Raw genomic sequence first — 72,089 nt, 5'->3', positions numbered from 1 at the left:
GAACTAATTCAGTTTGAACTAATTCACTAGAATGGTCTATACATATGTAACCAAACTTATTTCATGAAGACAAATGTTAGTTTGGAGAAATAGTTTGAAGATAGTTTTACTAGTTAAGTTAGCTGAGATGTTGCTTTTAGAGGTTTTCTTCTTTTATCTTTTGAAACTATTATCTGCATGAGGGAACTAGTAGAGGGAAGTTGTTTGGTTCCCATGGCTGAGAATCAGTGTAGTCATTTCATGATTCATTTCTGCGTGAGAATGTTTTTAATAAGGAGAAGTTCCTAAATTTGTCTGTATATTTGTGATTTGTGTGCATCACTGACTGGAACACACCCGTCTTTGCAGGAATCCAGATAACAGCCTCATGCCGTGGTGCGGGGTGAAGAGAGGCACCCGAATCGTTCGGGAATTCTGTAATATTCCACAGTGTGAAGCAAAGCCAAGTGAGTTGTAAACTGTGGTCACAAGCTTTTAGGCTACATATGTCAAGCTCCAGACCTAACAGGCCAAAACACTGCAGACTTTTGCACAATGTCTCATTAAACACACCTAATTAAGCTCTTCAGCTAATTAGCAAGGCCTTCATGAACTGAAGAGTGTTAGATGAGGGTTAACGCTAATCTCTGCAGCACTTTGGCCCGGAAGGTCCCCAAGTTGACATGTCTGCTTTAGGCCATAATTTGTATACATGCCAAAATAATTGACAACTATCACTACATTCATTACATCATCATTTCTTTTTATGTTTTCTTTCATGAATTTGTGCTTCCATATCATTGCTTTTGGAAAAACACCTCTCCAATTTTGTATTTTTTTTATTTTTTCCTTTTTTTCAATCCGAGGTTGCTCTTTCCATTGTGTTAATGATGAATTGGCCAATAGAAATGGTCCAAAATGACTTTAAATAATATCTTGTTTCATTAACTTCCTTCCAAAGTTTAGGATGTTCTTGCTTTCTCCTGTAGAGTTACCATTTTGTAGATACAAGGTTTTGTTCAGACAACAATGATACATTGCTTTTATTCTTTTTATTTGTCAGAACCTTACTTGTGTTTATTATTATTACAGCCCAAAGACCAGAAGAACCCGAAGCATCATATCAAGATACTGGTAAGAAATTCTAAATTACTTAAAGGGCCCATATCATGGAAAAATCATGGATATTTTTCTCATTTTTATGAAATAAAAGTATTTGATGTTTCATTTTTAAAATTTCAAAACATGATACTCACCACTAAATCCATACAATCTATATACAGAAACCAATCTGCAAAATACAGGGCAGTCAATCACACTAGAGGTCATTTACATATACTCTTTTAAAGGCACAGTGACAAAAACAGCCTGTGGAATTCCAAATGTGAAGAGAGGTTGAAAATGGTCACGTAAAAATCAATTAGGACTGTTTTTGGTACATAAACCACACAAATGTTATAAGTGGACATCTAGGGGAAAAATAAAATACATAACAATTCAAGAATATGGGCCCTTTAACCCCTTACTAATCACAGGATTATTACATATAAAGGCTTAATATTCAGTAACTACAAGGAAGTGCAAACTGGCTGAGCTATTCTTATGTTTTAGAAGTATGTAATAAAACTTTGGGCCTGCCGACAGGCCCTGGCTATTCAAGGACTTAATCGGCTTATCAACTACTACAATAACATGTTTAGCATGTGCAGTAAATGTCATAGTTTCAGTTTGTAACCCGCTGCTTTGTGCATCTGTGTTCTACTTTTACAGAAACTACATGTGGCGAACAATCTCTAAACGTATTGTCTAAGATCATAGGAGGATACAGGTCTCCAATAGAGTCTCAGCCTTGGGTTGCATCCATTTTCAGAAAAAAAAAGATCTTCCAGTGTGGAGGAACGCTTATCGCTCCCTGCTGGGTCCTCACTGCGGCTCACTGCTTCTTGTACAGGTACGTGATAATTCTGAAATTAAAAGACAGCTTCCATTTCGTCAAATCAAATCATCATATCTCCATTTTGTTGTTTTTTTACATCACTTGTTCACACTGTTTAAAATGCTAGCTGTCCTTTATATTTATTAGGAATGAATCAGTAGAAATGGTCCAGTAAGACTTGGAATAAAATCTCCTTATTATGTTAATGTACATAAAGTTTTGCTGTGAGGCTATGATAATAATTTTTATTCAGTGTTACAATCATGTATAGCTTACAAAAAATGATGGCTTTGCAGCACAATCTGAAACATGCTTTGTCTTAAACAGTGAAAGAAAAGAGGACTACACTGTCTATCTGGGGAGGACTGCCATTAATGAGACAGACCCCAGCAAAGAGCAGAAATTTACAGTGGCCAAACTCGTGATTCATGAGGGCTATGAAAACGAGAATTATAACAATGATATAGGTATGTGTTTATATGTGTTTATACACTACTCACTAGAGGAACACAATCAGCATAGACGTGACAGATTTCATTTTAAAAATCTATTTGCACAGTGTACAAACAGAAGAACTGATTTCTGTGTCATTAATGATGCTGCACAATGTTTCCAGCTTTGCTGCAGATAGTGAACAGCAATGGACAGTGTGCGCAGAGGACAAGATCGGTGAGGACTGTGTGCCTCCCCCCTGCCAAGCAGATGATGCCCTATGGAGCGGCCTGCAAAATTGCTGGCTATGGCACAGTGTCATTGAGTTGTAAGTGTTACACACTTTTTAATTGTCCTAACTACTCTGTAACATCTCCGTTTTTTCTCAAGTTACCTTTTGAATTGGATTAAAAAAATTCACAATGACTGGATTAATAGAAATTGGAAAAAAAATCCAGTTTAATTAATTATTTGGAAATATTTTTTTTTAACGTTGACTTCCATTACAAATTAAACATGTTTGTCCTTTTCCTGTAAAGTTAATATATTGGAGATACAAGATTTTGTTCTGACAGTGACGATAAGTAATGTAATGAGAGGAATGTATAACAATAAATCTAAAATACAGTTGTATTTTAGAGTTTTTCATTTAACTGATAACATAGTCAGTTTGGTCAGCTATGTGGCATTTTGATGCTGTGGACAGTCTCATGTAGCGTGTAAGGAACTGTCACGTATCATGCTCAGTGCATTACACATCATTCACTTCATCTGTGAACAATATTCATATTGTATCTTAAATCAGATGATACACTTCAGCATGCGTGTCCTTTGAGTTTTGCCACCTGTTCTGTGTATTTTGAATGAAGCTCAGTGATTAAATCATTGAGATAGCACAGCTGCAATATTTGACCAGCACATTGCTGCTGTAAAAGGGACCATTTTTATGTTTTCTGTCATTTCTTTGATTGTCACCTGTGGGTTCATCTAAGATAAGAAATATAAAATCATATAATAGATCATTAATATGTTGTAAATTAGCATGAACATCTAATCACTGTATTTTAATTTCTCTTTTCTTTAGCTCAGTTGATATATTCCCAGTACCTGAAGGAGACTTACGTAAATGCCATCTCACAGATTGCTTGTGAGAGAGACTACTACGGGAAAAGTGAGATTCCGCTCACTGATAACATGTTCTGTGCAGCCAGCCCAACCTGGAAAGAAGATGCTTGTCAGGTAAATCTGGCACAGATCTGTCTGTTTTAGTTACTGTTATGACACTGGAAGTATTAACAATGCTCTAATAACAACAACAATCATAATAATAGTTATTATTATTGTTATTATTATTATTATTATTATTATTATTGTTATTATTATTATTATTATTATTAAGTTATATAAAACTTCTCCTCTCACTTAACAAATTCCTGTTTGACCTCTGCAGGGAGACTCAGGAGGCCCTCTAGTGTATGAACAGAATGGCCGAATGTTCCTCTTTGGAATCATCAGCTGGGGAGATCAGTGTGCCACTGAATTGAAACCAGGTGTCTACACAAAAGTCACCAACTATAACGAGTGGATCGCAAAGCACACAGGCCTGCACTCCTTCACCACTGGCATCATGTACCCACAGAAGGATTAGCTGTGCTCCTTGCTTTGTATACACACAAATGATGCTTTGCATCTTAGAATCTGGCACGCTGGCTTCAGCCTCGGAGAATACATGTGCAAAGCAATGAACGTTGCCATTAGAACCTCATGCACTGATGCCCTTTAATGACCTTTCTATAAGTACTTTAGGCAGGTTGAACCAGGCACATTTAAACAACCCTTTTAGTTTTCAAAAGGATTGTTTGATGAGCTGAAATCAGCTTGGACAATTTAAAACGAGCAACTGTATGCTGTATAGTAGCTGGATCATATAAAAATGATAATGCTGTATAGTACATGGTTAATATGTTTTGATTGTAAAGCCAAGTCATGTTCAAATGCTGCTGCTTGTGTAGTCTAAGCTATTTTATGAAGGGGTTTGTGCATTCCATAACAGTTATGTGAAATAACTGTTGACATTCTAATGATCTTTTTTTGTACTATATACAGTATTTTAACAATGAATCAGTATTGAACCACAAGGTGTAGCATTCTCATTTTTCAAGAGAATTTTTAAAATCATGCACTTCTAATATGTATATTATATTTATGTTATTGTAATATATTTATTCATATATTTTTAAACAGGCTGGATCCTTTTCTTTGTTTTCATTTTTTTTTATGTTGATGTCCTGTATTATTTAATGCTGAAGTATTAATGTGTGTGTGTTTATTTGATGCCATTGATTCTTTGACATTGCTGTACCTACTGGCTTTCGCACGGCATCCTAGATCATTAAAATGATCACTAAGTCACAACTGCTTGGTACTGTGTCTCCTTTCTGTTGCTTACAGTCTCACTGCTTGTGCTGTTATGTAATTGTTCTCTGTTCATTCCTGTATGTGTTCATTTTCATTCCTCAAGAGGGGAAGGTGCAGTAATTTTCTCATGGGCTGAATGCATCCAGCATGCTGTCATATCCTCTGTGCACAGACAGCTGCGTGTGTTGGTGGGTGGGCGCTTCATCACAACAGCTTGTTAGTGGTGACTGGAAGTAGGAGTGGAGAGGATTTCCCAGCCTGTTGGTCCAGAGGGGGGAAAGGGGCTGCTGAAAACAGATCCTGGATTAGTGCACGCCAGGCTTCGCCCAAGACTGACTCAGTGGCAGCGGCAGACTTGCTTCACAGGTTATGTCATGAGTCTGTGTTTGTGGGAAAATGAAGCACTAATCACACAAGCATGGCAAAGATATTAGGCCAGATAATGAAGATGAGAAATAAATGTGTGGGTGATACTATGAAGGCGGTGATGGCATCAATGACTCAGCAGACAGAACTTCCATGAAGTATAATGTTGAGGAATTGCACTTTGGCACAACAACTTTAAAATGATGTAATTAAATGCAAAATGACGCAAATATAGTACTGTTTGCTGGACAAGATAAGTCTGGGATTTCTTTCTAAACCCCTAAATGACCAGGGCACACCAGCAAACTCAAAGTTTTACTACACACTTCAATAACCAAAGAATAAAGCCCAATCCCATTTCTAATTTTTACCCCTACCCCTTGTTTTCAAGTCTCACCTTGCCCCTTGGAACTGAGTTACAGGTGTAGTGGCTGAAATCTTCCCCTACAAAATTGGACAAGCCTCAAATAAAAAAGAACACTGCTTCATTAACAGGCTACTATACTATACTATACTATACTATACTAGCAGTGCTCTGTTGTCAGCCCAGCCGGTGGGGGGCGGGGGGGGGAGGGGGGGCATCTGTGATACGAAGCTGAAGCCAGCTATTCGCCAGCTTCTTATTCGAATTTTCCCGTACTACCTAAATGGAGCGGCAGTTACATTCTGGTGCCTCAGGCATCACAACTGATTTAAGGAGCAACAGGACATTTAGCTAGCTAGCTACCGAGACTTCAGCATACTACTAGCAATTTTCAATGCTTGTTATGAAGAAAGGCATAATACATTGAAACAACATAAAACTATGATAAAACAATGGTTATTGTAATTTTTTAACAGAGAAAATACTCACTTGCCAGTTTTTCTTTTTTTTTCATAACACTCTGTTTGGAGTTTTCCTCTGAAAAACCCCCTAACACTTCACTCTATCCCCTCTATCTCAACACAAATCAGGACACCCTACCTCTAGGCATGAACACGCGAAATAGAAGCGTAAGGGCTAAGTGGTAGGGGCAGGGGGTGATATGGGATTGGGCCTAAATCTGCTAGTTTGCATTGTATTCTCTTTAGTTACTAAATAATAATGATAATTAATATGTCATAAGCCTGGGATTTTAAGGGGTTAACATAAATGTGGGATCACCATACAAACGTCTGAATTATTTGTTAAATTACAGGACGTGTACATTTTTTGTATGGTTTTTATGTGCCATCACTGTCCAAAGAAAAACAAGTATCTCCATAACAGTAGCTTTACAGGAAAAGGCAAAAACTTTTTTAATTTTAATGTGGGTTTATGTAAAAAGGTTTTATTCCAAGTCAATTTTAGGGCATTTCTATTGGCCCAATCATCATGAAATTTTCATACAATACAAAGGACAGCTGCAGTGTTCAAATGAGATAAAAAAAATAAACAATTGACAAAAAATTACATGGTGTTTTTTGGAGAGTCATGATATTTTATCAGATGTGTTTCAGTACAGCAGTAGAGCAGTGATTGTGTTAATCCCTGGGGATTCTGCATTTTACTCAATTATGGAAAATGGCTCACCATCTCATCTCATCATGTGAAAGCACAAAATCCTTAAAAATACCCTTAATTGCCTTAAGTACTTTTCACTATTGCTATTAAGTAAAAAAGAAGCAATTCTAGAGGATAGAAAGAAGACGTAAAAAATAACATGATATTGATATATATTAAAGGGGGGATTCTGTTGATTTTTTTCAATTGCCACATAATTCAATGGATGAGACAAAGTCATTCAGAATGTTTTGATGTGAAATTCATTGTAGAGAAAAATACAGACACAGATTTCCTTCCAGTGGTGGTGGCAGGAATCAGGGGTCACAATGACTAGCATGCAAATATAGCCATTTTATTTACAATTCAAAATGACCAGTGAACCTACACTGTCCTCTGAGTTTTTATATATAATGTTGATAAGACTAAAGTAGTGCTGAATAAGTTTTCTTTGGGCACTATTTTGCCTCACAACAACCTGCATGTACCACTGTGGCATGAATGGATTAAAAAATTAGCCCAAAATTATATTTCAAACCTATCATAAAAAAATGTGTTAAGAGACATATTTATGACCATTTCATGTATTATTTTCTGTAATGTAGCTTTATGGGGGTATTAAACTCATCACCACCCCTGGGAACAATTTGGAAATTTTCTCTAGAACAGCGCAGTTTACATCAAACCACTCTAAATGACTTTGTTTACATTGTAGCCATTGCGTTACGCACAAATTTTGAAAAACCTGCGTAATTCCCCTTTAAATTTTGTAAAAGATGCTGAGCATTTTTTAGTGAGTATAATGCTCCACCAGAGGGCACCACTATGTTATTCAAAGTGTTCACAACTGAACTATAGATTGTAGACAATCTTTTATACTTTTTATTTAAGAAGGATTCAGCAATCATTCATCATTGCACAATAATTAGGCAAATTATACAAAAGATTAATTAATGAAGAATAAGGGCTGCCTTAAAACAAGCTCCTAGTTAATTAGTAATTTCAATTCATACATCAGCTGTTTCACAAGCATTATTACAGATCTATAAATGTGTGCCTTGTTAAGCCCAATCAAGATGATCAGTAAAGATACTGGAACTGGACATATTATATAAACTGAGTTTTTCTGTGGTAACTTACTGAACAAATGAAAAAAGTAATCTCATTATACAAAAATGCTGTGCCTTAACATCAATATCCTACAGAGCTGAACAACACAAGGGGTTTGAGACTAAAAAGTATATCTCCTGATATGGAGTTGTAGCCTGTGGCCTTTGCTTTGCTAAGGGAGTGCCAGAGGTACCTAATCTCTTTTCTGAAAGTGTGACGCTCATGTAGTTGGACAATGGTTGAAGATGGTTTCAAATCACTCCATTGCAATTATTTTTGGATGCATGTGGTTTGAGGGGGAGACATGGCTGTGGAGAAGGCCCTCTCTAATTACTCTACTGCTGGATACTGAGACAACCCACCAGAAGCACACACAGCCAGAGTGGTCTGACCAGCACATTAACTTAACGAATGACCTACTTTGATCTGCTAAACATAAAGTCTCTTTTTTAAAGAAGGCCTCTGAAAGTCTCACATAAACAATATGATTATGTTACATGTTAGCAAACACAGTGTGTCCGGACTGAAACATCGGTCAAACAAATTCTTTGACTTTCTGGCAACTGTAGAGAGTCAAAGAACACCTAGGGTGGACATACCGTATAAGGAAAAACAAATGTGAATGGTCAGTTTCACCAAACGCCTCCTCTTGTCATCTTTATTCTCATCTTAATTGCATCTGGAGGAAAGCGGGAGAGAGAAAGGAGGGGAGAGGTAGAGCAGTGCGATCACCATACATCATCCTTTGGGGTGCATTTGCGAACACTGCAAATATGGTCATGTCAGCAGCAGGCCACTGGAAGACCTGGACACAGAGAGAGAGAGAGCGAGAGAGAGAGAGAGAGAGAGAGGGAGGGAGGGAAAAAAAAGCATCAGCATCACTCGCTCTGGTTCTTGTGGAGCTGTTTTTGCATCTTTCAGTTCACACATAAACACTTTCCAAAGAGTAGCCTACTCATCAACATCTCAGACCCAAGCTTACAATGTCATTCTGCTGCTTCTATTCAAGTTGTGTTTTGTGCTAACAAGATTTGAACAGGAATTCCACAGAATTCACTTCATTGATGCATATAGTGTGATATAGTACCAAATGATTTTCAGTGCCAGAACAGACATACATATTTCACAAGGAATAACCAAAAGTAAGTGCAAAGGATGCTTTTTGTAAAAATATATAGATTGCAAACTGAATGTGCAATCACAGAAGCCAGAAGTGAAAAAGACAAGTTCTCTCAGTAGCACTTTTACTCCGAGGCTTCCGAATGAGTCTGCACTTCACAGCTCCAGTGGAAGATGCTGAGCTTACCATAAACAATTTACATTAGAATTGGAAGTTACGCCTTTGCTCCTTCAGACCTTATTAGGAAGTCAGCCTTTGCTTTGTCTTTGCTAGCAGGCACAGTGTGCTCGATGATAGCAGAAAATGTCACCATGCAGGCCTGCTGGGAAACCTGAGTTCAGTATAGGCTGCAAGTTGGCGTTATTGTGCTCTATGTCATCATTTCACATTTACTGCAGTGTAGTATGTGGACATTCCTCCTTAAGTTTTACTAACAGGTGTATAGAATGAAACGCATAGCCATGCAATCTCCATTGACAAACATTGGCAGTAGTACAGGTCGTACTGAAGATCACAGTGATTTAAATGTAACACTTTCATAAATACCACCCTTTCCACAAGTCACTTTGTGAAGTTTTGCCCTATTAGATCTGCCCCAGTCAGCTGTAAGTGCTATTATTATGCTGTTGCATCACTCACTACAGAGTTTCAAACTGCCTCTGGAAGCAACATCAGCACAAGAAGTGTGTGTTGGCAGTTTCATGAAATGGGTTTCCATGGCCGAGCAGCTGCTCACAAGCCTAAGATCACTAGGGTTGATAAAAGTCCACTGGACTCTGGAGCAGTGGAAACATGTTCTCTGGAGTGATGAATTATACTTCACTATCTGGCAGTCTGATGGTTAAATCTGGGTTTGGCAGATGTTAGGAGAAATGCTACCTACCAGAATACATAGTGCCAACGGTAAAATTTGGTGGACATGGGATAATAGTGTGGGGCTGTTTTTCAGTGTTTGGGCTCAACCTCTTAGTTCCAGTGAAGAGTATGGTTAATGCCACAGCAACAAAGACATTTTTGACAATTATATGCTTCCAACTTTGACTGTATGACTGCATGGCTGTACCTTGTGCACAAGACGAGGTCCACAAAGACAGTCTGGTGTGGTGGAACTCCAGTGGCCTGCACAGAGCCCTAAACAACTTTGGGATGTCCACATACTTTTGGTCATATAGTGTACATGTTCAACCAGAGTTGGTCATTTTGACTACAACTACAGGGTCCTGTTGATTAACTGAACCACAGAACTATGGGCTGGTGGAAATGACAGAGCTTATGACTTGTGTACAAGTTTAAAATTGTTCCCTTGTTTTCTTTTACATATTATGTGTACACTTATTCAGCCACACCCAAGAATGCACATAAGGCCTAGGTTCAAAATTGGATGTTAACCACAAATCCTACAAAACAATGTGCTTTGCGTGGCTATGAACTTACACTGTCTTTTGATGAATGGAATAAACATAAATTGTGCCCATTAACCAGCCTCAAATTTTAAGTTATGCACAGTTTGTGTTCATGCCCCGTGTTGAAACTGGGAGGGCATGCTTGTGCATGGAGCTTTTAAAAATACACTGCTCTGGATAGAGTTACAGCACTCTCCTAGATGTTGCAATACCAACACAGACGTCTTGTAGAACACACAAGCAGCTGAGAGCAAAATATAAGAATAATCATCAAATTTGCAAAAATAAAACAGCTTTGTGAATAACACATCACAGTCTTCCAAAAGACACTGCTTTGATCTAAAACTGCTACACTGAACAGCCTATTTGAACATATGGGCTTTAAAGTAGAATGAGCACATGTAAAAACAAAGGATCAGTGTTCACGAAATGCCTAAGAAGATAAAGAACAGGCCAATGTATCTTTGGTTGTGCCTTAAAAATGTCAGTACAAAGAGTAGGTCACTGAAGAGAGACAACTTGCTTTAAAACAATGTCAATCTTCCCTGAACAGCAGGTTGAATAACAGGCCTAACTTATCCACATTTCTTTGAATTCTTCCACAATGAACTCAGACAAGAGTTCATTGTGGAAGAATTTTTTCCGTAAAGTCCACTTAATGTCCACTTCTCTAACTCATTTTTGCACGACCACTTTCCAACCTCTCATTATCCCTTAGAAAAGGGGTCACCAATATTGTTTACAATGGGCTGTCATGGCTGCAAGTTCCAACCAGGCAGTTGTTTTAATGGACTAAATGATTAAACAAGTAGAATCAGATGTGCTTTTAAATAAAAACCAGCTACCACACTGGCCCTTTGTGTTTAAGACTGGTGACCCCTGCCTTAGAATTAAACCAGCTGTTTACTGTGCCTTTAAGTACGGAAGTCCGAAGAGGCCATGAGCTGTTGCTATACTTTTCTGCATTATTATCTTAAGATAATGAGTTAATTATCTTGCGATCTCAAGATAACAACGTTGTTGATGACATCCTGTATAAATAAAAATAATGCGTGGCCTTATTAACGCATGGGAACGAGATCACGGCTTACTAAGTCGTGGCCACGCATTAGGATCTCGTTCCCATCCTTACTAAGTTGTGGCCACTCATTATTTTTATTTATACAGGATGTCACCAGCGGGGGTCCGTAGTCATTAACTTTGTTATCGAGATAACAAGATAATAACCTTGTTACCTTAAGATAACAACTTTGTTATCTCAAGATAACAGTCCAGGAAACTATAACTACCTCATGTCCTCTCTGGACTTGCGTATTAAAGACTGCTACGTGTAAACAAAAAATTTCATTCAAAAAGCAGTCCAGGCTGAAACACTACTTAGAACTTCTGCGAGAATGGGCGGGGCTAAAGTGCCGCTAACTGAACAGGCAGATACAAACGTATTGTTTTTTTTTGTGACGAAAACGGGCTGTTTTGCAGCTTAATCTCCGAATGTGGACCGAATAGACTCGTGAGTGAACGCTGCATTTTGAAACCTTAAAAATGTTTACAGTGCTTTCTTTCCTCAGACTCTTTACTTCAGTGTCTTTAATCCGTGACTCCTCACTCCATAACTCCACTCCATCTTTGGGCAGAAACATGCATGACGTAGCTGGAGAAGCGCGGACCAATCAGAATGGCTCCCGGGTGTCACCCTGAGCTCTGATTGGCTGGGCGGCGCTGGTGCTGCTCAGCGGTGCGTTGGCCCTCCGCTCGCCGGGCGGCTCGCCTCAGACAGCCGAGGCTCAGTGGGAGAGCGCCCCTGGGACTTCAGTGCGTGAGGAGGGTCAGCTGTGGGACTTCCAGCTTGGATTGGGTCACCCTTGAAGAAATAACGAGGGAAGTACGAGAGAGAGAGGGACTGCTTCGGTGCGAACACGTGCCCCCCCATCTTTTTTGCCGCTTCAGCTGAGGACATTCAGACTCCGCGATGCCGGTGTTCCACACGAAGACGATAGAGAGCATTCTGGAGCCGGTGGCTCAGCAGATATCCCACCTGGTCATCATGCACGAGGAGGGCGAAGTTGACGGTAAAGCGATCCCTGATCTGAGCGCCCCCGTGGCTGCCGTGCAAGCTGCCGTCAGCAACCTGGTCCGGGTGAGAGTCTGCATCGTGGTTGACTCAGTATCTGTGTGTGTGCTTAGAGTCTTCATTTTGTTTCATTTCTTCTTGTTTACGTTCAGAAATGTCCAGCTAGATTTCTTTGGGGGGGAACTTTTTGATCACTTCAAGTCACTGAGTGGGTCAGGTGTGGTGGCTTATGTACAAGTTATGTTCAAAAACAAATGACAGTCATTGGCTACACCTGCCTACAGCCTGTCCAGCATCATTTAACAGTGTTGTTCAAAAAAAGAACCATCATCTTCTCAAGTGATGGTCAGAGAAAGAGTCTTCCTAACTAAATGAATGAAAATGTCATTACAAGTTGACAATGTAGTCAGAGTGGATGGCAGACGTTGGTGTTGCATTCTGTCAGGGGTTCCCTCTTGTTTGGAGAGGAGGACAATAGCCGAGGGATTCCCAGGGATTCACTCTCTATTCAGAGAGAAGCGATACCAGCTTTAGAACACCATGCCGCCAATGGTGCCACAGTAACCTCGTGATTTGTTTTCCAGATAGCAAGCATATATCAGCACGCTGCTGACCGTATGCCACCGCTGTTCCACTCTTGGACCACCCAGATTACTGTCCTGCATGCAAAATCGAACTAGTTTTTAATCACCTCAAACAGATTTTAAATGCTCATAGCCGTTTCTTTTAAGACAAATATTACAAATCTTTGAGAAAAAAATAATGACTAGGCCTAAATGTTGTTGCTGACACTGTGCTAAACTAATTTACAGAGGATAACAAAAGAAAGAAATGAAGAAAAAATAAATAAATTGATTATGAGGGGAAAATGACCGTTTCAAAGTTGCATGTTGTCTAACAACACTGAGCAAAAAGCCAGTGGGCCTCTGGCTTTGCCATCAGTGGGCCAACAGTGGCCCGCTATCCTCTTGCTATCTGGGATATAATGTCATTAAAGAGATCAATGGTGTGGTCTAAAGTGGGTGAAAAAGCTGCAGGATGGTGGAATGAGACGCCCATGTAATAGCATGAGTTTAGAGTTGCACTGGTGGCTGTAATAGCTTGAGTTTGGGTTTAAGCCTTTTGGCTGGGCTAAAACAGTCAGGGCATGTGTCTGAAGTGTGCCGTCATGTTATCATCGTACAATTCAAAGTGATACTGCTTCTACAGTCTGAAGGTGGGTTATAATACGTACTGTGACACACCAGGGCCACAAAACGTATCTTATCACAGCACTGATATTCCTTTCCTTATTCCAAGCAACTTCAAAAACAAACTCATTAATCCCACAAACTTCAAGACTGCTTTTCTTTATTTGCTCTCTGTGTCCACAGCAACAAGAAACACTCTTGCTAGTATGTTCCCCTCTTTCTGTAAACACAGTGAGGATTACTGTGACTACTGTGTCAAGCACTGAACGTGGGAGATGTTATTTATTTTTCAGATTTATGTCTTACAGCAGTGTTTCCCAAATCTGTCCTGGTCCTGGAGGCCCCCCTGTCCAGCACATTTTAGTGCTTTCCCTGCTTTAACATGCCCACTCCAGCTCAGTAAGGGGTTGTTAATGAGAAGATTAGTTAGATCAGCTGTGTTGGGATCAGGGAAAACACCAAAATGTGTAGGGCAGGGAACGTCCAGGACCAGAGATAGGATTATAAGGATTGGGTTTATAAGTTCAGATGTTTGACAACTACAATTTATATATAAAATGCACTGAACTTTTTCATTTTATGTCATGAAGCGAGCAGATAAGCCCCTTCATTAGGATGCAGATCCAGGGAGTGATCCTTATTGACATGTGTGGGCTGATGCTGTATGTGTTTCAGGTCCAGTTGATTAGTTTCTTAATTGCTCTTTGTTTAGCAGAAGTTCATGATAGAATAAATGACTTTTTGGGCTGTTTACTTCCAAGTTGCCCATTACTGCCAGCAAAAAAAGTTAAATGGATATTTAGGCATGAATAAAATTTTCTGTTTGATTTGTGTGGCACTTTGAACAGTAAAAGTATTGCAACTACAATTGAATTTTTATTATACAAATAAATAATGGTTCCTACAGATCTGCACCAGAATGTAGTCCTCCAGCGTAGCTATGCGGCAGTTCATAGTAACGTCCCCAATTCAGGAAGATAGGTTCATGAAGAACAGGCAGTGAATGAAATGTAGGCAGACTTAAAAAAAAACAGCTCCTATATATTTCTTTACTTATGTTATTTAATAAAGGTAAGGCCTTTAAGCAGTTCAGGTATATGCATGGCTCATGATTTGATGCTGAGAGAAAGAGCTATGTTCTCAGAGGGAGTGAAGGATGGCAGAGTCGACTCTCCAGTGCTGGCAACTCACACTCCAGCTGGTGTGGAATCTGGAGTCTTGCGATGAACAATTTCCCCTGAGCATATTGAGATGCTTGACAGTGCTGCCTAGGCAGATGTTCAAAAATATGCGTTGACAGGTTTCAGGTATAATCAGAGAATGAGTACAGTTTGACGATACACCCACGTTTTGATTAAATTCGTGATGCTGGGTTTGTATTCTGACAATATTTTGAACAAAATTTGAATGAAGAAAAATGATGACTGTAGTCATGTTGTTGCACAGCTGAGAGTGGGTCCTTGATTGGTGCTGATTGTTTGCAAATTTTGATGTCTAATCACCATGCTGCACTGCAATATCAAGATGTCACAATGTAACTTTTTTATGATAACTTTTGTATGGTTTGGAATGTTACGATATCTTTAACTGTGTAGTTTTATGAAGTTAATACCAATGTCTAATCTAAATTTCATGTGACTAGCTGCATTGGAAATATGTTTAACAAAAAAATGTCAATGTGTTGAATACATATTTCCCCAATGTAACTGAAGAAAGTCGAAATCAAAGAACACGAGAAAAATGAAATAATTAATACAGCAGTACAATATGACAATATAGCAGACAATATAGTCATTATTAGTAAAGCTTGAAGTGATGCAGGACTTAAAAAGCTGTTACATGTTAATTAATGATGTAGGGGGTCAGATTTTATGTTCTAAAAGCTTTAAGAGGCCGAACAAATAAGGAATCATTACATAAGACTCACTAAGCACTATTTATCAACATAGCTCTTACTGTTATTCCTGAAGCAGCTTTTCATAAACAGATTCCTAGATAATGACTGTTGAGCTTTCTCCTCTATACCTCAGTGCTCTTTTAGGAAGACTTCCATGTCTCCACACTGAGCGCTAAATGTTGTTATTCCTACTGCTGCACCTGTTATGCTATAACTTATTTCTGTAATTACACATTCCTCACTTTGTTCAAGGACTGTTCATTTTGTGGTTCTTGATTAATTATATGGTTATGTAAATACAATAATATACTGTTTTCTTTGTCAAATGAAGTATGTAATGAAAATACTTCTAGCTATAGCTGTATTGATTCATAATGCGCTCCAGGATGGAACACACGAGTGAGAGTGCTTGAATTACCCAGAGTTTACTTGCTGGTAAGTTTTTTCTTACTGCGTAGTCTCCGTATGTGTAAGAGTCATTGGGAGCTGCTTAAAATAAGGTCAAGGTATCAAATACACATTTCAAAATCACTAAACTGCTACAGCCTCCAAGACCATCATAATCTGTCAGGCTGTAGATTATGTAGAGATTAACACAAAGTCTCACTGTGCAAGAGAAAGAATAAATGTGATATTGGATGCCGCTGTTCTGCTTCATTCAGGTTGTGACTGCCCAGGTTTAACTGGCCCAGAGGGTCTAGTTCTTGTTGCTCCTTGGTGCTTTGCAACAGCATAATTAGCTCCTGTCAATTATGAAGTAACAAGGAGAAAATCTACTTAATTTAGACGTGTAAGTCACACATAGAGAGCGGGCATTTTGTGAGGGGGAATAAATAGGCCTGCCTGCCTGGGAAGTAACACAGTCTCGTGGTTACTGGTTGGGGAAGGAGGTTCGTGGTGCAGGGAAAGTGACTCCCTGCCTGGGAGAGAAAGTCTCAAGCGTCAGCGTCTTCATTGGAGACACACTTCAGAATACCCCTCCCCCCTCTCGGGGCACCTGTTCCGGCTGACGCTGAAGCATTCTGTATACCGGCCAAGCATTTAAAAACAAGGCCGAGTGTCCAGGCTTTGTACCTGCTGAGTATATTCAGGATATAATTCCTTTTTGGCAGGTTTTCTTTGGTTAGGTAGGGGAGAGTGGAGTAACATGGGGTAAAATGTTTCATGGATATTTTATGTAGTCAAACAGGTTTCAACAGAATATGCTTTTGTTCATGTTCTTGTATCAGCAGTTTTATCTGCAAATTTTCACAGTAACAGGACTGATTCACCCTGAAGACGTGTTTTTCTACCACAAAAGTAACTTTATCCTAAGTTTTTTTTTTATTACTGAGTTGTGTGTATACGTCACAGAATTTCACACCTACATTATTGTAATTGCCTTTATGTTTAAGTGTGTAATATAGTACCTTTTCAAATCATGTGAACAGCTTACAGTGAGAGCTAGCCTGGCTAAAGTACAGCATCCACATGGCGAGGTTAGTTGTAACACAGTGTACAGTAACACTAAATAATAAGAGAAGTACATATCCTCCCTATATACATTCAGAACTGTTCATTTTTGGATATTTTTATGTATAGATATGATGTAAGTCAAATATATTTCAATTTTATCAGCCGATATTTGCTCTTAATGATCCATAAAAATGCTTGACACAGTATCTTTCACTAATCCTATTTATTTTGATGAATATATTTGTACATATTTAGGTTAAAAAAAACATGTCTAGTTCAAACAACATATAATTGTATTAAATTGAATGTGTTTTGCATCGATTTACCAGACTTTTTACTGACGGTTACAACCAACCCCTCCATCTGTTACAATTAACCTTGCGTATAGGGTGATATTTGCACTCTTGTCACTTTTGGCTGGGCTGCTTGTAGACGTTACACGTTTACATTTTTTATTTGAGGCAGAGATGTGTAGGTTGCTTGTATTAAATATGATTAATCTCACTCAAATACCAAATAAAAACAATTCATTTGAACATCGGAAGTAGATCCAGTTAGCATGCACTCAAACTCAGATATATATATGCTAATATTTATATTTAGAAACATCAATTCACCGTTCTTTTGGCCTTAATCTAGGTTGCTTTCGTCAATTATCCCATTTGCTGTTTATCAAGGCATGTGGACAGGACAGTATGTGCTCACAGAGGAACAGGTAACCAGAAGCTTGGATCTCTTCATGGCTTCATAAGGGCTTTTTCAGAGCAACTCCGACTGCCATCCATCCTGTCTTCTCCAAGTATGCTTTTTATGGCGTATGAAGAAGAGAGCCGTATGAACCAAGCAGGGCTCTGGCACGGAACCCGGTCTACGTGTCTCCGTCTGCCTCCTTCGCCAAGTCTGTCGACAAGTTCCAGGAGGTAAAGCTTGAAGACAGGGTGTAGGGGGTGAAGATCCACACCCCTTTTTGCCCAAAAGTGGTGCTTACATCATTGGTAGCTAAGCTGTCTGATTCACTTGGGATCATGCCAGCAGCTCAAAACTATATCTGATCTGTTGCTAGTTTGTTTTTAACTCGTACTATTCGATTGAGTCACCCATTACTTATAACAGAGTCTCCAGTGTTTACTCACTTTCTGTCCACTTCCAGTTACTTAAAGAGGAGCATGTTGCTTAGTGAGATAAAAGTACCAAATGATTCTGATTGCAATGATCACCAGAGTGCTCAGTGCAGTACAGTAGCAAAGAGTTGTAATAGGGAGATAATTTATCAATATTAGTATGTTTGTCCAGCATTTCCAAATCAAATGACCTGAGAATACAGGCATTTAACAAAGAATAGGAACAGAGGGTTTAGTAAGATACACTGAAAAAACCCCAAAACAACTGCAAACCTGTTTTTTAGCTTTCAAACACACAGTTGAGGAGCTGACTGAGAAAGACTGATTCCTTGTTTTGTCAGAAGAGGTGGGCAGCTACCTGGAGGGTTTTGTTCATGACATTAAAATCCGCACTAAATCGGTAATAGATCATCACACTTCAAGTTTCAGTTCATGCCAGTGGGACGTGTCTGGAGTTGGTAGCCTTCTACACATGCAGCTGGATCTCTGCCAAGTGCTCGCCCGATGTGTCATCATCTCCTCGCTCATCATGATTCTGCTCTAGCTCTGGGGCCTCCGCAGCTGTATGTGAAGCTGATTTTTCTCTTTTCTCTCGAACTTCTTCAGCCTGCTTCATCTTCACATCAGTAATTCTTCATTTGTTAAAACCCTAATTGGTAGTTGTTCAAACGCTACTTATCTATTTGTATCCCTACGTTGTGCTAAGCTAAGAGGTTCTAACAGTAGTTTTAAGCTGCAGGAAAGAGCGAAAAATAGAACTGATGAAAGTGATTGACAGTAGAAAAAGAGTCGATTGCTTAAAATGTTCTCATTTAAACTTTAGGAAAGGCGTCCCTGATGTCTTTTGATGTTTTGTTAAAATCCACAATTCACTGGATTTACTTATCTATTCAGTTTCATCAGCCATTGTTTGCCATTTGCAAGACACCTTGTCATGTGCTGAACCAGTTTTATGAAAATGCTCTTTTTAAACTGTGAATGCCGCCAGAATTTCATCAACTTTGCTCCTCTCAGAGCTCTCAACACCTCCCTGTGTAAATTCTCACCTTTTATGTGTAAATTATCCAACACATGCACTCTGTTTTAATTCATTCCATTTTGCTCAGCTCTACTAACCGCTCAGCAGGGCTAAGCCTGAATGAGGCCAATTTTGACAATGCATGTTATTTTCACATACTGACAGTGTGAAAGGAATGTGAAGAACAGATGCAGTGTCATGTTAGCAAGAAGAGGATTAGAAAGATCTAAATTGTGCTCAGCGCTCATCAGCTATGGCGAGTCAGAGACATCGCAAATGCAGCTACTGAACTGAAATTCACACTGTACTGTGATGTAATGATGACCAAAGTTGATTATGTCTAATTGCATAATACCAGTGTATGGCGTATACGTCATTGACTGTAATTAGGTTGTATCTTAATGATTTATTTCCTCTCTGGTTTAGTGTACATGACTTGGCCTCTATAATGGCCAGTGAGGTCAATTACAGAGCTATATGATTGATCATTTTCAAAGTAAGGATCTTAATGATATCTTAATGATATGAAGAGCACTCCACCCTTCCTGACTGAGGGAGATATTCAGGCTCAGATCACTCCTCGTCACTACAAGCTCAACTTGCATAGGAGCTGACTTGTAGATCTGAGGATGATGGTGGGATAGACCAAGCCCATTCTTCCCCCATCTATAGGAAACATCTGTAGTGTGTTATGGTAGTGGATAAAATGATCAAATGCAGAATTTGCATGTAGATTAGCATCGTCATGATACCAGAATAACGTTAAAAGGGAACTGTGGCAAAACATCATTGTGTCAACACCCCATTATCACTGATTTTCAAATTCAGTCTCCTCTATCAATGCAAAAAATGTTCAGTATTATGTTCAGTATTATGCACATTCAGTATCGTGGACCATTTCTTTTGGTTCATTCTGATAATTCATTTATATATCATTCATCTCATCGTTGTGTCCAAAATATCTTTAACAACTTTATAATAACTTTTCAGCAGAAGGTAAAAACAACTTTCATTGTAAGTCAATGTACAGAGACATTATTCCAAGCAATTTTGAAGCATTTCTATTGGTGCCTCCATCACAAAGTTTTTCACACAATGTAAAGGACAGCTGCTGTGCTCAAACGATGTAAAAATAAATTGGAAAAAATTGTTTATAGGGAAATTAAATGGCAAAATATTTCAAAGCTGATAGTTTTTGTTCTTTGTAGACTTCCCCAGAGTGTCACTGGATTCTCTTAATTATGAGGTCACTGGTTACAGAACGATCTGACTCCAGAGGTCTATACAGTCACTTCCACTACCCCTGGAGTTGAAAACATTGATAGTTAGAGTTCAATTGATTACCATGTTGTAGTATTGAAAAAAGCATTGAACCTGTGCAGCACTAATGTAGTCTAAATTCAGCTACATACCTCTTGCATATGTGTCTGTGTGAAAAGTAGTGTGTTCAGTTACAGTAGGTGTGGCTTTTGCTCTTAGGTTTCACTGGCTGTAACTGTCTGAATGGTGCTTAATGATATCTGACAGGAGTGCGATCGACTGGGGAAGGAGCAGCTGGTGACCTCGACTGCTCTCTCTGAATCCATTATCACAGCACAGCAAGTGCACAGCATTGGATCAAACGACCTTTTAGTGAGGCTACAACTTGCTAATGCTACAGCTTGTGCATTTACATCAATTATGCATTAAAAACAATCAATCCATCATTGCCCTTTGTGTCACTCTCTTTGTAGCCTATTCTTTATTACCAGAAAATTGTCTGTAGAGGGCTTGTAAGCAAAGTTGTGGAGAACCTTTTATGGTCCGCTGTTATGTACAGAGTCTTCCTTTAAAGGAAGTGTTGTGCATCTTCAGGGAGGTTGGAGTAATCAATGAGAAATGCTTTTCGCAGCTTGAGAGTAAACAGACATTCTGCAGCTGAGAGTTATAGAAGACAAACTCATGTGATGGAAACCATCGCTGAGAGAGAATTCCCCCTCTGCCTGCTTCGCTGTCAGCTCACACAGTGACTGCTTACTGCCGGTACTTGGGCTTGCATACATGCAGACATGAGAGGCATTCATGTTGCTCACAAACGCAGCCACTGCATGCACATATACTGCACGCACAACTGCATTCAGATTAAGGAAACAAAACCTGCTGGCTCTTTTACGTGCAAAAGTCGTAAATAAATGGCATAATTGTAGTTATCTGATGGAGCAGTTGCATTCTGGCCACTTGTACAGAACAGTTCATGCAGTAGATGCTCACACTGTTAAGGCTTTCTTAGGAACTGTTGAATAGAAGCTGATTTTCTGTCCAAACACCTTTTTTAACACATGGTTTATTATAGTTTAATCATGGCCTTCTCCCATTGTAGTGAAGTCATTACACAAGCAAACTACCAATCAAGGAGAGCAAAGGCCAACACATCTTTGCAGTATTTATCAAACAGCATGTTTTTCAGCGAATGCTAAGCAGCAGTGGTATGTGTGGCAGCTTAAATGCTGTTTTCTTTAATTCATTTGAACATGAATGAAGGTGACAGACTAGATAAAAAGTGTTTATTGTGTGTGCTGTTGACATTATTCTCTCTCTTTCTTCACTAAATGTAATATCTTGGAACACATCAGTGCTGAACTGTAGCGATTTTGGAGCCGAGTGCTGCTTTGCTTTGATTGGCTTTCAGAACTGAATCTTTTCAGCTTAGCTTAGCAGTGATTTCTTCAATTTGTTTTTGCAGTTAGAAGTAGCGAACTACCTCTGCGGATAGTGAATAATAGGGTATACCGCACTATATTTAACACATGCATTCTTATTGTTACCATCCCTGCATTTCAGTCAAATAGTTGTAGTTTCAGAGATTTTAGATATGCAGAGTAGCATTTAAGATCCCTTTACATCCATGAGGTTCCATGTTTTATTTGATGTTTGTACAGCTGTTTAAGTGTGTTATTGGCCTGGGTACCTTCACAGCTTTCATACTCGTCTAGACCAGGAGTCGGCAACCCAAATGTTAGGATGAGCCATTTTATCCTTTCATCAAAAATCAAACCACCTTGGGAGCCCCAGCATTTTATGTCCATTGTATTGAAGTAACGTTTTACCATCTTGGCTGAAAATATGTCTAATATGTGCTAGCTAATGTCCTATTATAGACTAAAAAATATAATCTAAATGAAAACGCACACTTACTGTGCTCTGTTCTAAGCGTAGCTATAGCTTTTCTTGCATCTCTGGCAGAGGACTTCTCCTCAAAAGTAGAATAGTTTCTTGTAAAATGACTCTTAACGTTCAATTTTTTTTAAAAGGCTGAACTCAGCTTCTTATTCACCAGCTTCTTGTTTGAATTTTCCTGTTCTACCTTAAACGAATGCTTCACTGTTTAAGGTGAAACAGGAAAATTTGAACAAGAAGCTGACAAATGAGAAGCTGACTTAAGCTTTGCGAAATTTTAATGTTTGACAGTTTCTTGTTGCAGATTAAACATATCAGGAAACCAGAATATGTCAGTTCGCCTCCAAATTATCTATGTTCATCTTAAATCTTTCTCTTTTCGTTAGCTACTAGCTAGGCTAGATTCTTGTCTGTGTTGCTGTGGTGACCAGCAGTCTGCGCGCCAATCTTCAGGGTTAATTGGTGTTTAAGACCATTTATTGTCAAAACTGTGTTAGAATGATTAGCAGAGCTTTATGTTACTGCAACAAAGGATCATTTTATTTTTACCTAAAAATCTAATTCTGCTCTGGAGCTGTGACAGGGAAGTAAAAGAGCTGCATGTTGCTAACCCCTGATCTAAACTATCAAGTGTCTACCACTTGGCCCAGGAAAAAGAAATCTAGGGGACAACAGACACTGAAGATAATGTAGCCATTATGACTGTCAAAAAATTCAGTATTCTAGAAATGAATAAAGTTGCTGTGCAATAATATAAAGCACCGTTAAGGAATTTTTTCAAAATATCATAAACTGTGATGAAGGGTTCGGTAATTATCATGCTATTAAGTTTATATGCAGCACATGCCTACCTTCATTACATTCTGACATTGATGTATCACTTCACATAAGAACAGTTAGTGAGGATTTGCTTATGCTGAATATCATGTTAAATGCAGTATTTATATCTGAAGTGAGTGCACCTTGAAAAGCAATCCACACACCCTCACTACATTTTGCTGCACTGTTCTTTCAACTAAATGCTAGACACATCATTGCATTTCTTTATAGGACCCCATAATCTTTACTGCATTTTCATGAAGAGTGTACAAGAACGGTGCCTCACTGAACTGCAATCACTGTCCAGTCACAGCCTTTTGTCTAACTCAGGGGTCTGGTTGTAATCAGTCTCAGAAGCTCTTGGGTGAAGTTGCTCATAACTGCTGATCCAAAATCAGATCATTATAGCCAAGCCCCCTGAGTTCAGTGCATCCTCTGCACTGTGTTGTGTGTGCTCTTGGACTTACAAGCGCACTTGAGAGGGTTTTGTTCCAATGAAAACAAATCTCTTCATGTATGAGTGCTCATGCGCCTCAGTGCTGATTAGCTGCTTTTCCACTATCTAAGCAGGCCAGGCACGTGTCAAAATCTTGAGTGGGACCTGTAACCAAGGCTACTGACCTGATTGTTTTACCACAGTCGTGAATTATGATTCTGTAACATCTCACTCTTGACTGGAAATATGGATGACCGCTAGTGGTGTACCAATACACTGAGCCTACAATTCGATAACAAACATGAGTTCACGATTCAGCATTCTCACAATATTCTGAACAAAATTTCAAGAAACATTAAGACTGTAATCACGTTACTACACAGCTTACTAACAACACTAGAGCAGTGAGGGAGGCAGGAGGAGAGCTTGTTGTTGATTGGTGCTGATCATTTGCAAACTTTGGTGTGTAAACAATGCAAAGGCTTTAGATAGATGCAATTAATATATGCATTGTCACAGTTTTGCATTGCAATATTACAATGTCACTATGCACTCACACCCCTTGTGACCTTAGATTCTGTCATGAAATGAAAATTTAGAGTGATATTTTAAAGACTGACTTATATTAATGGAGCACTCCCATGCACTGGTGGATGTTCTCCTGATTATTAGTAGTCTGACTGTATTACAATAGTCAGTAGTCAGTATCTACAGTTAGTCCATCATTAGTGCCAGGATCAGTGCTCCATCTGGAACCTATAAGTACCATACATATAAATACAGCTGACCTGCCAAATGGCACCCACAGAGATGATGTGTGTAAAACACGGCCTGGTCCTGTCACTGCGCCAGTCCTGGTCTTAAACAGGAGTGCACATCTGCTCCCCTCATTACCGGAGCCTTGCAAAAAAACACATCACCACACAGACATGTTCACTGAAAGGAGATCAATCAACAGGAAGAGAATGAGAGTCATCACCAGTGTGACTGCTTGATCATCACTTGCTTGTTTGTCTCCATTGTTGCAGGGTTTTTGGCCTCTGGAAATGTTTACTGTCACTGTGAATGAGCTACAGAGTTAGCGCCATGCATGCTTTATTGTACCAGTGCTGCAAAGCCTTCTCTAGCTTACATGCTTTTTCCTCTCTGATAACTACTGTACTCTCTTTAGTGACTTTAAAATTAGGTCCAGCTAAGGCGGCTTAGGTTCATAGTCACCTCCATGCTAACTGTCCCATGGGCGGTGTGCACAGACCCAGGGCACAGTGGGCTAAGAATAGCCGTCCGGAATGTGGTCGCTGGGTCCAGTGTCTCTGGGGATGGTAAGGTGGAGGCCCCCTAAGCAGGGCCTTCCTGGGTCTCTCCAGATTAGAATACTGCAGTTGGGCAGACAGCAGTGCTGCACCATGTGCACAAAATACTTGATTACAGATCTGCTGCTACATATTATGGTTGTCATGCAGTATTTTAAAACACACTGCTGAACTCTTAATGTTACATGATAAAAGATTAGCCTGCAAGATTAGCCTATTTATGTACGTAGAAGCATGAGAAATCTCTCATGCATCCCACAGAAACCCACCTGGAACATCTCAGGTTGGTCAGGAAGTTCACAGCACACAATAGAATCGCACACATTTTCAGTAACATTATTGCAAAGTGAAATTGTGCAATAACAACTGACCATTTGCAAAATTCTGAGAAAGTCCAGCCTCTCTTGTTATTATTGCTACATCTGTCAAACTTTCAGTTCAGGCTACCTGGTAGTATCCGTAACACTTGTGCTAACAGATTAAATTTTTCATACTACAAAAGGAAAATGAGTGATGTTTGATCATCTCAGAATCATATCATTATTGGCAGATATTAGCTTTAAAAAATCATGATTGGATGGAGGTTTAGATTTAACTGATGTTTAATAATGTATATGTTCTACCATAGAGGAGCAGAATCTTTAGATGAGTTTGGGCTACTGTGCTAAAGTGTCTGTATTTTATTTGTTTTACTGCATTCGTAAAACACTGCATTCATGTTACATCTCTCTGAATTGCTAAACCAGGTGGATTTAATCCTAATTTCTACATTTTCTAAATGTTTATGTATCAGCATCGGTATTGGTGTTGGCAGATATGTAAATGGAAAAACATTGGATATTGGCAGTGGTCTGCAGTTCCCGTATTGCTGCATTCCTAAAACAAAACAAAAATGGATTTTGGGAACCATGTTTAACTGCTCAACATTGAAGTGGCAGCCTTTCATGTCTAATAAGGAAGAGGTTTTAGTGACCAAAGCTGCCCCTTCAGATGAGCTAATGCTAAAGCTAACACTACAGCTAGACAAAGCAATGTTAGATTTATCAAACAAACTGTCAGCAACGAAGTTAAGAAAGTTAGTTAACATAAGAGCACGGTATTCTGTACACTTGCAACTTTTCCCATTTATGTAATAAAAACCACTTCCTTTCATTTATCAGCTATATATGTGTTTGGTTGATCTTAGATCCAGTGTACATCTGTTATTAGTTCACACTGAGCTGAGTGGCCTTCCACAGAGTTTAGTTCAAAATTTTTCCAGCTTCAGAAATGATATAAAATAACACCGTTCAGATGGTTAGGACAGCATATGTCAGGCATTATATGTTCCTCAGTAACACCTTTCCACCATTTCTTAGTCTAACAATTCTGACTAATTTACTGCCAGCAGCATTCTCACTGCAGGTTTGTGTTGAAAAGTTGAGGAGTGTCAGTGTTTTTCCTCTGCTTGGTGGAGGAAGGACGTTTGGAGAAGACTATTCTGAGTGTGAAGACCATTTTAAAAGTGTTTTCAAGAATAAGGTGTATGAGAAGCTGGTAGTGAAACACCCCTCTTCAGCATTCTGTTTTTTCCTGATCTTATGCTGATTCAACTGGAATAGGTGCTGGAGTTGTGTTTATTTGAGTTATTCCCATCCAGTTGATAGACACCTGAACTGAATGATCTCGTCTTGCTGATACTGTGGAGTCTCTTTGCCAAGCAAGTGGAGCAGCATTCCTTTTTGTGTTTGGCCTGTATTGCTGTTTGAGTTGGCCTCTGTCCACCCCCATTCACTCACTAGCACTATGTGTGTGTGTGTGTGTGTGTGTGTGTGTGTGTGTGTGTGTGTTTGTGTACCCTGATTGGCATGCTCCAGGGTGTAGGAGCCTACCTGACCTGCATTACCTCTTTAGCCTAGCCATACTTATAACATTATTTATAAGCTCTCTTTGGCCTTTGATGGGCTAAATCTCTCAAGCGTAACTGCATCACGTGCCAGTGCAATCAATGGCCCATTGTAGGTCATCAGCTCATGTTCGTATACTGCAGTGCGCACACTTAAGTCTATTTTTATTGTATTACTGTTCCTTTAGCACTCTGTCATTTGCTGAGGGTACATAGCGACCCTTTGCTCTGCCAGCTTGAGCTTGACGAGCAGTTAAAAGTTCAGACAGATAGAAGTGCCTTCCGCCTGTAATTTAACATGTGGAGAGAGAGCAGCTCAGTAATCAGGCCACGTGGTTCTCATACACAGCAAACAGCCCTCTGCTGCTCTGCTTACGCTGGACCAAATGAATCAACAGCAGCTGCCCTTAACACTGTGAAAGCATTTAATGATCAATGGACCAATAATGGCCCAGAATTACTTGGAATAAAATCTTGTTACATTATCGTATATTAAAGTTAAGCAAATTTTTCTTTGCTTTGTTGAATTTTATAGTTCCAGTTTCAAGGTTTTTACTACGACGGTGTCAATGTCTTTGTTTGTATGGTGTGTGGTAAGGAATAGCGATTTAATAGCAGGACCACATTTAATATTCTCATGCTTCAGTTAATCGAAAGAGTTTGCCTTTGCTTTGTTTATCTGTTTTTGCCCTAAAGGTATTTAATAAGTGGGTGCATTAGCTGCTGCCCACAGATGAACTCAGAGCCACTAGGCTTTGTTGATTGGCTGGCGGTCTCCCAGGCTGCAGCAGTGGAGCAACTTTAGGCCCATCCTGCAGGACACAGGGCCTTATTGTCCACGGCCACTCCAAGCAACCCCATTAACAAGCGGTGTCTGTCTGCTTGAAGACTAAAGGCTTTCCACAAGGGAGTGTTTAACTTAGCTGTGCTGGAGGGCCCTGGATTGCCTTTACTGCTGCAGCCTTGAGCTGAATTCTTCATATTAAAAGCAAATAGATTTCTGTAGGATTGAAATAATACATTGATTTTATGTTGCAATATATATTGTATTTTTTGCACTGCAATGTTGGATTTTTTTTTTACTGAGGAAAAAATATTTTTTTCTGTTTCAATTGCCAAAACAAAACTGGTTAAAGCATAACTACAAGTAATTTATTAGGACACATATGCAAAGCTGCACTATGTAAGATTTGAGGATTTGCATTTCTCTGCATGCATTGTGTGAAAGAACATTTTGTAACGTCTGTGTTTCAGAGCCTTTCCTTGAGGGGATGAATCTGATGTTTGCTAACATGTTGAAAGAGTACTTAAAGAGAAAACTTGGTGAAGGAGAGCTCTACTGAAGATGTAAATGAATTATGTGTAATTGTCATCTATCTTCACCAGTGTAATGTTGATTTTGCATTTGAGACCTAAATATTGAATCACACCTTCTTTTTGAGGCCCTGCGTGTGACGTTAATATGTAGAGACACATGACATGGTCCAAAAAACTCCCCTGAAATCCGACCTGGCATCTCTGACATTTAAATGATCATTTCAGGCTTTATAGGGTGACTTGCAGCAGCTCATGGACACCATATTTTAGTGTGCTTTTTTTCTTTTGAGTCAGTAAAATAGTTTCAGGTGTCTTGCAGGGAAGTTTTTCTTACTTTTGTAACTTTTGTGGTTGTCGCTGTTAGGATTACCAAACAGTGAAATTTCATTAATAGGAGTTTTTAATAGAACACTGAAGCATTACTGAATTCACACTGAATTCAGTATGTCTGATATCATATTTTTATAGCTCGAAATATACATGTATTAGATTCATGTCCACTGTATTGAAATGAATGAATTTTAATTTGTGTAACTCTTATAATGTCCTGCTTTGTCAGTTCAAGGGAACAGTCTGAATTACAGGTTTTTGTTTGTTTCTTGGGTTGCAGTTCAAGGGAACTGTCTGAATTTCAGGTTTTTGTTTGTTTGTTGGGTTGCATTTTGACTCAGGCTGTTTTTTGGTGTATTCAGGTGGGGAAGGAGACGGTACAGACCACAGAAGACCAGATTATGAAGAGAGACATGCCTCCAGCCTTCATTAAGTAAGCCCTGCGCTTCCTGCCTCCCTCCAGGGGCTCATCATGAGAACATACATCAAACTTAATCACATTTCCACACGCACACATACACACACACACACACACACACACACACACACAGACAGACACACAGTGCACACCAGGTTTAGAAGGAATGTCTACTAATAAAGTTGACCATGAACTTGAAGGGTGAAAATAGTGATGAATTAGATGGAATTTTCCAAGTAACTTAATATCTCTGTTCTTGGTCAAGCATATTTTTAAACACACAATGTTAGTGCCACATATATCAAAGCATTTAGTTCTTTTATATAAGCATTTTAAACATATAGCATTAGTGATACAAGTTAGTTTTTTTTTTAACATTATAAAGTCAGTGATCTACTTTGCACAATCACATCTGCATACTAAATTCTTTTGTAGATAGAAGCTTTTTCGGCGTTTGAATTCCTTTCCTAAATTGAATTCACTACAAAGTGTCTTTTATTTGTTCTATTTTGGTGGCTTACAGTCATGAAGAAAGCACCTGACAACTTGACTGAATTTAAAGTAACAATCCTTCTTCCTCTCTCGATTCACATCACAAGAACTGAGAAGTGTGAGCTTTGTGTTTGTACATTTTACCTTGTACAGCATCTCTCATCAGTCTACTCCCTGAAGGGCTGAAAGTGATGCAGGAGTTTGATAAGTTGTGTAACGGAGGCAAGCTGTAATAAGGTGTGCTCTCTCCTCTGGACTGGCTCCTGGCTGTCACGGCTGACTCATGGTCTCTGATGACGCCACACTGCTGCCGTTAGAAGATGCTGCTGTGAGAGGTTGCAGATGCATTATTGATAACCCTGGCTAGAAAGAGAAACCATGCTGAAGTGTTCCCTGGAGTTCCTCCCACTGTGAGGAATGGAGCTTGGGCAGCAGGCGAAGCTGATTTAAGTGGTGTGAAGAGCAGCAGTTAGTGTTGAATTTATTTAATATTGATGCTGTGTGTGTGTTTCTCACCATCCCGTTCCCCTCAGTCACTCATAACTCAAGCTGTTACGTCTTTCCATGTTTGCACTGACTACAAAGGTATTATAGCTGAATAGGAAATATGGGAACTATTCTCTGCTATGACTGTCCCAGTAGAATAATGTTTGAAAGAGACTCCAGATCTACATTTCAAGTTAGTTCAACCCTCCACCCCCAGGGGTTCTTCACAGCTCAAAGTTCTGTTACATTCAGTATTACATTATTACATCCTAAAAACTCATTCTCAGTACACTCGGTGGCAGTTATTGGGTCTATTAAAACATTGAAACTGCACTTTAAGTGGTAGTTATGGCCACACATGACTCTGTAATTACTGTACTGGCTTGGATTCACAACAAACAGCACGGATAATGGTTATTTTAATAGGCACTTTCCCAGAGGAAAGGTGTTTTCACTGGCAGCTGCAGACAGCAGTGCAAGTCTAAACTAATCTGCATTACCACAGGTATGCCTTTTTCACTCACTGACACATTCTGTTCAAAATTGTCGAGGTATTAAAGGTTTTTTTGTATATTCCCATGAATATTTGAGTATTTCTGCCCAGCATGCTAAGCACATTCACCACTGTCAAATCCAATTGTGAGAATTTTCAGTTTTCTTACATGTTAAAAGCACAATTAGCATCTATTTTTTTCCATTAAATTCACAGAGGAACAAACCTCTAAATGGTGTTGTGCTTTGTAAAAACGTCTTTTGCAGAGATCAAAATATTCTGAAATCCTTGACTGTGGGCTAAAGCAAATAGATGACCAAGAGGCAGATCTGCAAACTTTTTGCGCTGTCACAAACCATATTTTTCCCTTAAATTGTGACTGTCACAATTTATTATATCAATGCAGCTGCCATTAAGCATCTGTAATAAGATCAAGGGGACAGTTGCTGCTATTTTGAGCTTTTACCTCAAGGCATATGTATTTATGGGAATTTTCCTATCAGTGTGCAAAATCTTGGGAGAATATTATTATAATGAGGAACATGCTCTGATTGGTCAAGGTTGATAGTCAGTACTGACTTGATTTTGTGTGCTATTTTTTGCTGTTAACATGGCTACCATTGTTTTGACTCTGATGCCCATACAACAGTAAGCCTACTAGCCAGCTACACTCTTGAAAAAGATAGTTCTTTAGTAAAAACAGTGGTTCTATATAGAATCATGAACACTCAAAGAACCATTTGCATGCTTAAATGGTTCTTTGCATGGTGAAATCGTTCTTCAGATTGATGGAAAATGTGTTGTATATGGTTCTATATAGAACCTTTTTGGAAAGGGTCCTTCTGCTGTTACAGGCTTGACATTCTAACCACGACTTATTATCGTTATTTTTGAATACACTGTTGAAAATGAGAAGTCAGCTCAACTCAAAATGAGTAACTGATTTCATGGCTTTTCTTGAGTTGACTCAACCTGAGGACACAAGAGTTCACACAACTCAAACTTCTTGGTTGAGTCAAAAGTTCTCTTAATTTTTTAGTTCTGCATCTCAGTTAGGTAAATAAAATGAACATGTTTTTTATACTCAGTTTCCCCACTAGCCAGGACTCTTTCCATCACATGATCCTGCTAGACAATTTTCCTTGTGGGTAAACATTTATGGATGGCTATGGCATTGCTGGGGTTCAAACTCACAACCTCCTGTTGGGGTGACGGCTTAGTCCACTGCACCACTCAGGAACACGTGAAACAACTCAGATTTTGTGTCTACACACTGGAGAAAATATTTGTTCTTTTAATTTTAAAGCATGGCATTGTCTCATGTGGTGCATCTGTCTAATAATTCATCCCAACATCAGGAGATTGTGAGTTTGAATGCAATACCATAGCTGTCCATATCTTGAAGCCTAAGAGGAAAACAGAAGGAGTGCCAGCTAGTGGGAAAATTGAGTACAAAGAACACAAATTCAGTTTTGTTTATCTAACGGAGATGCAGACCTTGAAACAGCAGCTGGGAGAGTTTTTGACTGAACTACGAAGTTAGAGTTGGGTGAACTCTGGTGTCCTCAAGTTGCGTCAAATCAAGAAAAGCCATGTAATCAGTTACTACATCATGTTAAGTTGAGCAGACTTCTCATTTTTTACAGTGTAGTAATAACTCATTATATTGACAGACTAAGTTAAAATCTCAATGAGTCATTGTTTCCACGTAATAAATAATTAGACATACTGAATCAAAATATCATGAACACAAGTCATTATTTTGACATGAAAATGATGGACTCTCTGCTGCCAGAAACAGAGAGGCAAAAAACAATTACAAACAACCAACTTCTCCTATCCACTAACACTATATTGACAAAAGTATTGGGACACCAACACATTACACCCACAGGAGCTTTTATGACATCTCTTTCTAAATCCAGAAACAATAATATGGAGTTGGTCCCCTCTTTACAGCTATAACAACTTCCACTCTTTGGGAAGCTTTCTACAAGATTTTGGACTGTGTCTGTGGGATATTTGCCCATTCATCCAGAAGAGCATTTTTGAGGTCAGGCACTGATGTTGGACGAGAGGGCCTGACTCACAGTCTCTGTTCTAGTTCATCCCAAAGGTGTTTGATGGGGGTTGAGGTCAGGGCTCTGTGAGGGCCAGTCAAGTTCTTCCTCACCAAACTCACCCAACCATGCCTTCTTGGACCTTGCTTTGTGCACCAGGGCACAGTCATGGTAGAACAGAGAAGGGTCTTCCCCAAACTCTTCCCACAAAGTTGGAAGTATACAGTTGTCCAGAATGTCTTGGTCTGCTGAAGCATTAAGATTTCCCTTCACTGGAACTAAGGGGCCTTGGCCAGCCCCTGAAAAACAACCCCATAGCATTATCCCTCCTCCACCAAACTTTACACTTGGCACAATGCATTCAGGCATTGTGTATTTTGATCTTAGGTTTGTGCATGCACAGTTTTTTTGCTGATGTTGCTTCCAAGGGCAATTTGGAACTTGTTAGTGAGTTATTCAAAAGAGCATAGGCACTGTGCACTTCAGCACAGTGAGTTTGTGTGGTTCACCACTTCATGGCCAAGCTGCTGTTGCTCGTAGGCCTTTCCCTTTCACAATAATAGCACATACAGTTGACAGAGGCAGATCTAGGAGGACAGAAATTTCACAGACTGACTTGTGGCAGAGATGGCAGCCTATGACAGTGCCATGTTTAAAGTCACTACTCATCAGTACGACTCATTCTACTGCCAGTGTTTGTCTATGGAATCTGCAAGGCTATGCGCTTAATTTTATCTACCTGTTAGCAGTGGGTGTGGCTGAAACACCTGAACTCAGTAATTAAGAGATGTGTCCCAATAATTTTGTCTATATAGTGTATAAATGTATCAAATGCTGTTTTGTTTTTTTACATAGTCCTCCAGCCTAACATTAAGAAAGAGGTTCTGTTTCCTGATTACATCTTGTTATGTGGTAAAAATATTTAATATTTTGTGAAGTATCTATAAAGGCTTTATTAGTAAATAGGAGTCCTCTTAAAGTTGACCAGAGGTCATCAGTTCCAGTGTTAGTGGGCTGGAGTCCAGCAATAATGATTTCTCTGCTCAAACACACCTGTTTCAGCTCATCTGTTGATTATCAAATGCAGTAGACGTGCGAGCAGGGAAATCACCAAACTGTGCTGGACTCCAGCCCTCCAGGACCAGAACTGATGACCACTGAAATGGACTGTTAGACCAAAGCATAGGACTGGGAAAGAACAATGAGTCATACTTAGTCATACCGTGTTTCTGCTCTCCAGTCAGCTCATCAGTTATGGATAAGAGTGCTGTAAGCCAGGCTGATTGGAGCAGTCTCAGCGCAGAATAATGTTCTCTCTTTTCATCTTCTCTCTAATGAATATGAGTGTATATAGTAATTCTGTGAACTATTCATAGGCCTGCAGTGATTTTTGTATGCAGTTGAAATTAAAACAGCTTTTAAGATGAAGTGGAGATCTGCTTCAGCCAGAGTTCCTGTGGATCCTCAAAAAGTCTTATAAAATCTTAAAATGGATTTTAAGGTCATACAAAATTAAAGTCATAAAAATGTCAGTAAATTTCTTATTTTTTATTATTAGAAGTATTCAGTTCTAAGATTAAGCCCAAAGACTAGTTTGAAAAGCAAAATCTTGGATATTAAACTGTTTCTGAGTAGTCCACCAAAAAATGTCCAGCCGACAGAGGTCCTGTGTGCAGAAACTGACCACTGATGAAGGGTTAAAAGACTGCAGAACTGATGAAGCCAAACACACTGAAAAGTCCATGTTTGAAAATGGTTTGAATAAAATTTTCAGTATAGACAGCAGCACGTACCATGTTTGAGTTTGTGAGCATTATTGTGCAGTGGATGTCTTAAAAAGTGTTAATTTTTTTCTTTTTTAATTTTAAAAATTTGTGCAGCAACTTGCCTCAGTGCTCCTAAAATGAAAAGCCTGAATATTGCAGCTCAGTGCACATGTTGTTAAACAGCATGCAGAAATAGGCCCATCATTTCTCTCACGTATGACTATCTGGACCCAGCATAAAATGGCTGGGTATAGGGTTTCCCTTAAATGCAGCAGAAGGTCCATCGGGATTCGTAAATGCCCAGGCTGACACATTTGGCACCATAAACACAAGCTGGCTCTGAGCGCATCAATCAGCACACACGTGGTTGGTGACAGGGAATGTGAACTTGTCTATATATAGGCTGTGTGGTGCTCAGTGATCCTCAGCTCAGATAGGGAGGTGCCTGAGTTAATGTGGACCTCCGCCTCACGCACTGTGGTAAAGAGAGGCTTTCTCATATGCACACATATGTCATCATTCCACCCCTGCCCTTTCTGTGGGTGGGGGAAGGAACTGAGACATGCTTCTTTATCTATTAATACATTAGCACCTACGCATGAGGATGCCACACTAGCAACACTGAGGAAGCAGGCGTGGCTGGTTTATTCTCTAAAGTTTTTGATTTTGGGTAATGCAGTTAAAATGCAATAGTTATTTCAATAACTATTTAAATTACATAATCAGATAATTACAGTTAGATTCAGTTTACATTCTGGATTGACAGGTTTCCTCTACTCCTAAGATCATAAGTAATTGGGCAGTAACACAGTTTACATTGTTTTGGTTTTGTACCCCAGCATGTAGGATTTGAAACAAAATGACTGAGAGATGTACAGTACACTCTTAAGAGTGTTCGTCAAGGGTTCTTTAGTAAAGACAGTGGTTCTATGTAGAACCATGAACATATTTGCATGCTTAAATGGTTCTTTACATGGTAAAATGGCTCTTCAGATTCATGGAGAGTGTATTGCATATGGTTCTATATAGCATCAAAAAGGGTTCTGCTATTGTCATATTGTCAAGTTGTAACAATAGAAGAACCCTTTTTTGGTACTATATAGAACCCTTTTCGAAAAGGTTCCATACATTGTTTAGAAAAGGTGGTTCTTCAGGGATTGTTTAGTAAAGACATTGGTTCTCTATAGAACCATGAATACTCAAAGAACCATTTATATCATCAGATGGTTCTTTGGATTGATGGAGAATGTGTTGTATATGGTTCTGTGTAGAACCTTTTTGTAGAACCTTTTTCTTCTATTGGTGCAAGTTTGATATCGTAACAATACTAGAACTTTTTTTGGTGCTATATAGGACTCTCAAAAATTATGATAATAATAAAATATAATAATGTGCCATAATATAAAATGTGCCTTAACTTTTGCATGGGTCATATTTTATGTTTTATTTATTTTTCAAACATGTTAAATTCTGCAATTAAACAGTAAATGTGCGTTAAAATAATAGATAAAAGTGTGTTACCCATAGAGAATGTGTGAACTTATTTTCATTTCAACAAAGCATTGTTGCTGAAATAGGGATGCCCAGACATCTCCAATATTATGCACTTTCCTGTTTTTTTTTTTGTGCATATCTGCCCAATTCAGTGTCCATGAACCAGCAGACTCTCACAACTGGCCAGCAGCACAGCTGCAGCTGTTTCTCTTGAGATTCGAACAGGCTTTTTGTGCAATTTTTAGCAAACTGTAACCTAATCAATCTGTCCTTGAGGGTTTCATCTTGTTATAAGCCCTCTGAGGTTATGCTGTATTGTTCTCTTTAACACCACTGTTACTACACTGTGGACAGTGTTCTTGATCTATTCAAGAGTTACTCTTATGCCTGAAACCATTCCACTGTGGCTTTCTGTGTTTTGCCTGTCTGTTTTAACCTTTTTGTCACTGTTTTATTTCAAACTCACTAAAGTACAAACAACAAAAATGATGTAATTGTCTGCAGGCCTCCATTATTGATTTTGATACCAGTCACTATCTCTGAATTACAATGGAGAATCTCTCTCTCCCCCTCTCTTTCTATTCCTCTCCCTCTCTCTCTGTCTGTCTTTCTCTCTCTCTCTCTCTCTCTCCCTCTCTCTCTCTCTGTCTCTCCCTGTTTCTCAGAGTGGAGAATGCCTGTGCGAAGTTGGTGGAGGCAGCTCGGATGCTGAAGACAGACCCGTACTCAGTCCCTGCCCGAGATTACCTCATTGATGGCTCCCGTGGCATCCTCTCAGGCACGTCAGACCTGCTGCTGACCTTTGATGAGGCAGAGGTACGCAGCCAATGAGCTCTGCTTGCGCTGGAGGTGTAAACAGCAATCCGTCTATTATCAAGAGTTATGGACGACTTTTCCAGTTTTTGAGTAATTGTGTGAGGTCATTCAGAAGTAATGCTTTCAGTTGACTCCTTGCTTGAAAGCCTTTGCCAACATCTACTGCCATTACTGTGGTAATACTGCAAATTTGTGAGGGGGTTAACACAACAAACTGCTAGACTGGGTCATATGAAACCAATCTTAATCACTTCTTTTTGAACTTTCATTCAAAATATTAGCAAAAACTATTATTTAAGGTACTGAATCTTCTCATGAAAAAAATATTTTTTCTAAAATCTGTGTGTGCCACAATTATTGGCATCTCTAGAAATTCTTAAGAGCGAAATCTAACTGAAGTATATTCTCATTCATATTTTATGTTTTAAAGTTCACTTGAGCGATTAGGAACACTTAAATGGTCAGCCATGACTTCTACTAGGCAATATATATGACATGAAACACAGGCCAAATTCCCTCAGTCATCCATCTATATGAGAAACACCAGAGAAAATAGCAGTGATGTTCAACAAAAACTGTTGTTGAGCTGCACAAATAAAAAAAATGGCTAAAAAATGTTAAGAATCTGCTGGGAAGAGAATGTATGTTTATACTGACCCCATGAACAGTTAGAAGGTTGGAAGGATGGATAAAGAATCTCCAAGGATCGCAGATGGGGAATTGCAGACATTAGTTAGGTCTTGGGGTCACAATGCCTCCCAAACTACAATCAAACACCACCTATATAACCACAAATTGTTTGGGAGGGGTGCCAGAAGAAAGCATCTCTGTAAAGGACCAACAGACTCAAGCTCCTACAGTTTGTCCAGCATTATTGGAACTTTCAGACCGTGTTCCACGGTCAGATGAGACCAAAATAGAGGTTTTGGGCAACAAACACCAGAGATGAATTTGGTGCAGACACAAAGATAGCCATGCAGAAAAGTACCTCATCCCCACTGTGAAGTATGGTGGTGGTTCTTTGTGGTTTGTTGTGGGGCTGTTTTTCTTCCAGAGGCCCTGGACAATTTGTGCAGATATATGGTATCACAGACCCCATCAAGTACCAGCAGGAATAAAATCAAAAGTTGACTGCCTCAGCCAGGAAACTTGAACTAGACCTTAGTTTGGATCTTCCATCAAGACAGTGATCCAAAGCATGCCTCAAAAACTGGTTCACTGACCACATGGCCACCAAAGTCCCGTGACCTAAAGCCCATAGAAAACCTGAGCTGAAGAGGAGAGTCCACAGTGCAAACCTTGGAATCTGAAGGATCTGGACAGACTCTGTGTGGAGGAATGGTCTCAGATCTTCTGCCATGTTGTCCAGTCTCATTAAGCATTATAGAAGAAGAATCAGAGCTGTTATCATTGCAGTGGGAGGCTGCACAAAGTACTAAAAGAGGAGGTGCCAATAATTGTGGCAAACAGATTAGAGAAAAATATTTATTTCCTGATAAGATTGAAGAGTACTTCAAAAAAGTTAGCTTTTTGGTAATATTTTGAATGAAAGATAAAAAAGATCAGCAATAAAGAATGTTTTTACAGCCCCATGTTTACCAGGGTGCCAATATTTGTGGAGGTCAATGAACAGTCGTACACATATAAAATCATATTTTTCATTAAAACACTTAACTAGAGAAAATATGTGTTTCTGTAATGATAATTCTTAATTCTTACACACACTGATTTTCAGAGTTCTACTTTAAAACAATAGGATCTAACTGCTCACTATGTAGCCATGAGGGACATGGATGCATTCTCACTTCCTGCTGTAAAATACAGGGGTGTGGCTAAAATAAGGCTCCGCCTATGAGCTAGTTCTTTTATTTTTTTTTATAAATTATTTATTATTTATAAATTCATTATAAATCTAAATATTTTAACTTTACTATAAATAAAAAAAAACAATGTTAAATTTAGGGCTTAGGGTTTGGGACCACCACTTCTACGTAATCGTAATAATAATAATAATAATAATAATAATAATTGACCAAGTTGAATGGGACTGTTTGTGGGTTGGGACTTCTGAAGAATCTCTTCAAAATATTCCTCAGCATCTCTCATTAAATCAATTAAATAACACTTTTATCATCAGTTTACCCTATTTACACTATTTAATCGCAACAGTAGAGCTTTACATCTTACTGCAATGCTATAACACTGACTTTCCTTAGCTTATCCTATCCTGTCCTAATAGGATTTAAAGTTTTATGACTTATCAGACATATGACATTATCATTTCATATAAAATGAAAAAGGACGTGTCCTCTCAGTGTTTGTGTTTTGCTGGGCTCTGTATTATCCTAATCCTCACTGTGTGCTGCATGTGTGCTGTGCCAGTGTAATAGAATTCACTCTGAGCGCATGATCTCAGGCAGACGCTGCACATTGTGTCTTTTATCAGCCTTAGTTACTTTAGAAGTAGGAGAGCAGCTTCAGCTGGTCACAAGACTCTTTATCACAAGACAAGATACAGAGCTGAACTCCCCAACCCTGTGGCCATGCTGTGAACACATTACCTCAAACATTTACTCTCCAAAAGCAGTAAAGAGTCAAATAGAGTCATATTCACTTCTGGTTATTTTGACACCCTTTTCTGTCTTGAATGAGAGGTAATGATACTTTGGACATACTGGTAATATAATTACTTATAGTTTTTAGAAAAAGACCAGGAGGCTTTTCATTTTGTATCTGTGTAGAACCACAACCTTATTCAGAATAAGTAGGTTTTTATGGCTGGCTGGTAACGTATGAAACATCCATCAAATGTGACAAATGAAGTGTTATAATTAAGGTCTGCAATCCCAGTCCTATTCTGAATGTGAAATAAACAAGGCTTTATCCTGTGGTTTTTGAGACAAGGGTGAAATGAGGGTGCTTTGCTGTGAAATACTGTAGGATGTTGCAGCATACTCTTCCACTGAAATACGTTATGTCTGATTTTCTTTTCAGGTGCGTAAAATCATCCGTGTTTGTAAGGGCATCTTGGAGTACCTGACAGTAGCAGAAGTTGTGGAGACCATGGAGGACTTAATCACATATACTAAAAACCTGGGACCAGGTGCTTTTATTTCTGCTTTTCTCATTTGTTTAGCATCTACCAGCTACTCTGTTCATTATGTTGCTTTTAGAAAGTGAATGGGAGTTACACTGTATTATGACAGCTAAAACTACTGTAGTGTATTCCCAGGTACGTCTGAAGTAGAGATGGCATAAAAGCACTTTTTCTTTGCTGATGCTGACACTGAAACTTTTAATTTTTTCTAATATTTTTTCTTTAAAATTACTAAGCTTTTAAGTCAGAGACCACCTTTTATTTATTTACTGCAGTTTAACCCTTTCAGAAAAGTAGACTCTAAAAACAAAACTTACAGTCCAAAAAATTCTAATGTTGTTATAATAAGTACCTAGCTACTCGTTCTTATGTTCACATTGGGCTCCATGTGGCTGCTGTTGTTGTCATGTTATGTTGCTCTAAAAGTAATTTTGTGATATTTTAGCCTTGATTTGTGACAGAATTGGATTAAATTCTTTCTGTTATTCCTCCAGTATTGAATCCATATTTCTGCTAATATTGGCTCAGTACTGATGTATCAGATTGGCGCCATCTCTACTTCAGAGGCTTAAATGAATGCATTTTCGAGATCTGTCAGACCCAGAGCTTCTGATCCCTGCGTCGTCTGCATACTGATTTACGGACGTCCCCTCGTTATCGTTAGGAATGACAAAGATGGCCAAGATGATTGATGAGCGGCAGCAGGAGCTGACGCACCAAGAGCACCGCCTGATGCTGATCAACTCCATGAACACAGTGAAGGATCTGCTGCCTGTGCTGATATCAGGTGAGCGAGAGCGAGCCGGCAGCAGAGACGAGCTGTATGCTATGGTCAGGCACCAGCAGTTGATATGGCAACGTTGATAATTGCAGTCATTTAGCTGTTGCTGCTTAGTGAGCCTTTCCCTCACCCTCTCTCTATCTGCAGCTTTACCCAGCAGCTAAGAGTCTGATAAAAAAGTGGAGAGCCTTTGTAATGACAGTTGAATGTTTAATGCAATGTGACCTTGAGTGGTCCCCTGACATGGACACTTTAAACAGAACAGTGAAATACGTCTCGGTTAGAGACCAAAACTATGACATTTACAGTGTTATTGCAGTATTGTTCAAATATACTAATATACTAAAGATGTTTAAAAGCACTAAAATACATTGAAATCATTTGCCAAAGGGGAGAGCAGAGTAGGGCCCAACCCAACATGATTTGAGCAAGATTGGAAACCTACACATCTCTGCTACAAATGAAAATATAATCTTTATTTCGAGTGTGAATCATTTGTAAATAATTTATCCAGTAGTGTGCATGCAAACGTTACAGTTTACCCCATATGCAGGGTTACTTGTAGCAGATGGAGTAGTAACAGGTGGAGGGGCTAGTTGTAACAGTTTCAACTCAATGCGAACACAGTTCATTCAATTCAGTTCTATATTGTTCGTACCAGACGAGCTTTCCAACCTAAATATATAAAATAATATGCATCAATATAAATATGATTAGTGAAACAGACTGTATCAAACATTTATTTTTACCCAGAATGTAGAAGAGCAAACCTTAGCATGGCTATGTGACATCTATAGTACATTTTTGCTCATAGTCTTTATAAGAACTTCCAAAAAATCTGCTGTTTTATTTGTATGTGTGTGTGTGTGGGAGGGGGGTGTTATGGATTGCTCTCATTGTGTCCTTTGGGTAGTCTATTTTTAACCCCGCGATGTGGAGGCTGTACTTTAGCCTGGCTAGCTCTCACTTTAAATGGGGTATTAATTTCAAAACGGTACTATATTACCAAAACAGTGAATAAAATGATATGGAAGTGAATTCTGTGACTTATACACACAACTCAGATCAAAAAACATTTTAGATGGAAAAACATTGTTCAGGATGAATCGAGAAACATCTGTCATTTGCTGTCAAAATTTACAGATGTGATTGCTGTGGGAACACGAGAAGATGACTAAAAGCATGTTCTGCTTGGACCTAGAACAGGGCAATATGGCAAAATTGTAATATCATAATACTTTAAGAAGTTTTCACGATATTCAATATGTCACGGTATATTTTTTCTGACATGCGATAAGTTGTATCAGACAAAGTGCTTCCATATTTTTAAAAAATACAATCAAAAACTATGCATCCAATGATTAATGTTCGAAATATATCACACTATGATTTATATTCAACATATGCTCTCTTTGTAATCAAACATGCAGTTATTAAGTACTGTCGATATCCTCAATATGCTCAGAAAAACATATTATGACATACTATGATATAATTTATCATATTAACGATGTTAAGTATTGCCCTGTCCTTCTTGAATCTGTTTAACTACAAAAACGACAAAAAAAGTTTGCATTGCACTTTAACGTACGTTAGATTTTGTCCTGCTCTTCTGTACTATATTGGAAGACTTTTTGTTTTTTTATTTTATATCACAAATAATGCAAAAAAATCAACTCCCTCTGCTATGGGTTTTAAAAACAAGCAGGTTACCAAACACACACTGCATATTGTGCTTGCGTTGTCCTGGCACATGTGTGGAGAATGTAGCAGTCATAGACTTCTTCTTAAACCATAGTAATTGTTCACTATTGGAATGAAGTTTGAAATGTTATGATCATTGGGTTAAAACTGCAGTATATCATTAAAACTCATCCCTTTCCTACACAAACTACAGATTTTGTGCACATTCTTTAATGCTGAATGCTATTTTTGCCATTCCTCAGCTATTAAAATCTTTGTGACCACCAAGTGTGCCAAGAGCCAAGGTGTGGAGGAGGCTCTGAAGAACAGGAACTACACCTTCGAGAAGATGAGCGCTGAGATCAATGAAATCATCCGAGTGCTGCAGCTCACCTCCTGGGATGAGGACGCCTGGGCTAACAAAGTATTTCACTCATTTCAGATCACTTCAGATGTGTTCTCATTATACATATAGGCAAGAATACTGCAGAACAAAAAGTGTGCAGTAAGACAAACATACACACACCGCCCTGGCTCAACAAAGCCACCATCTCTCTCTGCCGTTCTGTTCTTTTTTCCTTCTATTCATCATTCTCACACACGGGTTCCTTCAAGCAGAGTGTATATTAAGAAGTAGGAGAGTGCTTGTTTATTGCTAGGGTGCATCAACATGGCCATAATTACAAATGTAATTATCACGCATATTTCCCATTTCACTGTCTGGCTCAAAATGCTGCAGCTATATGATAAATAAACGCTGTCTGAACACTTAGGAGTCACTTCCAGATCATACATGCGAGTGGTTATTGCTTATGGGGGAAATGCCTGAAAATTACTTATGGCCAAAATGTGTCATGTGGTAGAGAAGTGCAAATTAAGTTAGAGGACATAAAAGCTATTTCATTACTTGCTGTGTTTGTACCTTCCCTTCTCCTCAGCATGGTTATTCCTCATGCTTTCTACACTGAAAACTTTTTTCCAAAGCATGTGTTAATTTGTTCTGTCACGTCTGATTTTCTGTTGACCCTGATGTAATCTTTTGTAAACACGGGATTTTCTTTCTTTTTGTTCTCTTTCTTTTCTGTACTCTTCCGTTCTTTTCCTCCTTGTAGAAGGTAAGGCTTCCTCTTTCCCACTGTAATGCTCTAGCATGTGGCAGACAAGTCTTTCATGCTGTTGCATACTGTGTGTGTGTGTGTGTGTGCGTGTGGTGTGTCTGTGTAATGTAGGACATGTGATTGTCCTAATTGCATTCATTGTGTGGGTTGTAGCATATGTCAGACACAGTCAACATACTGTATGTTGGTGTCTGTGGAGGATGGTTGCTCTGTAGAGCAGAAAAGCAGCCCAAAGGGGGCGAGATAACAGGCAGGACTTATCTGTCTATCTCCGTGCTTTTCATATGTCTTGCCTTTTTGAATGCCACAATTACATTGTTCCATGTTTTTCTTCCTTCGACACTGTCCACTGCTCACTCACTGAGTCTTACTGTTACCCTGTCTCTCTTTTTAATCCATTCATTCTTTTGTCTTGTCTTCTCATAACTTATTGTTACACATTACTGACTTGTTTCTGTCTAAGCGAATGGCAGTGTAGCTCTTGTTCTCCGTCTCTATGACTCTGTGATATCAATTCGTTCTGTCTGTGTAGCTTTACCCCAAATGAATGCTGTTTTTCCTGATAAACCTGCTGCTCTGCTAGCTCTTACCTAACACAGCAAGTCTTTGTTGATGCCTGTTCTGTGTGAAAATGTGGATGGTAAATAGCCAGTATGTTCAGCTTTAGTTTACATTACATGTTCCTCACCTATATACAAATATTATGTAATATTATGTAATGTGTTAGTCTTTTTGATATTGTTTTCTTGGGTCATATGAAATTCCCTAAGTCTCAGCTGCATCCTCCCCTGTGGCCTATGATTGAACACTGATTAGCTCAGTGAAAGCTGGCTTGATGAGTTGTCACCAGCATGCACAAACAGCCATCAACACAACACATACGTCAAGCCCAAATGGCAAAACATTACATTTTTAATCGTCTGAACAATTAATAATGCAACAAATAGATACAGTAACTTAGTATGGGAGAGCTTTCACTTTGATTTCTTTAAATGTTGAAATCTTGTGAGTAACATGCAGACAACTATTACAGAAAGAAGAGTTAGTATGGTTCTATGGAGCATTGATGGATTCAAACATTTTAAAAATATTGCTGAGCTAGTTTGTGTTTAATATTAGAGTGAATATTCTCTATAGGGTTTAAATCTGGACCTTGACCAGCCCAAAACTAAAAATCATGGAGAAAAGGTCAGCAATGTTTCATTATTTATCATGCTCTCTAATGTGTTAAATGACAAATTTGTTTTGCCCAGATAGACGCCTTCACATTTGTTCAAGAACAATTAAGTTAACAATCCTAAGCCTTTTGTCACCCTGTAAAAGCGCTAAGTGTGTTATCAGTATGCACCAATTATGGATTTTAAAGCCCAAATCCAGTTTTGATATACAGAAAATTGTCCAGTGGACTTGTTTCTGGATTTTTACCCAGTTTTCTCCACAATTGTAGTCATGGCCAGTTCCACCCGCTCTCTAGGTCTCCCCTATCCTATCACACAATGCTACCAATCTGGGAGGGTGAGGGCTGGTCTCTCAAGCCTGACAACTGCTTGTTGGCAGAGACTCTGGTGCTTTTCACTGCATTACGTGGCCAAGAACCACCTACCTTTTACGGAAGGTGGGCTGACATGCAAACAGACCAATCACAGTTTAGGCATGGCGTGAAGGAAGAGGCTATTGTAAAAATCTCACAGATATATATCTTCCAATGCTGGCAACTGTTCAGTACTGCTGTCTAGAATTTAGCTGGAACAACAAAACTTTGTTTCCTGTTTGAATGATAAAAAAGCTTGAAATCAGAATTCCGATGTGGCCAGCTATGTGCACAGAAGGTATCAGACACTCCATTTCTGTGTGGGCGGAGTGTCTGAGACTGAGACTAGCACATGCTTCGTACGAGACTGCATCTTGCTGCCAGTAACGCAGTGTCGTTGGACAGCTCACTGTGCTTGGGGAAAAACAGAAAAACCAGTTCCGTTATGTCAGCTAACAGATGCCCGCATTGGCTTCCCCATCATTTGGCTGGCAGACATGGGGGAGAGGGAGGGCCATCGTACCCACCCTGAACGAGCGAGGCCAATTCTGCTTTCTTTTGCTTCTGGCCACGGATGGCTGTGGCAACGTAAGGGATAAAACCAGCAATCTTCCTACAATGGAGGATGATTTTTTTAGCCCTTTTTAAAATTCTTTGTGGTCTACATGAACACATGAAACACACTAATACAATTCCAGTACTTTTTTATTAGCCAAAGTTCCGACTTGAATAACATTATTTTGTCGATGGGCCAAAATGGCATTTTGCATATTTTAAATAAAAAAAATGTATTGCCTATTTAAATAACATAAATCATAACAAAGCACTACATCAAACATAAGAGGGGAATGGCAATGAGTTATGTGTAGAAATACTGCGACATTTTGGTATAGGTGAAGCAGCATCATTCAAATACAGACTGAGTGTACCTAACTCACATTATTTACTTCATAAAATTGCAACACAGATCAGCCAAAAATAACGTAACAAATTGGCCAATTTGTTTTTGACCGATTCTGATCTTGCATCCCTAATCAGTATTGTGAGAAATTATGCCAATGTGTGTTTCTATATATATATCGCTGCTGTCGGAACAAAACCTTCATTTCTCCATTTTTGTCATTTTCAGTTTTTGACATAATTTTAAAATGCTTGTTGTCCCTTACATTGTGTAAAAATTTCATGATGAATGGACCAACAAAAATGGCCCAAAATGACTTGGAAAAATATCTGGTTCCACTGACTTACATTATAAGTAAAGTAGATTTTTTGCTTCTCCTGTAAAGTTACTATTTTGGAAATACAAGTTTTGTTCCGACAACAGCGATATATATATATATGTGTGTGTGTGTGTGTGTGTGTGCGTGTGTGCGTGTGTGCTGTATAATGCATTATATATAATGTATATGTAACACATTCTGATTGAAATACTGTATGTTCTGAGCAGCTAAAGAAAATATGGCATTGCTTACCAATCTCTGAGTAACCACAGAGGTCATGAGGATGGAAGTTGAGAAAGGACATGTTAGGCAGTTAATAGCGTCTTTACTAACTGCTTTAGTCTCCATCTGTTTTCAGCCTGCGCACTAGACTGGATGCTATCTATTGCTCACACATTGCTCATAGTAACTGGAAAAGGTAGACACTCATGTGTCAGCAGGTTGTAGCGGAAGCTCATTGCATATTCAGTGAGTGAGTGTTCAAAGCGTCCTCTGATCACATCATAAAAAATTGATTGGGTGCCCTCTTCTGATCGCCACGCTAGGTTTATATACAAAAACTGTGTGTGTGTGTGTATGTGTGTAGTTGAAAGCAGACTGCACATCAGATTGCCTTATAAAGCAAAGGACTGGCTCATTAGTTCCAGAGCTACATTATCAGCACCCTGTTTAGAGTGTTTAGTGTAACTGTGCCTGCCGGTGCCTGTGTGTTACTGAAGCAGTGCTGATTCATAAGTGTTTTGGTATTAATGCTTAATAAGGCATCACACTGGATTGTGCAGTTCCCAAACGCAACCCAACGTCAAGCTGACTCCAGCTAATAATGCAGACTAACGGAAGTGACTCATCATCTTACAAATAATCTGATCTCATCTCTCTTGAGGGTTTGAATGCAGCTGTTACTGGATACAGGGAAAAGAAGCTACTGGAGAAGGAGGGGCTGGATGTAATTCATTCTTGCTGAATGAAGGCTCCTGTGCTCTCATCGCACCTTTTGCTTTATCAGATTGGTTGAGAATTTCTACACACATCGCATTCGACTTTGCAGAAAGGCCTTCTTGCTCTTTTGCTGTTTTGAACATTGGCTTGCAGTTTTGTGTCAGATGCACATAGACTGTTTTGGGGGGCATCACACCAGGGCAGAGGGGGCAGGTGCAGATTGGGGAGTTGCTAGTTAGGGAGCAGGGGCTGATGCCCTTGTTACAGGCCATGTTTAATTTTTAACTTGCACCTAAGAATGAATTAAAGTGAGAAAATAGTGCTGTTGTACTGATAAAATTTAATAGCACAATAAATTCCAAATATATTACAAATTTTGCATGAATATACAAACTTCCTGAGTACTGATACTCTAGGCTAAGTGATTACAAACCTGGCACAGCTTGTTTTGTTTCATTTTCTTGTTTTAAAATTACACAGAAGAAACTTTACATGGCATAAAAACAAGGATGCTGCTGTTTTGTCATATAAAACATTATGATGTTTATAATGCTCAGTAGAGCCGCAAAGGAAGAATGCATGGACAGATCTTACGTGGCAGTACAAGTCCTTTTATGGGAATAGTTTGATTCTTCCACCACTCATGAAGCAGTAATAATAATGCATATTAACATTTTCAAAAACATACGTCCACAAGAACATACAGAAAAGAGAGTTTATAAAATCTCCACTCTGGAGAGTCTTTTCCAAAAGCTCCATTTTCAGTGACCTAATAAACCGTTTTTGTGTGGGTGGGATGCCAAAACGTAGAGAAAGAAAGCCTGCTTTCAAAAATATCCATATCTGTGAGGACAAGCATATCTGTGTGCATTAGTACACTAGCAGTGAATAAGTATAATTTAGCTGCACAGTTTAGATAAAAATGGAGCTCATCTCTGTTTATTTTGCTAAACCAAAACAGAACTCGCTGATTAGCAGACAACATCACGCTGTTTTCAACTTTTGACTACAGTGTTACTTCGGTTTACTCATCATGGGACGGAGGTCCAGAGAAGCCATGAGGTAGTTATGATTTTCTGGACTGTTATCTTGAGATCACAAGACAATTAAGTCATGATCTCAAGATAACAGTCCAGAAAACCTAAGTTCTTTTATCGAGATCACAACTTACTTGTCTTGTGATCTCAGGATAAGTTGTCATCCTGAGAAAACAACTTTTGTTATCTTGAGATCACAACACAATAAAGTCATGATGTCAAGATAATAGTCCAGAAAAGTTTAACTTACTTGTCTTGTGATGTCAAGATAGGCTTTGAAAACAACTTTTGTTATCTTGAGATCACAGGAAAAATAAGTTGTGATCTTGAGAAAACAACTTTTGTTATCTTGACATCACAAGACAAGTAAGTCATGATCTCAAGATAACAGAAGTTATAACTACCTCATTGCCTCTCTGGACTTCCGTACTCTGGGGAGGTTTTGTGATTTTCTGCCGTGAATCAATTCTCTCAAGATCCTTGTAGATGAAAGTTACACTACCATCAAAGCTGTGCTTAGTTTTATGCATCTTATGGGAAATCAGCTTTTTAGATGATAATTCCTTTTTTTTTGTTTGTTTTTTAGTCATGCATAACCCTGTACTGTAATCTCCATCTCTGTCTTTTCCCCTCTTTCATTCAAGTGAGTTAAAAGGGGAGTGAAAAGCTCATCAAGCCAACAAATCGATAACAAGAATCGTTGCCAATTATTTTTTATTACCAACATCATAAATAACATTGATTAGTTGGTACAGCACTAATGTGTGGGCAGTATGACAATATGATATTATCACAATAAATTGCTTCATGATGAGCATTTCTGAGCATATTATAGATACCCACCCAAATAAGATTTCACCCTGTCGTCAGGAGATTGTGAGTTTGAATAAAGAGCACATTTGGAGCTGCTCAAACCTGTGCAGTCAGTTTTAAATACCATTTTATAAAAGGTGGCACTGCTGGTTTGTGTCTGTTCCAGCTTATAATGTGTCACATGTTTACATGAAAATCATGATGCGTATTGTGTTTTGTAAAATGTCTTAAAGTATTATTATATTAAGGGTTCCCCCCAGTGCTACAATAGAACAGTAATATTGTGTATGAGAACAGTATCACTCAGCGCTGTCAAAAATAATTATTTAGTAAAAATGAATTAGGGTAATGCTTTACACACGGCATTCATGGCATATTCATTAACAGTACAGTAACACCCCGTTACAATCGCATAACCTTTTTTGATACATTCAATTAAATGCATTCATCAAGGAGTAGTGGGAGTATAATGTAATGAATTGAAAACATGCTCAGTGATGTTTATTGTAAACTTAATGTTATAATTATGAATACATGAAAACACATTCCTACTTTCTTTTCAGGGAGCAAATACAATTCTGAGCACGTGGCATTCAAAAGATTTCTATTGCATTCATTACATTACACAAAACTTTGGCAGCTCACTGTTCAGTTTATTCCTGACTCAAGCTCACAATGTGAATGTAATATAAATGTAATATTTCCAGCTGGATGCTGAGCCATTAGCCTCCTACCTTCTCTAAGACTTCGCTGAACCACTGTTAGCTCTATGCACTGTTAGCGCAGAACAGGGACAGACAAAAGCTTCCACCAGAGCAACAATGCAATTTTTCTGTAATGCTACAGGAATACAGGAATACTTCATGCATGAGTAGGTATTGTAGATATTTCCATAAATGTCATATAAATCGATAAATCAATGATAAAAACACATTGAACAATCCTGGATGTGTTTTGGATCTCTTTTGAGTAGTCTTACTATGTACATAGTACCATAGGCTGTTTATTCTCTGAACAGATCTTAATTCATGATCATGTCATGAAGTGTACACAAAGCATCACTGAGTATGTTTTCTATCTGTTACATTATATGTTCATCACTCATTAATGCATGTATTTAATGAATGTTTCAAAATGATTATGCAGGTGTAATGGACTATTAATGAACTGTTTGTGAATGTGCCATGAATACTTCATACACAAGTGGTTTGTGTAAAGCCTAACCTGAATTAGCACTGTATGTTAAATATGTTCATGATAGACAGTAAGTGGATAACTAGATCACAATGATTTCTAACTGATGCCTCATACCACCTTTATTGTCTCTTTCATATGTCTGATAAAAACAAATTTGGTTGCTTCAGATGAAATCATGCTGTATCCGTATATGTGCTGAAGGTTCAGACTGTTCAGTGCAGCAGGGAACAGAGAGCCAGAGGCTGCGAGCCAGACGGGCTTGAAATTTCCTCTAAATGTGTGAGTGGGTGCAATGGAGTGTGAAGTGGTGATTATGTGCCCCCCTCCACCTGTGTGTGTGTGTGTGTCTGTGTGAGAGAGAGAGAGAGAGAGAGAGAGGTTGTGTGTGCATGTGTGTAAAGTAGCTTGCTAGCTCTCTGTCCTTCAGTCTGTGAGGGTCACCTCACACTGCAAAGCCCCTCCCTGTCAGCATTCTCTTTCCCACGAGAGAAACATCACACACATGAACTGCTTTATAATAACAACTAAAACTGAGATCTGACTGCATTTCATCAGTGCTGATCAATTATCCTGAAGATACTTAGCTTTATGTTCTGTTTCTCCACTTGCACCTCTCCTCCTCTTCCTTCTCTTTATTTCTCACTCTCTCTATTTCTTTCTCACACTCTCTCTCTTTCTCACCTGTTTGTCTTTCCTTCTCTCTCTCACCTCTGTTTCTTTCTCTCTTTGTCTTTCTTTTTCTCTCTCTCACCTCTATTTCTCTCTTTGTCTGTCTTTCTCTCTGTCTCACCTCTATTTCTTTCTCTTTGTCTTTCTCTCTCTCTCTCTTTCTTCCTCACTCTCTCTCTCACCCCTCTCCCCTTGCCTCACTATTGTCTGTTTCTTTCACACACACCCCCTCTCCCCCACCTCTCCCTCTCTCTCTTTCTCCATTCTGTCTCTCTCTCCATCTCTTTCTCTTTCTCTATTCTGTCTCTCTTTCTCTCTCTCTTTCTTTCTCTATTCTGTCTCTCCCTCTCTCTCTCTCTCTCTCTCTCTCTCTCTCTCTCTCTCTCTCTCTCTCCCTCTCTATTCTTTCTCTTTCTGTCTCTGAAGGACACAGAGGCTATGAAGAGGGCGCTGGCGCTGATTGAGTCAAAGATGAATCTGGCTAAAGGCTGGCTCAAAGATCCTAACGGCCTACCAGGTAACCAAGCATGGCAACACACAAAAGCCTTTCTGCTGGAGGATGAAGTGACCCTGGGAGCTTAGGAGTGTGGAATAAGTGTTTCTCAAACAAGTATAGAACTAGAAAACATGTTACTGGTAATAAGTTTACCAGAGTAATATGTTTAAGAGATGTTAACTCAACATCTTCTATTGTTATATGTATATCATGAAATATTGTATATTCTGGACAAGCAAAGCAAATATACCGTTGTATCTATTATCAGTCTATTAAAAACATTATAATGAAGAGGATAAAGTAAACTGTCAAGCAGTTTAATGACATCTTTATTTTCCTACCTGCACAATAGACTGGATGATTTTTATGTATCATGCATTCTTTATCACGATGCAATATTCACTGTAAATAAAGACATTTGAACATTTCTGCTAACTTCACTGTGAACAACAGTAGTAACTGTGTTTCTGAATAAAGTATGGACAATAGAATTAATACATCCAGTAAATCCACACCTTGGTGGACAGTGTGTGGTGGGGTTTGAGTGTTGTGGATGTGTTTGTGCAGGGGCTGCAGGTGAGCACGCTCTGCGCCAGATTCTGGACGAGGCGGGGAAAGTGGGCGAGCTGTGTGCGGGAAAGGAGCGTAGGGAGATCCTGGGAACGGCCAAGACTTTGGGCCAGATGACGGATCAGGTGTCGGACATGCGTGCCAGGTATGGCCCTGCTGTGGACACACAGGAGAATTAGATCTCTACACAAATCTCCTCGTAGAGATAGAGCTCACCAGTCTTCATACAGAGACATTGTATCACTGACTGCACAGGATCAGACAGCATTTTATGAAGCATTTACAGTGTAACACATCACAACAGAAGTGACAACGTCTTCAGACATTCATGTCTCCACATAAGGAAAATTTTCAATACAAAGATTCTGTGTTCTGCTTTTGGCCTGACATAAAATGTGATAACACAGAATGTGCCAGTTTCAGATACAAATCAGACCCATTCTGCCTGAGTTTTAGGTATAAAACTGATGCATAGGCCTAAACATGCAGTTTATGGGCGGTGCATCAAAAAACACAGAATGCATCTCCCTTGAGGGAGGGTCACACAACACGTGGGAGTATTGTGGGTGGAGATATTCCACATGTGGTGGCTGGTTTTGCATGTGGTGTAATTTTCTCCAGCTTTTTAAACCAGGCATATATTTGTGTTAAGACCTATTCAAGCTAGATTAGTTTTACCAGAGGAGGTCCTGTAATGTAATTTGTTTGAGATTTAAATGTCCAGTCTGTACAGGATGAAGAATCTGTGTAATTTTTCAAAATTTCCCCAGATAGCCTGGATTGAAACATCATGGCCCAGATGTTTACATGAGTGTAAAGACTAAAATTAAATAAACCCAAACAAACAGGCATCAAATACTAACATCCAGTTGATTTTACAATATTAGGCTAGTGGGCTCATTCAATTTACCAAATTTTACCCAACAAGACAGAAATCACACCTGCGTTTGTATGTTTATCTGGCCCAGAGTGTGTTATTAATTAGATAATTTTTGACAGTACAGTACTGTGCAAAATCCAGAGACCACCCTTCATTTATTTAATTTCTAGTCAAAATGACCATTCAGTACAAGTTATTCAGGAGTTTTCATGAGATATTTTGAGGGGATTATATATAAGATAATCTACCTGCATAAGGAAAGCAAAAGCAAGATATGTGAAAAGAGAGAAAATGGGGCTCCTAACAATAGCACATAACCTGGTAGACCAACAAAACAATCACCACCAGATAAACAGTATTTAAAGCTTTCATCTTTGACAGAGAGGAAAAACTCCACTTTTGCTTCACATCTGAAGATCTGTCCATCTTTCCAACGTGAGAAGACAACTCAACACTCTCGGTCTGAAAGGATGTATAGCTGTCAAGAAGCCATTACTGAGAAAAGGAAATAGACAAAAATGAAGAACATTTGCACTAGAACACCAAAACTGAATATCTGAGATATGATTTTGGCTTGCAGATTTCTCTGAAAAACTGAAAGCAAGTCTCCAAAAAAGAATAGAAGCTGTAATAAAGGCAAAGAAAGGACACATGAAATACTTAAAAATGTAAATTATATATAGTTGTTGATGCTTCTGTATAATTTTCTGTTAAATATGTTTTCTGGGTTTTTTTGTCCTGATGCTGAAAAATGAAAAACTTATATGTAATGGCCATTTTGACCACTAACCGTCTCTTATTGTTGCACAGTACTGTATATAAAATAAATTACAGAATCCTGCATATCATTATGTATCTTAATGTGGTTGGTTGTACTTACATTGCTCACACGTAATTTGCTTGCTTATAGGATTTGGATTCCTAAGTAGTCGAAATAACAGGTATTGCATCTTTGGATTTACTTTAGCCAAGCTTTAGGCATTGCAGGTGAACAAGCCTACTCTCAAAAAATTATGCTGTGTTGAAATGCTGAGAGAAAGTGGTGCAGGCATGTGTGTGTGGAGGCTGAGCTGCAGAAAGTGAAAATGATAGCCCTGAGATCAGAGGCGAGGCCCTGGCTTCATTAGAGGGACTGGAGTAAAGCAGATTAAAGGCTGAGCGCTGGGTAATCAGCCATCACTTCAGACCACTGCCTGTATACAGTTCACCCAGCAGAGACTGCAGCCAAAAGACCAGAAAAATGCCTTTGCTTACACAATCATGCACACACACTACACCGTCTGTGCTTGTGGGATCAGGCCAGATGCGTAGCTCAAGATTTGACAGAATTTTACAAAGATGCATTTATGCATTACAGATGTTTATCTGTAGGTAACAGTTTATTATATTATATATATAATATATATTATATACCCCACCGCGACCCAGAAGGATAAGCGGCTTAGATGATGTGTGTGTGTGTGTGTGTGTGTGTGTGTGTATATTATATATATAAGGTTTTGTTCCAACAGCGGCGATATATATTACACATTTGTCTTTGTCTATTTTTTATTTTTCCACATCATTTCAACCCTTTGCAATAAAATCTCTTCCGATTAATTTATATTAAGAGTTAAGAATGTTTTTGTCTTAGTTCCCATTTTGGATGTTAATGGTTTTTTTGGACAGTGACGATTTGTAAATAAGCTATTGAATCCATTGTATCTGACCATGTAAGAAGGCATTGTCTCTGTGCTGCTTTCCAGAGGTCAGGGACCTACACCCATGGGCATGCAGAAGGCCCAGCAGGTGGCTCAGGGTTTGGACATCCTAGTGGGCAAAGTGGAGAACGCTGCTCGCAAACTGGAGATCCTGACCAACGCCAAGCAGGCCATCGCCAAGAGAATAGATGCTGCACAGGTGAGACGGTTTCTGTTTACCAGCGATACATAGAAAACACAGATTTGGAATTTGTTTTCCACTCTGTGGTGATGCCAGTTATTCCACAAGACATCCTTTATGAGGTTTAAATCAAATCCCAGAGGACACAGAGAGACTCATGATTGCAGACTGATCATCCTGCAAATGGTGATCAGAGCTGACAGGCCGTTATAAATGTTATTTAATTTGCTTGCTCTGTGACTTATGGGTATCCGGACGGTGGGAGACTGAATGCTCCAGAAGTACAGATTTATGTCTGAGGCGACGTGTTGTGATGTAGTCGCATCAAACTACAGCAGAAAAACAGCATGGGACCAAAACTGCAGCAGAGCATAGGATTATGTAACGTTCTTCATAATGAATAACAATATGACTAAAAATGGCACCATGAAGACGCATCAATCTGAACACAAAGAGAGGGAAGACAGGAAACTGACAGATGCTGAGGATAGACTGTTTCCTGCGGTGAACTCCTGTAGTGGAGATGATTGAAATATGATTTCTGCCCTTATTTCCCTCTAATTAGTGCTACCCACCCTCTGTTTAGCCTAAAAATAAAGTTTCTGTTCATTAGGGGTGAATGCATCGATGCAATGGTGGCGATTCAACTGCACTGACTTTGGAATGTTAGAATAGATTATAATAACATTAAATTGAGAGTGCACTACTGTGTGCATAGTTCCACATGTATCCTGAGTTGTACTGTATTATCAAGTCAAATTGAAGACATGAGATTAAAAGATGTATTGAATTTCCTGATGTATCAGATCAAATCGTTGTATAGTCACAGATTTATACACCTACTACTCAGTCTAATCTCTCTTGAAGATGTTGTGCTGTGCTTTGCACAGTTTTAATGAAAGAAAAATGAGTGATGGGCCTGTTTGGATATTTCTAACAGCACTGTGTGTAGATCATGAAATGACTCCATGTGAGGATGTACTGTACCGTAGCAGCACCTGTTGCAGCACTGTGATGATGATCGGTTTAGTCTGGGTGGTGTGTAAGCCTGCTGTGTTTGTACAGAGCTGGCTGGCTGATCCTCATGGCGGTCCTGAAGGAGAGGAGAACATCCGAGCTCTGCTGGCTGAGGCCAAGCGCATTGCTGACCTGTGTGAGGATCCTAAAGAGAGAGATGACATTCTGCGCTCAATCGCTGAAATTGCTGGCCTCACTGCGAAGCTCGTTGAACTTCGCAGACAGTACGTATTCCAAAATCATTTTATTAGGACTTCTTTCTTAAAGATAAAATGCAGCGTTTCCTTTCTGCTGCCTGCTTTCTATTTTCTCCAGATAGTAACTTCACAGGAAATGTTTATGTTCAGCCTACTTTAAGTGTAGGTTGATGTAAAGAGGTTTTATTGAAAGTGATTTTGGAGCATTGCTATTAGTCTATTCATCATGAAATGTAAAGCACAGCCACCTTGTGTTGAATGATGTAGAAACAAGTAAAAATTGCCAATTATTTTTTTTGGGGGGTGGGGGGTGGGGGGTTCAGGCAGCGACAATATGCATGAAACCAGCAGTTGCCATGTTTTGCCTGAATTGTATCTCTGAAATTGTTACATAATGTGGGGCTCCAGCCTAAAGTGCCATTTTCTGGTTATTTTCTCTTGGTTAATGTTAAATGTATGTTCTGCTCTCCTGCCTTCTGACCCTCAGGGGTAAAGGAGATACTCCTGAAGCCAGGGCACTGGCCAAACAGATCGGCACCGCTTTGCAGAACCTGCAAGCGAAGACTAACCGTGCTGTGGCCAACATGCGGCCAGCCAAGGCTGCCGTGACCCTGGAGGGAAAGATGGAGCAGGCCATGCGCTGGATAAATAACCCAAGTGTGGATGACCATGGAGTGGGTGAGCTCTCATGCTGAAGCTGACAGAATGAACAGTAGTGCATATTTTAGTGTATGTATTTCAGTGATTCTCATATAGGTTCTTTTGGAAAGGTAATAAGGCAAGGGAAGAGATTCTTTTATGGGAGAATCTAATCAGGGCCATTTTAAGGTCATGTAACAGTATTTTGGGATCTATGTGGGTGTATGTGTGCATGTGTAATGGTTGGCCAGCTGGACAATAATGAAAGACCAATCATTTGAAGCCATTTACATGCCTCAGAGGACAACACTGGCATATCAAGTGACTTCTTCATCTGTGCGAAACCAAGCCCAAGCACTTTGTCTCTGGCCCTCTGCTGGGAAGGAAAATAAACTGATGATAATGGACGATTGATTCTTCCGTCTCTGTTGTACGCATTTCCACCTTAACCACTCTTCAACAGTAAATAGCTACCCTATGTCCTATTTATAGCAAAATTACATTACTGCCTGACCCTCTTGTATGTAAACCATGGAGTAAACCTCAACCCCTGACAGCATGTAATTATAGAAGTGCCAAGGAAGATTATGTAACTTGAATCAGGCTCCATATGCAATTCCCTTCTGTTTATACACAACCACTTTCAGTTTAAAAGTTTTAGGTGGATAACAGAATGAAACTGTAAAACTGCCACTTGTTTCAAAGTAACTTATTGATTTCCTGCAAAGCCGGTCATGAGAGATGTAAATTTATTTGCCAGCAGTAAAGAAATTCCATGCTGCATGGATGCCAGACTATTTTTAAGCCTTTACATTCCATGTTTAGGATTGATATGTTAACTCCTGTGGAGCCTGTAAGTCTATAATACCCAACTAATGTAGTGACACTACAGTTTTGTGACTCTCTGTATGTATCCCTGGCTCTCTCTCGCTCTCTCTCTTGCTGTTTCTGGGTGCCCAGGCCAGGCCGCTATCCGCGGGCTGATCGCTGAAGGCCGCAGACTGGCTAACTCTCTGCCAGGGCCATACAGGCAGGAGCTGCTTGCTAAGTGTGAGCGTGCGGAGCAGCTGATGCTGCAGCTGGCTGACCTGGCAGCACGGGGAGAAGGAGAAAGTCCTCAGGCCCGAGCTGTAGCTGCCCAGCTCCTGGATACTCTCAAAGTAAGATGCCCATAGTTGAGAAAAGGAGTGCTGCTTAGTTAGACACTGAAGTCTACTGTACACTCTACAATAACGCAGCAAAGCTGCTAGCTAGTGGAAGGGTAAGGGTAACTAAGTACGATATTTAATGGTGAAAGGCAGCTGGCATTGCGTTTTAGTCCAAGGTTACGTTTAATTCATGTCAAAGAAACCAGACTATTGTCTGCTGAACTGTTTTACTTTGTGATCCAGCAGCGCCATCTCCTGGCTGTTACTGACACTAATATTTCATTATTATATGACTTAAATTTTTTTAATCTTTGTTTTTTTTTTAATGAAAGCTCTTTGAAACATTACTTATATACACAGGTTTGTAGTCATTTAGTTATAGTATCATTTGTAGTCATTGTAGTCATTTAGTTGTAGTATTATTTAGTTATATGTGCTCAAGAAAAAAATTAATGGATTTACTCTAATAGATTTAATTTACTTTACCATACTTTACTAATATTGTCAAATGACACAAAGTTTATATCTAAATTCCTTGTTAGGAAAATAATCTACTTTTTCTATGTGACATTTTAGACATTAAGATTTAGTTACTAATCCCTTTTTTGAGATTATTTTCAGTATGTTATGTTGGTGACAGCATCTGGACTGCTTTGTGATTGGTCACACTGCCAACTTTTAAGATTTTTGATGTCATATTAGACTAAAAGGGTAGTAGCACGTTGTGGGTATACCAAGAACTAACTACGAGGAACTAGTAAAACTGTGGTTCTATAAGGAATTCAGTACTTCAGTAGTTTTTTGACCTGCTTCTTTTATACTTCTACTCAAGTCTTACCCACCGTTGTATAAATACAGTTGTATGCAAATGAACACCCCTGGTTAATTTACATGTTTGTTTAATATCCTAAGCAAAAATAAGTCTAAGAACTAAGACATCCTCTACAGGGAACATTTTTGCTGAAAACTGTAGTGCACAATTTCTATATATTTGCTGATTTTAACCTATTGTTAAAATATTGAAAAAACATAAATTGTAAAATGTGCCATAACTTTTGCACAGGCCATATTTTAGGTTTTATATTTTTTTTCTATTGTGTCAAATTCCGCAAATAGACAGTAAATGTGCATTAGGATGTGTTAAATAAGTTTCACTTAGAAAACGTGTAATTTGACCAGGGGTGCACAAACATTTGCCTACAATTGTATAATATTTACAGTTTTATAGTGTAGTGTCTAATTTTATTCTGTTTTCAGGATTTGAAGGCAAGGATGCAGGAGGCAATGACCCAGGAGGTATCTGATGTATTCAGTGATACTACAACTCCCATCAAGCTTCTGGCTGTGGCAGCTACAGCTCCACTCGATGCTCCAAACCGGGTGGAGGTATGAAGAACACACTGAGCACACATGCCTATGACTGGGGGGGACACTGTGAAGATTCATGGGCATATACCTCAAATCAGTGTAATAATAAATAAAACATATTCAGTGACATATTAAACATTATGATCCAATTTATTTTAGATCTCTTACTGTTACTTAACAACTGACAATTCACTACTCAACAGCCAGAAGATGCACAAGGTATAGAACCAGTAGAGAATGTTTCTGTTTGTTGCTCTGCAGGTTTTTGAAGAAAGAGCCTCTAATTTTGAGAACCATGCCAACAGACTAGGGGCTACAGCGGAGAAAGCTGCTGCTGTGGGGACGGCCAACAAGAGCACAGTGGAAGGAATCCAGGCTGCAGTGAAGTCATCCAGGGAGCTAACACCTCAGGTACATGTGAGAGTCCTCTCTGGGCCAAAGTGCGGGGGCAGCAATCCATCATGCCCTTCCACGTATTTGTATACGTGCAACAGAGCCGGACAAGATGTTTGACCAGTGGCCAAGACTGAGACTGCATAGCTGTGATCGAGTCTCTTGCCTTAACTGGATTTGTGTGCAGAGAATATTATATCATTAAATGATAAAACATGTTTGTAATAAATTGTAAAGTTTGGTGAACACTGGTTCGTTGGCTGGTGTGATATGTAAGTTCAGTGTTTCATTGAAATGTGTTTCAGTGGTTTTATTGTTCTTCACAGGTCATCTCTGCTGCACGTATTCTGCTTAAGAACCCTGGCAACCAGGCAGCTTACGAACATTTTGAGACCATGAAGAATCAGTGGATTGACAATATTGAGAAAATGACTGGTATGCAGAATGTTTGTCTTCTTTTTTCCTGTTTAATATACAGTACTGTGCAAAAGTCTTAGGTCATCTGACAATAATATGTACAGCTATCTATCTGGTAAGAAAAAAAAACTTTAGAATAAATACAAATAAACAGTACATTGTGATTTGATGTGTCTGAGAATGTTTACTTAACTGCTTCCAGATCTCTCTTCAAGAACGTCCAGTATTTATAGTTACTATCCAGTGCTTGCTTGAGCTAATCAGTACTTCATTAAAATCAGGTGTGCTGCTGATGGAATTTAAAGCCCCTGTCAACATGGTTTCAAATGTTTACATTCTGGTTTTAATAGATATTCTACTGCATCACCAGCAAAATGCACTCAAGAAATATATAAAATATCGTTAATCATAGATAAATGTTCCAAAGCTGCCTGCTCATAAAATGTGGGCATTTATACAAAATGATTGACAGTGGCGTCTCCAAGGCAACATAAACAACCTGGCTCCAGTGGTAGTGTTGAGCGACGCTGCCAGTCAGTGTTGATAACTTTGTCTGTTTAAACAATCTTGTTTTACTGTATTTACAGTGGCCCAAGAAAGTATCTGGACATCTGTGCCACACTTAAAAATGTATTATGTTCCAGTTTTCTTTTCAGCAAAGTATTCTTTCAAAGCGTGGCTGGTGTGTTTTAGATTGTTACTGTTTCTGTGCCTTCCAAAATGCGTCTGTACGCTTTAAAGTTTATGATCCCATCAATGAACACAAGCTCACTGTTAGAAAACCAGCCTCAGACTCTACAGTGTTCTTAGTGCAGTGTGGTTGGAATTCTTCTCCAGGCTTTTTCCACACAAAACGTCTTCCATCAGTTTGATGTTGTGCTAAAAGTGTTTTTTTCTGAAACACATATCATTGTTTAGCAATGGTTAAAGTGTCCAAATACTTCTTGTGTATTTGTATTTGTTCTACCCTGTGACCCAGAAGGATTAGCAGTTTAGAAAATGTGTGTGTGTGTGTGTGTATTTGTTCTAATATTATACTGTGTTTTTAATTATTTTTTAAAGAGGCAAAATACACAATTTCATGGCTGCCTTTTTCACAGTTCTATACACTCTTAAAAAAGATGGTGCTTCAAGACAATGGTTCTACATGGAACCATGAACACACAAATGACCCTTTGGATGTTTAAAGCGTTCATGAAAGTGTTCTTCAGATTGATATAAAATGTGCATTAATGTGGTATAGACTGTTCTATATAGACCCTTTTTTGAAAAGTGTTCTGTATGCCACCCAAGGGTTCCTCTATTGTTACAAGCTTGACACTGTAACAATAGAAGAACCCTTTTGGGTGCTCTATAGATCAATTTTCAAAAAGGTTCTATACAGAACCATCTACAGCACATTCTCCATCAGACTGAAAAGTCCTTTCATGATGCAAAGAATCGTTTAATCATGCAAAGGGTTCTTCGAGTGTTAATGACTCCATGTAGAACCATTTTCTTTACTAAAGAACCCTTGAAGCACCATCTTTTTTATTCTAATGATTAACATGTACTGAAGTAAAATGAACTGTTCACGTTGCCTTGTTAAAGGACTCTCTCTGTCAAAGGGTATTATTTATTAAACTGTATCTCTACCCCACTGTGACAGGTTTGGTAGATGAGGCGATTGACACTAAATCTCTCCTGGACGCCTCTGAAGAGGCCATTAAAAAGGACATTGATAAATGCCGTGTGGCTATGGCGAACGTCCAGCCCCAGATGCTGGTTGCCGGGGCCACTAGCATTGCCAGACGGGCTAACCGGGTACTATTGGTGGCCAAGAGGGAAGTGGAGAACTCCGAAGACCCAAAATTCAGGGAGATGGTGAAAGCAGCCTCAGATGAACTGAGCAAAACTATCTCTCCTATGGTTATGGACGCCAAAGCTGTGGCAGGAAACATCCAGGATCCAGGTAAAGAAGACAGACCTTTAAGCTTTATAGAGTACAGTTACATGTTCACCTCATTAGATCAGTGTGTAAGCTGATCCTGAGCCAGATTTTTCTTCATGTTTTTGGTAAACAGGTCTTCAGAAGAACTTCCTGGACTCAGGCTACAGGATCCTTGCCGCTGTGGGGAAAGTGAGAGAAGCCTTTCAGCCTCAAGAGCCAGACTTCCCTCCACCTCCTCCAGACCTGGATCAACTGCATGTTAGTGTTGCAGCTACCTGTGTGATACAGAGTGATCAGTGTGCCAGCTTGATTGAGAGTTTTGGTGTTTTCTAACAAAGGGAGGTCGTGTACAATTAATATGACTGAATATTAGACCTAATAGATAGATTAGGGTAGGACAGATGACCAGATTTATAGTGTTAGAGCATACACTATTTGGCCAAAATCATGTGGACACCCCTCCTAATTATTGAGTTCAGGTGTTTCAGGCAGACCCATAGCTAACAGGTGTATAAAATCAAGCACATAGTCATGCAGTCTCCATAGACAAACACTGGTACAATGAGTCTTAACGAAGAGCTCAGTGACTTTAAACATGGTAATGTTATAGGATACCACCTTTGCCAAAAGTCAGGCCATCGGTTTTCTGCCCCTGTCAACTGTAAGTGCTATTATTGTGAAATGGAAGCATTTAGGAGCAACAGCAGCTGATCCACAAAGTGGTGCATAGTGCCAACAGTAAAGTTTGGTAGAGGATAATGGTATGGGTTTGTTGTGGAGGGACTCCAGAGCCCTGAACTTTACTCCACTGAACACTTTAGGGATGAACTGGAATGTCGATTGCAATCCAGGCCTTCTAGTCCAACATCAGTGCCTGACTTTGCAAATGCTGTTTTGACTGAGCAGAAAGTCACACAGACACAAAACCTTGTGGAAAGCCTTCCCAGAAGAGTGGAGGGTGTTATAGCCACAAAGGTGTGTGTGTGTGGGGGGGTGGGCGGGGGGGGGGTGTCAGCTCTTTATTAATTGCTATGGTTTTAGAGCGGGATGTCCAACAAGCTCATATAGGTGTGATGGTCAGGTGTCCACTTACTTTTGGCCGTATAGTGTATTAGCAGCAACTGCCATAGATATTGCTTATACACTGCCTTTTATAAGTTTGGAATCACTCATATTATGTTATTACTGTGTTATAACAGTATTTTCTATAAACAAATATTTGAATATTGTATACTAGACACCAAAAGGTGTTTTTAGATTATTTATTCAGTATTTCTAGGTAATTGGTCAACTTACTTGCTTTAAAATTTGATAACCACTTTTGAAATTTGAGTCATTCTGCATATCACACTTCTGTCTTTATGTCAGGTAAATGATGAGCAGGCTCCTCCTAAACCACCCCTGCCAGAGGGAGAGGTGCCTCCTCCCAGACCCCCTCCTCCTGAGGAGAAGGACGAGGAGTTCCCAGAGCAGAAGGCAGGCGAGATGGTGAGCGAGCCAATGATGGTGGCCGCTAGGCAACTACACGACGAGGCCCGCAAGTGGTCCAGCAAGGTGAGTGCCCCCGCTACCCTCACTGCACCAGCCTACCATTGATCATTTTACATGGCATTTCACGATTCTTAAACATAGTCATTAGAAACTTCTGCTGTAGAGTTAAGGCGCTTATGGTGCTAAAACACCCTTACAAAATATCACTTATGACTAATTATCAACTTAGTGCTTTAAATGTCTCAAAACTCAATGTTTACTGTATTTGTGGAGATCCACTGGTCCCAACAGCTTGTTTGCATTTTCAATAATACAGCACTGAGGATACTGGAACGAGATGTGGTTTGTGTACTGAATTGCACACTTACGCCGTGATGTGAGTTATTGACGTTTTTATTAATTGAAACTGAATAGTTTCAGTGTGTAGTTATGTGTGGACCTGCAATTAAGAAAATCTTTTGGATGGTTCCAATTTCAGCAAAGAAATGGAAACTGTCATCCGCAAAAGATGTTTGCATGCTTTGAATGACTCAATGTCTAACCTTTTCTTACCCTAATAACCTTCAGGGATTTTTATTTCTAGCAGAGGGAAAGGGAGGATTGCCTGATACCGTTTTTTTTTTTATTGATTGTTTTTATTCTAGTTTGTTTTCATGTTTTGTCAGTGAACAAATGAAGAAGACACTCCATTAGTATTAAACAAATATTCATCAAATCAAAATGTACCTCCAGGCAAGATGAGGTGATGTGCATCAATCTTCATTGAGCAACATATTCTTACAAAATCAAGAAACCCCGTCGTCTTTATCTCTGTGTATTCCCACTCGTATCACCTCTACCTTTTCAAGGCCTGACTCAGCTCAGAATCTTTACCCTGCTCATTCCTCCTGCTGGTGTTTCCAGGGCCTTTCTCTGTTCATCATGCATGTCCCCATGTCCCAGTGTCCACGCCTTATTCCTGTGGTCCTGATACTGAATGTCATGTCTGATGTTTCATCATCTATAGATGTGCCCTTTTCTCTGAAGATACCAAATACTCTTGATTGGTGAACTTTATTAACAGAACCGAACAGCAGATCGCACTACTTACAGAAGATATGAGTCAAGGTGGAATCAATATTGGAAAACTCTTATGAAGATCAGTGGAAGTACAGCATGGGTGCTTCTGGAAATTCAGTGAATGTTCCAGTTCTCAGGTGCAGAATTTATTATTTGTTTATTTTTTGGATGGTGATGATTAAAACTTGATTATTATGGGATGATCCTCTGAAGACTACTGGACCACAATAGATAAAACACTTTGCAACTGCCAGTCACCCAGTCACATGTCTGGTATGGGGCTATGGAACTAGGCATCTGTTAATGGACTGGAGATATACATCAAAAGCTGACCATGTTTTTTGCTTCAGCATGCTTTTAAATCTTTCTCATTTTAAATGTGACTCGTCACTAATGTGTTTGTAATGTTTCATCATTGTACTCAGTTTGCTATTAGCATGCTGTTTTTTTTCCCTAGAAATGCACCTTGGCAACAAATAAACCTAAAGGGGAATTCCACATTTTTTGATGTGAAGTGGTTCATTATAGAGAAACTTACTGTCTCAGACTTCTTTACAGTGGTGGTAACAGAAACCAGGGGTCACAATGTCTACAACACAAATTTTATTTAATATCCCTTTTATTTACAACACCATTTGACTTGCTGTCCAGAACCACTGCATGAACCTCTCTGCCATGAATGGATTTAAAAATAAATCATTTTAGGCCAAAGTCTTATCTAAAAAATTACATAAAACAATGTCTCATTTGTCAGGCAGCATATGGATAATTACTTCATTAATAACTTTCTGTGAAGGAGCTTTTAGAGACATTTAACTCATCCTATCACCTTTAACTGGTTCCTGTCACCACCACTATGAACAATGCTGACTCTAAGTTTCTCCAGAATGGAGCATTTCACATCAAACCACTCTGAATGACTCTGTTTACATCTAACTATTTAATTATACAGAAATTATGAAAAAAATATTGTTGGAATTCATCTTTAAAAGCGAGTGCTTGTATATTTTTCTTAGGAATTTTTCAACCTCAAGTGGAACCTCACTGGAAATCTATGATATCATGTTTTCTATATACACTCTTAGGAATAAAGGGGCCAAAAGGGTTCCTGCAATGCCACAGAAGAACCACTTCTGGCTCTCTAAAGAATGTTTCAGTGGATGATTCCTCAAAAACCACTTTATTTTTGAGATGACTTTTAAAAGTTTAAAGAATCTCCAAATAATGTAAAGCTTCTAGACCAATTTTAGATCTCCTAGATGTTCTAGACCTAGCCAAAAAGCATTTAGAACCTTTATTACTAAAGTCATTGTGAAGATGTTTTAGAGGTCATTGCACTTTGATACAGAATACGAGAAAATCAAGCATTTTGTCTTTAAAATTGTCTGATGAATCTTGCTGGAAATTAAGTTAGTTTTGCACCTTTCCCCTGGGAAAGTGAATCTAATTAACTATATTTAAAATACACTACTGGACCATAATGCCCATGTTGTACCTTATTAAGGGTACATTTTCATTGAATCTTGGGAGACAAAAATGTACCCATATAGCACACAAGAATACGTAAGAATAGAAAACATGATATCGCTGCAGCAGTATGGATTTCCAGTAGTGCTTCACAGATTGTGCAGCTTGAGTTTGGAATAGCGTGTATCCAATAGCAATCCTGCCAGTTTACCCAGCAGACCTGGAATCTGGATTGAAAAAAAAACAGAACCACAATGCTGCCTCTCCTTCCTTATCCTAAACCCTTTCTGTTACCCTTTCCTCTCCTGTAGATCTCCAACCAGTGCCTCTCATACTAACTCTCTCCTTCTTTCTCCACACTGCTTCTTTTCTTTCCCTCCCTCTGCTCCTCCTCCCGCTCCTGCTCCTCCCTCCCCCAGCCCGATGTGACAGACGAGGGTTTTGAGACCGCTGAGGCGGAGGTAGATATAGACGATGAGGACGAGTTCACAGACAACGAGGACGATTACGAGCCAGAGCTGCTCTTAATGCCCTCCAATCAGCCTGTTAACCAGCCCATTCTGGCTGCCGCGCAGTCCTTGCACCAGGAAGCTCGCAAGTGGTCCAGTAAGGTACTTCTGCTTCCTGGCCCCTGCATCCAGATGTTACTGTGGGAACGCTGAAAACAGCTGCTGCTGCATCACACTTGGGTTCAGTGTAATTTTTTGGCTGCTGAGGTTGCCCATGACCTGTTGCTGTTAGAATGGCTGTTGGAGTTTGTTGTGCACTTCTTGGACAAACTGAAACTGGCTTCACAAGTCCATCTTCTGCTTATTTTTGCTTATCACAACTCTGGCCTCTGGTTTGAAAGAGGAACATTCACTCAGTGTCTGCTGTCAGTCAATCTGCTTTTGCCAACCTGTGAAGCCATGGATGGCAGTTTCTCACTGACTTTAGGGTTACACTGTGATGAGGTTATGTCACCTGCCTGCTTTTCTTTTTGTGCACTTGCTTTTTTTCTAACCAACTAAATTTACAATATTACAGTGATGTATATTAACACAACAGAAGGACATCAGCATGTGTGCGACTTATCTTTAGAAAAAGTGTCATCATTCAACCGTCACTGCAAAACACTACAATTTCACTTTTGATATGCTTGTATGCTTTTATATGTGCATATGTAATGATCATTACTTTTTGCACACAAACAGGTAATAGGTAGTTAGAAGTGGTGTTGATCATATGAAGAAATGGTTCTTTCACAATGGATAACTTCCATGGAAAGGTGGGGTGAGAAATAATCAGGTTAAGATTTACAAGCGATGGGGTATAGGATGCGATCTTTATCCTCTCTTATGAAATGTTCTCGTCGTCACCTGGTTTCTAATACTAATTTCACATAAGGCATGATGCAAGAACGGAACTGCAATGGATGAACCTGAGATAATTAACACTTTGTTTGTTGGTTTGTTTGTTGATTTGTCTAACCCATTTGCAAACACAGCACTGTTGGTGTACAAGAAAATTCTGAAGATTAACCCCAACCCCATTGACCAGAATTGAGGCAGATGAAAGGACACCTTGGTCCTTTACATTTATGCCCAAACTTTATGGCTTGCGTCATTTGAAAATGAAGACTGCATACTAGAAACAGATTATATGCCTTTAAATGATCATGCTTTAATTATTATCTATTATTAGAACTACTATCATCAGATTGGCTAAACCCATCCAGATATTTTTTGATCACTTTCCATGCTTGGTTTTTTTTTTGGTAATAGAAAGCCATTTTGCTTGGGTCTACTTTCTTTTCAGGGGAATGACATTATTGCAGCAGCTAAGAGAATGGCCTTGCTGATGGCAGAGATGTCCCGTCTGGTGCGTGGAGGAAGCGGCAACAAGCGCGCTCTGATCCAGTGTGCCAAAGACATTGCCAAAGCCTCTGATGAGGTCACACGGCTAGCTAAAGAAGTGGCCAAGCAGTGCACTGACAAACGGATCCGCACAAACTTACTGCAGGTCAGTTTGTACACATCTCCTGGCCTAGTTACTAGCCACTATGCTTCTAAACTGTGGAACTCAATTCCACCTTGTGTTAGCCAGTCAATCTCAGTGCACAGTTTTAAGGAAACACATATCTCTTTAACTTAGTGTTATTACTATTATTATTATGGTTAAGAGACTCTCAGTGATTTCTCTTTCATGATGTTGAGTCAGTTTAGCATGCCTTCTATGACTAGACATTTTAGCGAGTTCAGCTGGGCAGCCCACCCTTAAAAAAATGATGCAGCACACCCTTAAAAAATGGTTATTCAAAGGTGCCGTACAGGGGTGCTGAATTGGTCTGACAAATGGGGGAGGGAGCAATGTATGGATTCTATTACTTACATAAAACAATTTAAATAATATTATTAACAAGAATGCCATTCATATTCTGTATGAAGATCCAGTTTTGTTGCTTATTACATGGTTCATTCCTTTCCATTGTGACACCAAAATGTTTAGTCTGATCTTAATCTTAATCTGCATACTGTTCTGCAAAATACCCAAATAATGACAATTATGATAATAATTAATAATAAAAGGGAAGGATTATTAATAACTGATAGGCCATAAGTCAACAAACGATCATTGTACAGTCAAGAAATGTGGAAACGATTTTCTTTTTGTCATTACTGGCTATAACTAAACAAAACAACATCTATTTTGATTTTAATTCAAGGTCTTATATGTAATTGGCAGCTACATTATAATTGATGTCTGACAGCTCTTTTGCCACTCAGCTACGTACTTTTTTCCGACAACCGTCCCATAGCCCCTAAAATGATCTCACGTAATTTCAAAAAGTGTTCGCCCCATCCAACTCTGAATTTGCACCAGTGGTGCTATATAAAACCATGAACACTCAAAAACCATTTGAATGCTTAAATGATTCTTTGAACTGTAAAATGATTCTTCTCTGTGATCAAAAAGGTGTTGTATATCTTTTTAAAAATGGCTCTGTATAGCTCCACTATTGTTACATATGAAGGAACCTTTTTTGGTATTATACAACAGTGTTTCTCAATCCAGCCCTGGACCCCCCCAGATGGTCCACATTTATGTTCTGTCACTAAAAACTGTGACCTGGTTTGAAGGAAAAATGTGGACTGGTTTGATAACCAATGTTATATAAAATCAGTTTTTGCTAAAAAGCTTCAGCATAATTTTTTCAGTCTTATGTACTTATTACATGTACTTATTTGTACAGGTGTGTGAGCGTATCCCAACGATCAGCACTCAGCTTAAGATCCTGTCCACAGTAAAGGCTACAATGCTGGGACGCACTAACATCAGTGAGGAGGAATCTGAGCAGGTAAGAACTGAGCACTCTTTCAGTTTATTTTCCATTTCATTTACAAGTAACACCACCAGTGTTACTTCAGCTAGAGATGGCCCAAACCACTTTATTTTCTGATAGCGATCTACCGTTTCAATATAAGCTTTAAAATGAGCTATTTTTAGTTTAAGCACTTCACTTAAGATGAGCATCTAAAAGTAGCTCCCACAGGAATAAACACACAGCTAACAGTATCACATCACACAATGTGAGTGCGTGCTATTTCAGGTTAGATTTGTTACAGGACTGGACCAGATTCATTCTTTTATTCCCTCCTATATCCAGTCCAGCACTTTCTGTTGATATCAGCCTGATATTATAGGATAACGTACATCTCTAGTATTAGCACTTAATACTAATAAAAAAGTAGGTGTCCATTAAATTGATATAAAATTTGTAAAACACGTCTGTGTTTCCACTTTTTACAAAGGCTACTGAGATGCTGGTCCACAACGCACAGAACCTCATGCAGTCAGTGAAGGAGACAGTGAGAGAAGCAGAGGCAGCCTCCATCAAGATCCGCACGGACGCAGGGTTCACTCTCCGCTGGGTCCGAAAGACCCCTTGGTACCAGTAAAGTGAGGACTAATTCCTCCTTTGATGTCCTCTGTCCTGCCTTTTAGAACACTGAAGTCCGGTGGACTAAGGGATGACATATAGAATGAAGGACGAATTCTGAACCTGACACTCATGGACAATGATGAAAAACAACTTATTGTTACTTTATATATATATATATTATGAGTTCATGTGTCACTGATTGCTTTGTCCAGAACTGTTTTTTCTTTTTTTGCTGTTGTTCTGAAGGTTTGCTCTTGGTCCCTTTATCTCTCACCACTGTGTTTAAAAAGTAGGATTACACAGGATGAAGATTTTTTGAAGATATATTTTTTGGTATGTTGGGTTTCCAGAATTTATCCAAATTCCAGGTATATATATTTTTTGCATGAAGAGTTTTTTTTCTATTTTGTATTGAAGAACTATGGCTCGACCTCTTTGATGCCTCTCTCAAAGAATCTTAAGAGTTCATGAAGTTTACTCTTTAGTTTTGAGAAGGAAATTTTTCTTATTGAAAATGTATATATTTATATTTCCTAATGCTGTCTGCACCTGATTGTCGTAGTCAGAGTGTTTGGTTGACACAATTGAAGGCGCAACTCGAGAGAATATTTTTAGCTTTATTCTTTACTTACATACTTGAGCTAACTGTATTAGGTTATATTTCACCTTTTCATGGAGCACTTGTTTAGCTTATATTTACAGAAGAAGGGGTTACAACTTATTTTGCTGCCTTTTTGTTTGATGCCTCACATATTGATGCCAAAGATTTTGTTAGTTGTCAGTTATATAAGCTTAGCAATGTCTGATAAAAGTACTATACAACTTTAATATATTTGGGCTTTACTAAACTTGAAGAGCTCTGAATTTTAATTATTTCTAAATACTGTAATCACTCAAAACTCAACACTCATTATTATTTTGTTTGTGCGTGTGCGTGTATGTGATGACTATTCTAAAAGAATGAAGATGTGTTTTATTATGGGAAGAGTGTTGCGCTAAGTCTCTTAAGCACAATTCATGCAACAGTTGATCTGTTTTCTCTGGTAATTGGCAGAAAAAACATCAAAACCAGTCTTTTTTGCAGAACTGAAATAATCCCTAGCTGTACTTTTTCACCTGTGTGGTTTGTTATTTTTTTTAAACTTAAAAGGTACACTAAGTAAAGTTTTATGCTAGAAAATGAAAAAAGATTACTTAAAAAGTGCACTGAGCAGACATTTTGCTTCCAGAGTTCATCTTTTAATAACTGCATCTTAGCATAAATAGCTTTCTCATTTAAGGGAAACATGCACATAGTACTAAACAATGACTAGATGTGAAGGTTCACAGGCATCTTTGAACTGGGAGAATCTGTGGTGGTCACATGGAGATTAGTTTTTCTTTCTTTGCTGTAACAAGCCATGTGATACAACTAAAATCCATTAGTGTTACTTAATGCCCCCTTTATGAAGGATGACAGAGCTTTGTATTGTGTGTTATAAAAATATGGGTAATTATTATACATGTGGCTTGTTTATATTCTAATTCCATAGTGAAAATTTTCAAAATCCCAACAGGATGTTTCTTGCAGCAGCAGCAAAAAATGTGCCGAGTCGTGGTTCAAAAGTATCAGATTTGCTGTATATGAAAAAAGAGGACTAGCAAAAATAATAGCCAGACCAAAGGTCTGCAATGCTTATCACCTTAGCCAGTGATCTTTAACAACTGAGTCAGTCGTTTTGTTTTAAATGCACACAGCTAAACATTAACCAGAAGATGCACTGCCTAGTTATAAGCCTCATTTCTACAATTACTGTATACATTTAGAGAATGAATAGTCCTTAAAAGTAGTGCCTCATTGTGAGTGTTTACAAGGCTGAATTTTCTATGTTTGTATCAGCATGTTTCAGGTTCAGAGATATACAATATATGAATGTACATATGACACTACTGCTGATTTGGTTTTATAGTGTCCCTTAAACATCTGCTGTGCCTCAGATTAATAAAACTATTATTTACTTGAATGTTTTATTTGATTATCAGCAATCATCAAATGTACAACCCATGGACAGTATAAACTGCTTTGAAACATTCTATAGTATTAACACATATGGCTGGTCTCTTAGACATGGATTAGGCCTAGTCTCTTTAGTTTAGGTTTAGGCTTAATCTGAGTCAGAGAAACAGACCCATCATTTTACAAATTGTTGCTGTCCAACTGTCAAATATCATTTTTGGTATTATTTCAACATGGTGGCTATGCTTTACATCGTCTCAAAATTTCATGATGGATGAATAGAAATGATAGGCAAAAATTGAATTAAACCTCTTTACAATAATTTACGTTAAAGTACAGAACATTTTTTGCCATCTCCTGTTAAGTTACTATTTTGGAGATTTGTTATTTTCTGAATAGCAACAATATATATTTAGTTATCAAAAATATCCTCCTACAGTATCTTCTGTAGTAAAGATACTTTGGTAACACTGCACTGTAGGGTAGTGTTCATAAGCCTACATGACACCTACATAAACTCTTCATGACAACTGACATAAACCTACATAAGCATTTATAAACACTTCTTCCAGTAGCTGTTATTTGTCATAAAAGTGCTCTTGCCAACTTTGATATCAGGTTGGCATAACATCTGTCAGGTGATACTGATTTTTTTTTTTTTAATGACATTGTGTCATGACATTTTCTGGGGTGAAATGACAAAGACAGTGTTCATCACAGTGATATAATGCTGATTATATGACATAGCTTGGTTCAACAAAAGTGAGCATTTTCTGCAGCCCTTCGATAAAGTGAGTTACAATTTACCATTTCT

The 72,089-nt window shown here is 39.0% G+C and overlaps 2 protein-coding genes across 6 annotated transcripts in view; both read left to right on the top strand.

Annotated features, from left to right (window-relative positions):
• Positions 1-4,710, top strand: part of plaua (plasminogen activator, urokinase a) — a 16,918-nt gene extending 12,208 nt beyond the window's left edge. For both annotated transcript variants that reach the window (XM_036574703.1, XM_036574704.1), the window contains 7 exons: positions 349-446; positions 1,072-1,113; positions 1,750-1,930; positions 2,243-2,382; positions 2,532-2,675; positions 3,432-3,586; positions 3,798-4,710. In XM_036574703.1, coding sequence (XP_036430596.1) covers positions 349-446; positions 1,072-1,113; positions 1,750-1,930; positions 2,243-2,382; positions 2,532-2,675; positions 3,432-3,586; positions 3,798-3,995 — 958 coding nt within the window. In that variant the 3' untranslated portion in view covers positions 3,996-4,710. The remainder of the gene's footprint in view (positions 1-348; positions 447-1,071; positions 1,114-1,749; positions 1,931-2,242; positions 2,383-2,531; positions 2,676-3,431; positions 3,587-3,797) is intronic.
• A 7,328-nt stretch (positions 4,711-12,038) lies between these two features.
• vcla (vinculin a) lies at positions 12,039-71,282 on the top strand. Of its 4 annotated transcripts, none has more exons than XM_036574697.1 (22): positions 12,039-12,423; positions 28,657-28,727; positions 36,169-36,319; positions 39,314-39,422; positions 40,081-40,203; positions 42,144-42,304; positions 50,831-50,921; positions 51,468-51,615; positions 54,096-54,249; positions 55,297-55,472; positions 55,933-56,123; positions 57,045-57,244; positions 58,490-58,618; positions 58,862-59,011; positions 59,320-59,428; positions 61,059-61,361; positions 61,474-61,598; positions 62,709-62,894; positions 65,777-65,968; positions 67,155-67,358; positions 68,590-68,694; positions 69,149-71,282. In XM_036574697.1, exons 1-22 carry the CDS (start codon positions 12,256-12,258, stop codon positions 69,293-69,295), a joined length of 3,393 nt encoding a protein of 1,130 aa, XP_036430590.1. In that variant the 5' UTR covers positions 12,039-12,255; the 3' UTR covers positions 69,296-71,282. The 4 variants fall into 4 exon arrangements, with proteins under 4 accessions (XP_036430590.1, XP_036430589.1, XP_036430592.1 ...); XM_036574696.1 differs by having other exon boundaries at positions 50,828-50,921; XM_036574699.1 differs by lacking the exon at positions 65,777-65,968.
• Positions 71,283-72,089: the final 807 nt, after the last annotated feature.

This window comes from Colossoma macropomum, unplaced genomic scaffold (assembly GCF_904425465.1).
Source record: "Colossoma macropomum unplaced genomic scaffold, Colossoma_macropomum, whole genome shotgun sequence".
Lineage (NCBI taxonomy): Eukaryota > Metazoa > Chordata > Actinopteri > Characiformes > Serrasalmidae > Colossoma > Colossoma macropomum.
The sequence above is the reverse complement of the archived record's forward strand: the minus strand, read 5'-3'. Positions and strand labels throughout refer to the sequence as shown.

Coding starts and splice junctions, on each gene's coding strand:
- vcla (XM_036574696.1), top strand. CDS start 12,256: ATGCCGGTGTTCCACACGAAGACGATAGAGAGCATTCTGGAGCCGGTG. Junction 54,250..55,296: donor AGAGAATAGATGCTGCACAG/GTGAGACGGTTT, acceptor GTGTTTGTACAG/AGCTGGCTGGCTGATCCTCA. Junction 55,473..55,932: donor CTCGTTGAACTTCGCAGACA/GTACGTATTCCA, acceptor TCTGACCCTCAG/GGGTAAAGGAGATACTCCTG.